Genomic DNA, 60,948 nt, shown 5'->3' with positions numbered 1-60,948 from the left:
TGGCTAGTACAGTAGACTATCAATGCTTCAGTACCGATTCCATATCTAAGCACATGTAGTGTGCTCATTAGTATCGATACTGTGTCTTGTGGATTGTGCAGTAGACTATCAATGCTTCAGTACCGATTCCATATCTAAGCACATGTAGTGTGCTCATTAGTATCGATACTGTGTCTTGTGACCAGTGCAGTAGACTATCAACACTCCAATGTCCATACTGGGTGTAGGTGCCATTGTAGTTGACTACTGATGCTTCTCTGTATGCACAGGATCTAGGTACCGGGTGCAGTAGACGATAAACACATCAGAGTCCAAACTGGGTCTAGGTGCCAATATAGTGACCTATCATCGCTTCACAGTCCATACTGGGTCTAGGTGTCACTGTAGGCGACTACTGTTGCCTCACTGTCAATACTGGGTCTAGGTGCCATTGTGGGCGACCACTGACACCTCACTGTCTATTCTGGGTCTTGGTGCCATTGTAGGTGACTATTGACGCCTCATTGTCTGTACTGGGTCTATGTGCCACTGTAGGTGACTATTGACGCCCTACTGTTTATACTGGGTCTAGTTGCTAGCATAGTAGATCATCAACACTTTAATGCCTACGCTGCTACTGGGTCTAGGTGTCAGTACAGTAGACTATCAATGCTTCAATGTCCATAGTCACTCCATGTACCAGTTTAGTAGACAATCAGTGCATCAATGTCTATATGCAGTCTAGTACAGTAGAGTGTCAATGCTTTAATACCCATACTCAGTCCATGTACCAGTTTAGTAGACTATCCATGCATCAGTGTCTATACGTACTCTAGTGACTGATGCTTCAATGATGCTTTAGTGATGCTTCAGTGATGCTTCAAAGTATATTGATGCTATTGACTATTGATGCTTCAATGTCCATACTACGTCAAGTTAGTGTAGTAGACTATTAATGCTTCAGTGTTTATGCAAGGTCCATGTACCAGTGCAGATGAGGACCACTGCTTCAGTGTCTGTAAAGGGTCCAGGTACCACAAATGCTTTAATGTCAGTATTTGGTCTATGTACCAGTGCAGAGACTACCAATGCTTCAATGTTAGCATAATCTCCTGGCATTATAATTAATGCAGTAGACTCTCAGTAAGTCCTATATATAGTACAAATACATTTGACATCAATGCTTCAGTGTCAGTATTAGATACATAGCTAGTTCAGCACACCATCAATGTTTGCATGCTGGTATCAAGTACTTGAACCAGCACTGGTGCTGTTGTCCATTGATACTTCAGTGTCAGTATTATCCTCAAACAACTAGTCCCACTTTTCACTGACAACAGGTCCTGATCGTACTCCAGTAGATCACGATGCTCCCATCAGGAGTAAGGTCCATGACCTATTTGAAATGTCAATCTCTCCCCTGATGACTTTTCCACTGAATTACTGAAGTGTCCAATCCATGACAGTCCATTCTAATTTCAATATATTGTGTCCGCTCAGTACTTGGAGAAAGGTCCTGGTTCATGTGGCAGCAGCACTCGGTGTGGGTAGAAGGAGTGGTCAACTGAGTAGTGCAGCAGGTTTGTCAGACTCGACATGTAGATGTCAGCAAACCTGGCCAAGCGGCGAGTGAAATAGGTCGGGTTGTGGTACGTCCGAAACAGACTTCCAAACCTTGGATTGAACACTGCTTTTGTGAAGTTTCTGCAACAGAAGGAAAATCAAGACAGTGTTTGCAATACTTTGATTTATCAGCTGGCCATCAGGGCCTGCTGCTACCTGCAGGCTTTGAAATCTACAGGTCCAGAATGAAATCTACAGGCCCAATAAAAGCAAAATAGACCACAATGTAGCAAAATTTATGCATATGAACTGCACGAGGATCATGTATCAAACTGCTGAAAAGCATGTGCAAATATTGTGTATGTGAACAGTTGTGTTTTGGTGTAAAGTTTTTTTAAGAAATCGCCAATTTTCACATGAGTTTTATCATTTATTAAACTCATGACAATAGCCTTTGTTATACAATACATAAGTTCATGTTTAAACAGTACCTTGAAACAGTATGGAATATTTCACAATATCTGGTTGAGAACAATTGACCGGAGTAAGTAGCTGCATATACAATAGTGAGTCTAAACTGTTGGCAGGTAGTATACACAACATAAAAAGAAAGCTGCAAAACACCATCTTTGACAAACTCGTCTCTAAACACTGAAATTAACATTTGCAATGGGCTGATTATCAGAAAAGTATTTTAGCATACATCTTCATGTTTGTTACATAACATAAAGAGAGTCAGTGGGTGGGTGAGTGTGTGAGTTTAGTTTTATGCCGCCCTCAGCAACATTCCAGTTATATGGTGGTATTCTGTAAATAACTGAATCTGGACCAGACAGTCCAATGATCAACAGCATGAGCATCGGTCTGCACAAATGAGAACCAATGACATGGGTCAACCAAGTCAGTGAAAGCTACTGAAACAGTCTTGTTGAACATAAACAGCCATTGCTTTGTTACGAATACACAATACACTTCACTCCATACAGACATAATAATCTACCCAAGCCTGGTACAAGATGATTTAGCACAGTCTCACCTGAGATCATCCCTCTCCTCCAGCCACGTTTGTATCACTTCTTTCTGTTCGGCACATTCTTGACACTGAGGAATAAACAAAACTGCAAGATAGGTCTCTAAGCTACACAATATCTACAAGATATGTGTGAGGTGCAATAATGTGCTTCAATATATTAAATAAATATTCAAAACTTTACACCTTGCAATTCGACCATTGCTTTTTTGTCGAACTGGACTGGAAATTGTTGCAAGTAGTTCGGCTTAAAACAAAACTTGAATAACCTTAGTATATCAGAACAAAGTGAAATTGTCACAAAGTATGCATAACCTAGCAGTGAATAATAGCATAACTGCACATGCACAACCTTAAAACTTAGACTCATAGTACATCACACTACAGAGACATCGACACACTGACAGTTTGATATCTCAACTATATTTCTCATACTTAGACATGGTGCCATATCCATTGGTGGAGTAGGGGCCTAGAAGATTCACATACACTGGGATTTTACCATCTATTTCTCACACATGAACATGCTTGGTGGGCAACCTGGCTAAAGCACCAGGCCAGTGATCCAGTAAAGTTGAGGTGTTGGGATCAAGCCTACCTGTAACCAGGTGTAAAAACCAGTCCCTAGAGTTCAGTGCACAACCCTGTGCACTTAAAAAAAAACCACATGATGGTGGCCACATGAGTATGTGCAAACACCTACTTGTGGGTACAGCAACGTGCAGCAAACTTGGACAAAGTAACATGACTATGTGTCCCAGCCCACCCAGCTGTTAATGGGTACCACGTTAGGATGAGAAAGCCACAATAGCTCAGTCCATCTAGTTGCTGCAAGAGTTCTATATTCCCAAGGCAGTTGAGATTGATTATACAACATGCTTTTAAGATTGACATCCAATGACTGAGGGAAAAAATACCAGCGCCTTGAACATGCACTTGTGTGTGGACATGTGGGCTACATAAATATCCTATACCCTATCCTATATCTACTCTGGTGGTACAGCTGTCTATATTTTGAAGGTATGAAACTGCTGAGTCCTGACATGGGATTCATACCACGAACTATCTATTGCAACGTTGGACAGTTTTTCCACATGAACAAAGAGGTTAACTCCGTCAGCACACTGACATGGTAAGGGTTTGATACATGGGGTGGCTCCATACAGTCTGATTTCACACAAAATATATCGTACACATACACACAATGTCTCACCTGGTGTTTTTCTATGAGTTGTTGCAGAGACACTAGCCATCTCACAGCCGACTTGTATGCAGGGTCATTCTGTTGTTCAATTTCAGCCTGAAGTAGACAATAAATATTTCACATTTCTTTCTGTCTGCAAAGAATAAGAGCCTAATTTCCTGATCAAAGCAAAAAATGCACAAATGCATCAGGTATTTGCTGTTTGTAATGAGTTGCTTTCATGTAATGTTTCTGTGCGAGAAAAGAGAAAATCTGACTTTAGCCACTGTTATATAGAAGAAGTTGTATAAAGGTACTGCATATCGCCATGTATATTAGCTTGTCATAAAAGGTAACTAATGTTACTGGGTCGTCAGGCTCTATGACTTGCTTGACATGCCCTCACGTTCAAACTGCATAAATCGATTCCAGTAATATCACAGCGGGGGACACTAGGAAGGGCTTCACACATTTGACTGCCCATGTGGTGAATGTGTGGGTAGGTGCATACTAATCTTGTATGTCACATGAGTGTCGTATCAGGCTGACCTGTGTCATAATGACTTGACCTGAGATTCTAAAGATTTAATTGGACTGCCGACGATCACTCAATTACATCACGTTGTGACGGAACTTCATTTACATTCATAACAAAAACGTGTATTCATTCACTCTACAACCTATATGCATTGTGGGAATGTAAACAATGCGAAAGTTGCATGTCACTGTTTAATTGTAAGCTGGACTGAGGCATTATATCAGTCGAAAAACATAACCGCAATGTTGAATGAAGCAACTGCAAACCAAGAAATGAGGTCCTACGGAGTAGTTTACTGTTTAAAGGCTGTTCGAGGTAATGACAAGCGACATACATCATGACGTCAGTTACCAAGGGTGATTACAGTGTGACGTCATGCTAAAAGTGTTCTTCAGTACACAATTCTTCCGCAACCTCTTTATGAAACCGGTCCGGGTTTGAAACCATAAAAATAACAAAACAAGGTCTCATTACATATGAATAATACGAAACTTGTGACCTTCTCATGATGTCTAAGCCTCCAGTATGACAAGTGAATGCTTTAAGCACCAGGCTACCCCATGTAGGAGTGTAGCTGTGATGGTGACTGGGTCCAATAATTAATGATGCTGGGAAATCTGACTTACATATTGAATGAAAGTATCCTGATGAGTAGTTAAAGTTTACAACTAATTTATAATGACATCATGATTTCCTACCTCCAGCTCAGGAATGATAGCACCAGTTCTCCAGCCATGACGTAATGATGGATCCTGGAAGGGAAGGAAATATTGTTGATGAGCTTCAATCATCAGTATAAACAAACAAGCCTACAGGAACAACTGTACTGCAGCAAGATGCCAACTTTGAAATGGCAGTGAACAAATAATTAAGTCCAGGCATCAGTTCTTGAGAAAATGTTTATGTGATTGAGTCCACTGTAATAACACTGACAGAGGTGTATGAAATAGCGTCTGCCTGGCAGCCCACTGCTTGTTAGTTACATGGTGGCCTTCACCTTTACTTTTGAGCCAGTCCTGTGGGCCAGTACATTTCTCAAGGTATATAATTCACCATGTGATTGACTGCAGGAAACATTTCGAAAATAATTTACAACTGTGGTTGCTAGATGACGTCTGCATGTATAGTTCATGATCAGTCAAACCATATTTTCCACTGATCAGACTACCCATTTATCTAACACTTAACATGATTGGTTTAGAGAATGCTTTCAGGGACCAATTTCAATTTTTAAATTTGCAGTTGCACATTTTTACTTTCCACATGGAGAGTTACAAATCCCCTGTGTTGACTGCATGAAGAACATGTGTAGAACATTCTTGTCAAAAATACTGAGACTGATTCTGACTTTGCCTGCTTTTTTTCTGATTCAGATGGCAGTGACACTGAATGAATCAACAGTGACCACCAAGTTATGTTTCATAAAATTGCATATGCAGCTGTTTAAGTTAACCTCAATATAAGTAATTCATTAATTACAGTATCTTAACACCTTATCTCCATTTCCTATTTTTAATACAGGGCTGCTTACATGTTACCAGGGCCTAAAGCATTTTGCAGTTATCAGCCATGTGGGTTTTATGGGATATTTATGAGTTTCACACACTGCTGACAGGCATGTGAAACTACAAGTTACTAGTACACTTTAAGTTGGTTAAAGAATATTTGTCCCTATTTTGTAGAGGTACTAACAGACTAATGAAAATCAAATTAGAATTTGTCTTCAGTAATCCATGCTTGTCATAAGAGGCAAGAAACGGGATCAGGTGGTCAGGCTCATTGACATAATTAGCACATGTCACTGTATCCTTATTGTGTAGTTAGATGCTCATGCTCTTGATCACTGGATTGCCTGGTTAAGGCGCAATCATTTACAGACTGCCACCATAGGGCAGGACTATTGCTGAGTGTGGCTACACACCACAACCAACCAACTAAAGTACTACAGTTATCTCCCTTCATACACACTCACAGCCAGATCGCTGTAAACATGGTCTCCAAAATACAGAACCCTTGAGCCGTACCAGCCGGTCATCTGGGTCAGCAGGTAGAAGTTGCCCTGGTGGATGACATTAAAACAGTATCAGCAATAAATATATCACAACATTCATCAACATTTATATCACAGATCATCTCAGACTGCAGACAACAAAAATTAGACTGACAGTCTTACTTGCTGAGAGGATGAAGTCGATATACGCAGCCATCTGTAGTATATTCTTTAATATTTTATCAGAAGATGTGTTAATTTTAATCCATATGAAACATACAAGATGCATCACAAATACTGTTCAACAAACCTGTGTAAGGACTACTTATGCTAGGAAGAAGGCACTCTATGTAGTATACCAATAGTGATTCTTACCACATGCTAGTGATATAATCAAAAGCAGAAATGGAGTGTTCTCTACAAGACTTTTCTCATTATTATGGAATGAATTTTCTATTATTTGTTATTATTTCTTGTGCCTGTTGCCAGGAGCGCAGCAAGGCAATGATTTTGAGTAAGCCCAATAGCTTGTAAAGCATTATAGCCATGTGTACACCCAGGCTTTTTTTTTATATAATGGTAATTATGTCCATAGGGAACTTGGTAAAGTATGATACATCATGTACCTGCTGATAGACTTTTCCTTTCTCCAGTGTTTGAACCCTGTCCCAGGACTGACTGAACAAGGCTGGGTCGTATGTGCGGAATGGCCTGAAAGTTCAGTTCATGTGAATGTCTTGTGTTTCCTTCTGTCCATCAAGAGCTAAATATACTAATGATCGGTTTTATCAGTATTTTGTCATTTACAATCACTATAATCAGATTTCATACCTTCAGACAGAATTATACACATGTTAGATAAAAACATAAGCATAAATAGGCATTGCTGATTGACTGTAAGATACATGCATGCAAGTCTCTGATGCATTCAGATGTGCTGGTGGTGTAATAGTTCAGGCATTCTTCTCAGTATGCAGAGCGGCAGGGTAGCCTAGTGGTTTAAGCGTTCGCACGCCATGCCGAAGACTCAGGTTCGATTCCCCACATGGGTACAATGTGCAAAGTCAATTTTCTGGTGTATTGCTGGAATATTGCTAAAAGCAGCATAAAAATAAACTCGCTCACTCACTCACTTATAGTTTCCAAATTTTGCTAGCCAGTCAGGCTCCATATGCCTGAAAGTTACTCGCCAACAAAATAATTCACTAGCCCGAAATACAAATGTAGACACAGGTTTTATCATGAAGCTGCTAATATGATGAACATTTTTATCAGATTTTAAAGTCTTGTATAACTTTAACAAGTCAGAGAGAGTGACATATTTACAAAATGATCCCATGAAAATTCATTAGCCATTCGAGCCAGTGACTGTGAAAATTTGCTGGACCGACTGCATTTTTACTAGCCACAGGCAAGTGGACCAGTGGCTATTTTGCACACTAATTCTTCTTCATATTTAAAGAACTTGTGTTGCAGGTTAGCTTACCGAGAAGCTTCATTGAAAAACTTTGGTTTTCTAGCATTAGTGATAATGACATCAAACAGGTCCTGCCAGTCTGCACCGATCATGTATGACATGCCAGCATGTCTGAAACACACAAAGTAACGTACACAACACAAAATATAAGTTGGTTAACGTAGAGTAATGTCCATTCAAGTTTTTCATCCCATAAAACCCATGAACCCATGTAACAATTGGTGTTCAGCAATCCATGCTTGTCTTAAGAGGCGACTAATGGGATTGGGTGGTCAAACTTGCTGACTCTGTTGACACATGCCACCATATCTTAATTGTGTCAATCGATGCTATTCACTGGACTGTCTGGTCTAGACTCAATTATTTACAGACCAGATGTTGGTTAGAGGCATAAAAAAGCAATTCACTCCTCACTGCCTAACATGACAGAATTGACTCACATGAAAGGGAAGCCACTGTTTGTGATGAGGAAGAGTTTTTTCCCTGCACTAGACAACCTCTCCAACAACAATTTGGTTTCATTTCCCTTCTGTAAAGTTGTTTCTGAAAACAAGCAACAAATGTATGAGCATACAGCAGAATGCTTGTCAGTTGAGGTGCATCCACCTCACTCACAACTCTCTCAGAAGTTTCACGATTCCATGTGCAGTTCAGTCACCAAATTGATTCATTAATGGTGGAAAACCTGACCACAAAAGCACTTGGTCAGAGAGAAAGATGAACAGTTTATCTATTATGGACCCATAAAGGTCTAGGGTAGAATAGGCCTTCTTCTTCTTCTTCTTCTTGTTGTAAAAGTTGACTAACAGGATTGGGTGGTCAGACTCTCTGACTTGGTTGACACGTCATCGGTTCCCAGATTGACGCTGATGCTGTTGATCACTGAATTGTCTGGTCCACACTTATTCAAAGACCGCCACCATATAGCTGGAATATTGCTGAGTGTGTCGTAAAAGTAAACTCACTCACTAACTCACCCAACCATACACTCCCAAGCATGCACTGCCCAACCACTCACCCAGGTTCTCCATGATGTTCTGATGAAGCAGCCCAGAGGAGTGAACACCCTGCACAGCATTCTGTAACAGACACATAGCACAGTAACACAATGACTTCACAGTAAGAGAGGGAGTTTGGTTTAATCTAACTTCAATCAATATCCCACCAACATAACTGCTGGGGACACCAGAAATGAGCTTCACGCATTGCACCCATGTGCAGTGTTGCATCTAAGAATTAACAAATGTGGGTTATGCAACTCATCAACTTTTCAAATGTGGGTATCCAAGGAGTTGTAAGAATCTTAACGAAAACAGACTTGAAGCATTTACAACCTCGCAATCTTTTACACTTACATTTTCGATTGGCACATGCCAGCATTTATATTGGCTTTTCTTACATAATCTTTTGTGAAAGAGTCAGTAATGCATCATTTCTTAGGCTCACACATCATTGATATTGAGAAAACATTCAAAGTCCCACCTGTTGAAACTCTCTGTAATATTTTTAACTACACTGACCCATGACCGCCATGTTTGAGAGCGCCATTAGTAGTACTCACTGTCATTGGTCGGGTCACAATAGCATGATATCTGACAGCTAATCAGAACAACTACTACTTCTCGACATGTACTATGGTTGTATATATTTCAAGCAATGGGTTTTCCCAAAGGTTGTTTGTCTTTCATAATTTCCCGGTAATAATAAATATAAAGTTTACACTTCATTAATACAAAACTGCAAACATAATATTAATTTTGTGTGACATGTAACGGATCAAAAATTAAATTAGCGCTTTGTTTAACTGAAACTAAGTAAATTACGCAATAACGCTGTCCAGATGCAACACTGTATGTGGGGAATAGAACCCAGGTCCTCGGTGTCAACAGTACACGTTTTAACCCCTAGGCTACCCCATGACCCTTAATGACCTTTCAGTCACCAGCAGTATCTATTCCATAACACAGAAACTGCTAAACCAAGAAGTGCACTAACAACCTTAGCCAAAGAAATCTTGGACTTGAAGTTATAAACTCAGGATTCTTGAATCCCAAGAAGGCACATCAAGCAGTTGGTCCTTTCATGAAAGGGGGAACTGCCATATGTGACAATGTAAATGAATCAAAATATTAATCACAAATTCTTAACTTCTTAACAACAACTAATCAATTCTCACATTTAGCTGCAGTCTAGGAACTGCTGTTTTCCACATAACCTCCAAATGAATGAATACATACCCAGTAAACATGTATATAGTGAATGATGTTGCATCAGCTAACCAGTTATACATGTGACACTTGCTCATTGGTTGATATTAGGAGCCAAAGCTACAGCAAATTACATATTCCCAACAAATTTGACTGCTGGAAGTTTCTTGTCTTCAGTCCTGCCCCACAACTAAGAACATGTGATACAGGTGGTCTCACCTTAGACAAGTGAGTTTCTTCAATACTGCCTCTGTTCACCCAGCAGAAGATGGGCATGCATTGGGATAAGTCATGTGACTATTAACCTTTTTGTGCCTCACAGACAGCTTTGATTATTTGGGGTAATAATAATCAGGTTATTACCAGTGCTTTGAGCAGCATATTCATCCTGGAATGATGCTACACTATTATTAATTTGAATTTTTCTCACAGCAAGGCTATTAAATGAGACACTAACACCTACCTATATATCATAGGGTCAAATGAAATACTAATATACTTGTACATCTCAGTTTGAATGAATAAAATCTTTAACAAAATAGTTTCCCCTTATTTGAACTGGCAAATACAGTTTTACACCAATATCTGTAACATCCCTATGGCAGGCACCAGAAATGGACATCTCACAGTTTGGAAGGATGACATTATACAGTTCTCACAGTTCACGGTCACTGGGAATCGAACACAGAAACGTTTTGACCATTAGGCTACCAAATGGCAACCTCCTGTATTTGCCACCCTGGGGCCTAATTTCAGAATCCTGAACAAATCCCTGTAGCAATGCAAATCTACTCATGTTTATTTCTGTGCAGCAGATGTTTCAACATTTTTTGTATGAGGGACATGTAATCCATTCCTCATGGCCGATCACTTCATTCCGCCCATCTATGTCAGTACTTACCCTCACATCATAGAACACATACTCAGGATCGTACGTGATGTTGTTTTGTAAAAAATACTGAAATGAAGATAGTACACAACATTACGATAAACTAAATAATTATACTACAGAAATTGTATAACTGTAAACTGTTACAGGTCATTTAAACAAGAGTGTCATACATATGGTATTCATTGATCTTTTCTTGATACACTGGGAGAGCAGTTACAATACTGGGACCATTTTTGTGAAGTGTCCAACCTGTCAAGACAAATCCATACAAAAAAACAGATTACGTGCTCTGTAAACATATGACTCTATCGCAATGCACAAAGTCCCCACAAAGCACATAAAATCACATCACTAAAATGTTCACACAGCAAGAAATGTCTAGAGAGGGAAATGACTGCAGTTTATTTTCGAAATGCCATTGGTTGCTTTCCATTAATTACTGATCTCCTTGTAACTTGTGGTTCTCTAAGGAAACATCTGACGGTGGAGAGAAGATGAAGCATCTACAGCTTACTAACCTCAGTGATGTTAGATATGAGTGTCACTTCCGGCAGAGCAAACAGATCCACAAGTTGATGCATAGGACCCTGGAACACAGGAAGTCAGATTGTGAACACATGTCCATCATAAATGTGTTGAAGCCATTGATCAAGTTTTCTCATCATAATCAAACACAAACGATTTTGGAACACTTTCTAAAATGACACATATTTTTACAAGGATGCTTTTGCCTGTGTTATTAAATCTACATCTCAAAAGAACTGCCAGCTCAATCATGAGATGATATTGTTGTGATGACATTGATGTAATAAAATACATATCATGAGCTGGCAGTTCTTTTGAAATGTTTAAAGAAGCATGCTGCATCATTTAAGTTGGAAGTGAAATTTGCCAATGCATTTTGCATCGTTTCTAAATAAAAGCAAAGAATCAGAGAACTACATGTTTTTCTTTTTCAGTTTAACATGCAATAACCTTGCAAGGAAGGCATGAAAAATTACACTAATCAATTTTTGATTGATTAGTCGTAATGAACGGTTGCATACCAATCCCTCAAATTTCTGATTTCATAGTAAAATGCATTTGACGAGTGAACACTGTGATCTTGGGCATTAATTAGATATCAAAACATTTGATCATACCTGCAGAGAAAAGACATAAGGGGTGTTGGATGGTTTGATTTTTTATTTTTGTACTTTATACTTACATATGCCTACGCATATGATATAATGAGAAATTGATGCATTGAATATATTTTTGAACTCAACTCTTAAAAGGCCAACAACCAACATGAAATATGCATTGAACAATTTCACATGTCAAGGCTACCCATAGCATATAATTTCAATTTGAGATAAATAGTTTTCCATGGTAAGTGATGATTTCATGAGCAATTATATTCTTTTTTCACTAAGTGGAAGGACAGGGACAAGGGCCTTGCTTCATGTAGTCTAATCTGATACAAGCCCCTACTCCTTCATTAATGAACATTGGCTCAGTGTCTTAACACAGTCTGAAATTCGGCCGATTAGCACAGAACCACTCAAGCATGATTCAGTGGATCAGCACAGCTAAATGTTGAAAATTCAATGGTTTAAGGCTGTAATCATAATGAACCTGTCAACAACTATGGCATTTCAACCAAATCCCAACACAACTGTGAGCACTGTTTATGAAGTATATATGACAAGCACAGTATTGCAAACTTTTCAGCAACTCAAACAAGACAATGACAAAAATGGAAATTAATAAGAAATTGGCCCTTATCAGCACATTCAACAAACTGCAGACAGATCCTCTCCAGATTTCACATGCACGTTTTTATGGGATGTCACTGGTGGTGAGATATATGAACAAGTTAACACACTAATTGATGTTTTCACTTTTCTGCAACTAATGATATGCTAGGAAGTTGCAATCTACCTGATGTTAATACTGAGTGAGTGAGTTTAGTTAAACGCCGCACTCAGCAATATTCAAGCTATATGGCAGCAGTCTGTAAGTAATTGATTGAGACCTTACAATCCAGTGATCAACAGCATCAGCATCGACATGCGCAATTGAGAACTGATGACGTGTCAACCAGGTCAGTGAGTCTGACTACCCCTAGCTGCCTCTTATGACAAGCACATCTTACTGAAGACCAACATTCCAACCTAGACTTCCAGGGGTAAGATAAAAGTGAAATGTCATATCAGTCCTCCTGAATATTCCTTGTCTCAAACTGACTTACATGCATTTTGAACCTTGACTAGAAAACCAGAGTCAAACCAATATCTCATAAATTAAAGCAAAACTAATCAAAACACTTTCAAAAATTTTAAAATAGAACTCAAAAAGTTCAAAATAATCATCAGTCTCAACATGCATGTTGAAAGTTTTTCAAATGCATGTTGTAAGCCTGTTACAAAACGGTATCAAGAGCTTCAAGCTAATACTCAAAATTTCATAAAGACAATATCAACTGAATATGTTGAAATCATGTACATATGGAGAGATCAATCAAATTTAATCAACAAGAAAACTTTGCTCCACAAACCCTCAGAGAACTGTTGTAATGGGAACATCAATTTGCAACAACAAACTGCCAACTTTATGTTACCACGCGTATTTCAGACTTTTCCCTAGCAGCATCAGACTCGAGGACAGTGGAAAGTTTACATACTGTTCCATAGAATGTGTTCATCTTCTCCAAGGAGACATGTGTCCCCTCATAGGTGGCCTTGACCTCCACATCTGACACAGCCTGCATACCCCTGAAACAGAGATGGCCTTGAACTTTCCTATACAGTGTTTGCCATGATGGAGAAAACATGCGTATTGGACTCACAAATCATCTAAAATATGCAGTGAATTTAGAAGTTTATGTCATTGTTGACACACACAATGCTACTGGACCCTTTTAGTGCAGATAATCTAAACTTCTAACACTAAATGTTTGCCAGTCAAATGCACAGTGCTGATCAAATGTTTAAACTGCCTTACCATGTTTTTTTGTTGTTATTAAACACGGACTCCCCAAAACATGTCATGTCTATACCTCCTCAGAGGCAGGTATTCGAGCCCAAATTTCAATAAATATTCTCCAGATGAAACTGTCAACTTTCCAAATCATATGAATTTACTAACATACTAATGCATCTACTTGTTGGTGTCTTGTATTGATCACAGGACCACTAATGAGTAAGAGGCATCAACAAATCGAATGCAAAGTAAAGAACAGGGCTGGATACCCATATAGATCATACAGATAAATGACTGATAACCATTTATCAATTGACAATTGATAAAAATTTATCGTTGGGAATCGGAAACCAAATCCACTATCGATTATTAGAGGACTTGTGGTGAATGATTATCCATTATAATCAAAACATATACAAAATTAATGTAGTCCCCATTTCAAGTACTTTTTCTCCAAGTTTTTCCTAACTAATGTATCATATAACTACTACTGTCATGCAATGAAATGCATGCATGAAATTAAAGACACTGGAACTGTAATTAAACAATAAATGTTATTAAAATTTTACAATGTGTATAGCTCTATGCTATTGAGTGCATGATCGTTCATAAATATCCATCAAATTTAATAGTTAGTTTACTTCATTCAAGGTTTGTTATACGAAAACAACAAATCCAAATTAATCAAAATGTGCTTTTTTACAATCAATAATTGATGTTAATCCTTTTTTTTCGATCGATTTTTTATTTTTTTCCATCATCGAAAAACCACTAACAAAAATAAAAAGTAAATGCCAGATCAGTTTGCAGGAAATCAACATACATAACTCATACCTCTGGTGTGTGGTGAATATTTATGTATAGATTATCAGGAATAATGACCAACTCTGCATTTTGTGAGTAAATTCACACTTCTCAGCACATACGTTTATGGAGAATATACATTATGATCAAAACAAAATGAATTGGGGGGCATGGTGGGCGCCAGGCGCCAGGCTAGTGATCCAGCAAGCTTGGAGGTGCCAGTATCGAGTCCACCTGTGACCGGGTGTAAGAAATCTTGGAGCCAACTCTTTCAGTGTTGTCTCAACCCCTAGTGTGCAATATGCAACCCTGTGGCCACACGAATACATACAAACACCTAGTTGCAGGTACAGCAACGTGCAGTAAACATGGACAAAGTACTGTGACTAAGCGTCCCAGTCTACCCAGCTGTGAATGAGTACCCTAAAAGCCACATTACCTCGAAAGCTATATCAACTCAGCCTAGTAGGTTGCAAGAGCTGTATGATCCCCAGGGAGTTTAGATTGAAAATATGATGTGCCATTGTGATAGGCATCCAATGATCGGGGGAAAAACAAAGCACCCTTGAGCAGTTCAACCCACGAACTGGACATCGGCACTGTACAAATGTCTATAGTATATAAATGTCTGATAAATATAAAATGCTGAAGCATCAGATTTATATTTACGGCATGGATGGTCCATTCCTACATGTCAACAACAGATTTTTTACATAGTTATGGACTCTTTCATATAGAATGGTTCACTGAAATATGACAGAAGTTGATACCCCATAAAAACATCTGCTGTCAATGACTTTCTGATTTATGACACAAGTTGATGCTATATGTAAATGTGATACTGCTTTGAAACATATGGTTCTGTGGATTATTCACTGCCACAAAATATCTAGAATATTTGAGGAGTCATGTCATAGCATTGACTGAGTGAGTGAGTTTAGTTTTATGTGCAGTCAGCAATATTCCAGCTATATGGCGGCGGTCTGTAAATAATCGAGTCTGGACCAGACAGTCCAGTGATCAACAACATGAGCATAGATCTGCGCAATTGGGAACCGATAACATGTGTCAACCAACTCAGCGAGTCTGACCACTCAATCTCATTAGTCGCCTCTTATGACAAGCACAGTCGCCTTTTATGGCAAGCATGGGTTGCTGAAGGCCTATTCACGGGTCAGATGACACAAGGTAATCAGATTTAGAATTATCTGCTTTCCATTGATTTTCAATCACAAAACATCGGTAATTTCTGTGCTTGATGCGTGATTCAATGTTATTCGAGATAAAAAAGTACTACCATGAAGCACCAGAAGAGTTCAGAATTGAAAATAATACATCGCCTGTAAGCAGGGTACATTAAAAATAATAGAATAGTGCCTAGCTAATCAGAAAGCGATATTCATGTGTGAGGTAAGATAATATAAATAAATGACTTTTGTAAAACCCAGTTGTTTACCTGTATACAGTTCCTAACTGTATGTTATGAAATGAGTCGATCTTCATGAGAAGCCCCTGAAATGATGAAAAGAGTGGACATGACATGTTAGTTGACTAAACCGGTCACAAAAACGACACAATGAACAAATTTGACAGCCTCAGAAGTCTCTTCTAAACACTATTCAGACATTTTGTTCTGAAATTCTGTGTCCTAAGATGCACTGCAGCCAAGGAAATATCCTAATAAATCTAATACTAGGCATCCAGAGATTATTACCTGGTGAAGGGTGTATAGTTCCTTGACTGATACCAATAGTCCATGTTTACCTAGTCAATGGAATATAGTTTTGACTCGCCCTGTTCCATAATTTGTAGTTGTCTGACAGGCACCATTGTACTGTGCATTTTCTAAGACTGAAGTTACCAATACAATATCATTGTCACCTAAGCTGTGTTTGTTCATCTTTGATTCCTATATAGTTCCTTTGTGGAAACGTCCCTATGGACACTTGGTTTATCTACAGCTACTTTTCTGTCTGTTATTTTTATATGTTTCGTACAGGAACTAAGGCAGTTGTACCCCACTATACCGCGAGGGGTCAGCTGGCACTGTAACACCGACAGGAGGTAAAGATGTTACTTATTTAAAAGTAAGTAAAATCTTATTGGTAAATTTGAGTGGGTCGAAATCTACAACAAGACCTAAAACCCTTGTGTCATTAACATGCCTGTTCCTTTGTTGGATTGAAAAAGAATTATTGTTCGATAAGATTCATAAAACATAAAAGATGATGTATAATTGAAAAAACACACCTAGTGAGATATTAAACAATTGTTTGTTATCCAGCAACAGCTCGTCTTCCAATTCCTTCAACCTCACCTGTCTGACATCATAATGGAGCCCTCTAATGGCAAAATCTGGATCATACTTGAAGTTTGAAATCTCATTTGGGTACTGAAAGAAAAATGCATTAAATGTCATGTAATACTATACAGTCTTTGTTACTGAGTGAGGTTTTATGCTGCTTTTAACAATATTCCAGCAACATCACAGCAAGGAACACCAGAAGTTAGGCTTCATACATTATATCTGTGTGGGGAATCGAACCTACGTCTTCAGCACAACGAGCCAACACATTAACCACAAGACTACCCCACAGCTTCCTTTGTGGTTGAATGAATGAATGTAAAGGAGTTGTAAATAGCAATGTCATAAATAATTAATGATTTATCTAGACTTGATTACTAAACACCACAAATTTATATACTGTTGATGAAGACCTGTAGGTCCTCAAGGATGGGCACAACTTTTTGATACCCCTATTGAGGGCATCTTCAAATGTAACAAGGGGAAAGCCCAATAGTAAACTGACATAATCTTACAAAACCAGTGTGAGGAAAGGTCTGTGCATAAAGCATGGGTAAATCAGAGGTACAGATAAACTGCAAATATTTATGTGAAAACTCAATACCTATTAAGCCTATTGCGTACAAGCACTCTTGAGGTCTTGTAAATGCTGATGTTACATGTACACATACAAAAATGTCAAATCTTAGCCAGCATACACTGGTGGACCGAAAAAATAATAGAGGTATAATGAGAAGTTCTGTTTTAAAACATGAATTGGGCAACTTGCTGCCTTTCTTATAGTTTCTCATACTGCAAATCCACTGAACCACAAATGAAAAACATCACCCCCTCTTTGAAATTTGTAATAAGCTTAATTCAAACACATGTAAATAACACAATAATTGTCGGAAAGATTTCAAAATTAACATGTTTGATTAAAGATCTTAAAGATGACTTTCAGACAATTACAAGTCAAAATCTTGACAGCGGCGTAACAGTGCGATCCGAAAAAGTCAAAAAACATGTGTAGCCTCCTTGAGCATTCACAACAGCGTTGCACTGGAGTGAACGAGACGGTTGATGAAAGCCATAAGAACTTGCACTCTTACTAGAAGATTTGCCTGAAAGACTTCAGTTGCAGTTGTCAGCCTTGGCTGCACATCATTGAGCCTCCTCTGTATCTTGTCCCACAAGTGTACTATTGGGTTTAAGTCTGGACGGAGGGCAGACCATTGAAGAGTTTGTATGTCGTGCTGACAAAGAAAGTCTCTAGTTGATCTGGCAGAATGGGCATGCAAGTTGTCCTGCTGGCACAACGAAGGGTCTCAACACTTGATCAATGTAGCAGACAGGATGTCACACCATTTCCTCTACCAGGACCAGTATTCTGGAACACTGTAGGGCCTAGTTCATGACTTAGAGCAAAAACATCCCACAACATTATGCTCAAACCTCCCTACAAGTCCCTTTTCAGGACACAGTCATCTGCAAAACGCTCCCTGCATCGTTGCCACGCTCTCACTCTACCATCAGCCATCGAGACACAATACTGACTTCCGTCAGAGAAGACTAAACTTCGACACTCACAGAGATGCCAATTCTGATGATGTGTAGCCCACTGGAAACGAGCACGTGCACAGTGATGTCGAAGAGTGTGGACCAGACCCCGATAAGGCTTGCAACATCTGGCGTTTCTGTGCCTCAAACCCATCCGCACTGAGTCAGTGGTGATTGTTTTCCAGTGACTGCCAATGTTGTCAATGCAGTGTCCATAGCCCTAGTGAAATGATTTTGCAGGTGATGACGGACAGTCTGCTGATTTTGCCTCAACACTGTCACAGGCTGTCTTCCTCTGTTAGAATGGTCGGCTAGGCTGCCAGTGGCTTGGACTCGTTGCTGCAGGCAGTATATTGTTCGAACATAAACAGAAAAATTATACTAACGACAGAAAATAAGCGAACCAAGAAATTGAATGTAGATGACTTTGACTGTGACAGGGTCCGTTATCATGGCGTATCTCCCAAACGCAACATCCAATGACAATGGAATTGCGCATAATGCATGCCCAGCACGTGCTACACGTGCATACAGAAGTTACCTCCTGTAAATGTACTGGAGAAGTCGCAATCACTAATGCAATAGAGATTGACACTTACTGACAGAAATGCCTCCGAGGCAGTATCTCGGTGAAGCAACAAAATGGAGAATTGTGGGGATGATAGATGGGGGGACATCATTATGTGAAGTTGCCCGGCAGATGGGTAAATCAAAAAGTGTAATTTCAAGCCTGTGGGATAAGTACCGTCAAACGGGTGGGGTTGCAACGAGACCTGGGCGTGGTAGACCAAAACCAACGACACCACGACAGGATCATCTCATTACGTTAATTGCTCTACGCGATAGGTTTAAATCGGCCCCTGCCATCAATAGAGAATTCCACACACTCACTGGAAGACGCATTTCAACCTCAACTGTTAAAAATCGACTCTATCAAGCTCGTCTGAAAGCAAGACGGCCTTTTAAGGATGTCACCCTTTCAGCTCACCATAAGCGCCAAAGATTGGCATGGAAAAGGCAGCATCAGGGACGGGCTATGCGCCACTGGCGTTACACCATGTTCTCTGATGAGTCAAGGTTTTCCTACGATTCACAGATGGCAGAAAACGTTGGCATCAGAGCGGGGAGCGACATGCCAGAGTAGCAATTCTTCACCATGATCGATATGGAGGTATAGGCGTGTCATGGTGTGGGGTGGGATTACACATGACAGACGATCAGATTTGGTCATCATTAACAGAGCCAAGACTGGTCAGCGATACATTGACCAAATAATGAGTCCTGTTGTGGCTCCATTGGCTAGAGTTATCGGCCGAAATTTTGTATTCCAAGATGATAATGCCAGACCACATCGGGCCCGAATTGTCTCCGCTTATCTAGGACAAGAAGGTATCCAGACATTGGACTGGCCCTCTAAGTCCCCAGACCTGTCCCCAATTGAACATCTCTGGGACGTTCTTGGTCGAAGGGTGTACGCCAGGGGCCCAGGACCCCCCAACCTGGCCCAGCTTGGTGCAGCTCTCCAAGAGGAATGGCGGGCAATACCACAGGCAACCATCTTGAAATTGATTAACAGCATGCCATCAAGGTGCCATGAATGTGTTGCCCAACATGGTGGACACACCAGATATTGAACTTGATGCCTCAAATTGATTTAGTGGATATTTAAAGCAGTTTCAAATTCGCTATTATTTCATTAGTTCCCTTATTTCTTGTCGGTAGTATATTTGCAACATATCTTGCAGTGGGGCCAGCATTCAGTCTTCCTAAAGCTTGTTCCCTCTGTTCCCTTCACAATCATGACATGTCACTACTGTTGAAAAGTGAATGGTTCAGTGCACTCTTCTAACAGGGATGACACCTCGGGATACACATGCATTGTCATGATATACGCACAAAAAACACACCCCATCATTACTTTAGTAACAGCATTTTGAAGACTTGTTTTTTTTATCAAATACAGAATCTGAAACCAAATTTACTTGAACACTGGCTATGAACCAGGTCTAGGTAACAAATAAAAAGTGAAAAAATAATTAAAATTAAAATGAATCATACCTGGCAAAATTTTGGTTTCTTTTGCGGTTCAGTATATAAATAACAAACATGAAAACCAACATTTAAACTTCATTATGCGTCAACAGTTAACAGAAAATGGCAAAATATCCAAATGAGTTTGACTGAGGTGGGTATAACAGTGTTCACAATGGTGTTTCAAAGTAGCAGGACATTGGGTCCTGTAAGTTTCAGACGTCTGTCTGACCCACTGAAAATTTACAAGACCCACAGAATAAATTTCAACAAACATTTCAGATTTAACATTTCTCATGCTTGGCATTGAAATTATTAACATAACAAACATAAGATTTCTGAACAGCAAACAAGTGTCACATGCCACAAATAATAACTTCACACAAAGACAATGTGAAATATTCAGTCAGACACTGGGACTGGCGGGTTGGTGATTGCTATCTGACCACTGGCGAATATGCCAGATTTGTCAGAGGGTCAGACGCTATTTGTGAGCACTGGTATAATGTATTTATTGTGTATAATTAGGAAAAGGAAAATTATAACCCCAAAAACCAACTGAAATGAACACAAGTGAGTACATAACTTGGTGACCGTAAAAGTTTCTGTAGCGCTGGGAAATGAGTGTTAGAGTATCACATGTGGCTGTACAAACCTTGTAGTCATTGACAAGGGCTTGCTGTCCCAGCTTATAGAGCAGATAGTGGAGTTCTGTCGTGTAGTGAGCCAGTGTGTAGTCATAATCAAACCCATACACTTCCACATCTCCAAGGTGCATCTCATTGTTAGCAAATATACCTTCCTTGTTCACATCAGCAGCAAAGGATTTCTCTGAAATCACCACATCTTAATTACTACTTCTGTATTTCAATCTACAATGCATATGTCCATAGTTTGAATAAAACCATATTTGCAGAGACAAATGCAACAAAAGCTTTAAGGGTCACATGCAACCAAAACATCAAACTAAATTAAAACACAGTTAACACTTGTTCATGATATATAAAATGCATTGTACACCAAAAGTCACTGTGTTCTGTAATCTGATTGGTTGAAAAACATGATCAAATGGCATTTAATTGCTGGAAACTGCAAGACTGCTGTGTTTTGACACGTAGAAACATTGAAAACATTTGTTTTGTTGTGTCAGCAACAGTGGTGTCGTCACTCAAATCATATTGTGATCAATGCAATGTCAAAATGACGTCACAAATAAACAGCTCCAGATGCTGCCATGGGAAGCAGCTGAAACAGCCAGCTGATGACACTTCACTGCTATACTCGTACGCAATGTAAACGAGTGCAGACATTAAAACCCTTTGGTTTACTTTTTTGTTTACAATTAGGAGATAAACATCATGTGTTGGCCAATTTCTGGGTGTTATTGAGTATTTGAAGCATGGGAATACATTTGGAAGTAATGGTGATTGTGAAAAAAACTTAAACAGAATTATAAGCATATAATCACAAATCAAAAGTGCAATATTTTGTACTTGGGTTTACCTCACTCGAAACGAAGCAGCCGTGATACTGAGCCCAGTCATCACTGGGGGAAAATTAGTGAATTGTTTGAACTCCAGTTTTGCAGGCTTTTTTTCATCGCATTGTTTTTCAATTTTATAGGCTGAATTGACATTTTTGACATTTTTGATGATTTGTCTCGGTAACTGCATACCGAAAGGTATTAGAATCTGCAAAGTAGTGTTTTACGTTGCAAGTGACCTTTAAGGAATTGAAATGATTTTATCAACTTTTGACAAGACATACTTCTCCATCTGTGCCAAGTTCAAAAGATGTTTAGAAGACACTATGGATGGAAGTCGATCAGGACTGTAGTCTTTCAAGGTTGGAAATTGGGGAATATTGATGCTCCCATATGCAATTTCCAACTTTTTGATGTTAAAATGACTTGCTTTTTGAAATGTCCAATTTCGTATTCAAGGCTATTTTTTCCTGCATTATTTGACCAATTCTTTTACTTTTTTTAAAAAAGGTTTCTTTGTTCAAAATTGTAGCATCTGTATGTTCTGAATAATGTTCTGATCTAAACTAAATGAATATTTTTAAACATATCTGAATATATGAAAACTGTTTTGTTCAGTTTCTGTGTTATACACAAACATTTTATTATTATATTCAGTTGACAGTCTAGAAGTTGCATGTGAAATACAAATACGTCAAATACATGATATCTTCAGGTTTGTTTAATATTACTCACACAGTTTACTCATTGCAACATAAAAAGATAAGTCTGTCAGACAGATTGCTTTATTTATGATCAACTGTGAAATTAACACATTTACAAATTACAGTACCAAGGGAAGATCGGAAACAATTTGGACTCCATCTTACACATTCAATTGCACTTGAACTTCCTCAAATCTGTCTTCCTTGAGTAGATATTGCATGGACTTGGCATCATAGGTGTGCTTCTTTAAATGTTCAATATTACCAGACCAGTTTGACTTTCAATGCTCATGGTTGCACGTGACTTATATTTCACTGTCTTTTAAAGTCTTGTAGAGTAATGCATTCCTTTCTCTAGTAATGTTTCTGTTGTTCATAAATTTTCATTAGGTATTGCACAATACCGTCAGTTAATAGGGTTCCGGGTAGTCTGTTTCATTGTTTGGTTGTTGTAATCATATGTAATTAGGTGTATGATACCAGCCATCTGTCAGATGAACTGGCCGCAAACTTTGACTCATTAATATTGAGACGTGGTTTTCAGGACTGTGGTAGGAGTATAAGACACTTTGATAAAAAGAGTGCTACAGCAATAGTTTGCTATACAAAAACCAATTTGTAAAAATTAATTCTGACCTCCTGTTCCACTGGGTTGGCAATGGCCGTGGAAATGTTCAAAGAAATGAACCCGTCTGAAACCTTTTTTTATATCAATAACAACTTAATATGTGATGAGAGCATATTGCTAACATATACATACTGAACAGATGAGACGCCCGATAAGGCTAACCCAATCAAAAACTTGTTCTGTTCATAACGGTAAATGAAGGCATTCCGCTGTACATACTTTGTAAATGCTAACACACGTTGTGGCGTTTTAGTCGGATCAAAACCCAATGTTTCGCTTGAAAATGGTAAAAGACTGAGATATCACTGCAGTGATGGTTACTGCAGATTTCACCTCTACCAAGTTCAGCAGAGGGCTAAAAAATCGTCTGCTAAAATTCCACGGATAGCAGGCGAACGCATGGCTAATGAATGTAATGAAAAGGTGAAATTTGCATCAGTAATACTGACTGAATAGCGGCCGAACAAACTATGTGCGAACTGAAACATAACAAGATGAGTGCTATCCTTCAATCATGAATGCGCAGTCTTGATGCTGTGGCTTTGATTTGCCAAATGTAATCGGTTGCCAGGACACACACGGGTTCAGAAGACAACCACCTACCTTGCACTTGTTGTTTTCTTTTGTGATATATCTTCCATAAGTCATCTTTATATTTCTGGTTTGATGATGTGCAAAAGGATTTTGATTTTGTGATGCATGATCTCGATACACGTTTGCAGAATACCCTCGTGAATCTCTGTAAGCTCGCCATGTTTATGTTTGGAGGTCAAAACCATGAAGGGGAGATAATACATAGTACTAGCAATGAAGCTATCCGCTATAAATCTGTTTCATGGTGCTTCAAGTTAACAATCTATTATTATGTATGTCAGATGTCATTTTTAGGTTTCAATACTTTGCAGAGGTTTAGAAAAATACTATATCTGATCCTGAACCCATCAGATTTTGCAGAGACCATATATATACGTTCTCTGGAATTTGAAAACAAACATTTTGAAACTGGCAATATTTCCACAAAGACATTTCAAACACCTGGTACAAAATAATTACCGGACAAGGGTGAAAAAAACATGCTCCTCTAAGAATCCGAAAAATGAGTACATTTTTAAAAAGTCAAATTTAAAGATTTACACCTTTTATAATAATTTAATGCGGTGGGGTTGTCTTGTATTTAAAGAGTTTGCTTGTCACTCCGAAGACCCGGATTCGATTCCACACGTGGGTACAATGCCATTCCCGGTGTCCCCAGCCGTGATTGCTATAATATTGCTAAAAGCGGCGTAAAACTAAACTCACTCACTCACTCTAACTCGAGAGATATATTCGGAAGCCATGACAACCTGTCTTCACTGATATTACACGACTTTATGTGTTATGTATGTCGTTTTGTTATATTTGTTGTCCTGTTCCACACCGCAATCTGCTATGTTCCAGCTATTTAATTGTTGGCGGTGTGTAATAATCGAGCCTGGGTCAGACAATCCAGTGACTGATAAATGATCTATACAAATGAGACACAGTGGCATATATAAACTTGGTCGGCAAGTCCGACCATCCCATCCCTTTTGTCGCCTCGTATAATTACGCCATGCACTGGTTGCAGACGATCGAATCTAGCCCTTATTGTACGGGTCGTTCTGTTACAACGTGCTGAGAGATGATAGTCTTGTCTAAGTAGCAGCATATAGAGATACTGTTGTACATCGAACTATATGACATGCTTAACATGCCTGTGTGCGAAATAGCTACCGGTCCGCCAGCCCGTGTCTAGTAAAGATCCAGTCGTACCAGTTTCTACAATCACTGATCCGACTGGATAGTGACTTTTCCTGTTTGGTGTTTTTTTTGCTTGTGAATATATCACTCCCAGACCTGTTATAATGCACTTATAAATCATACAAGATTATAATATAAATGTTCATCGTGTTCAGGTGAATGATGAAACCCCTGTCATCTCGACAATAATATATTCTTTCCTAGTTTTGTTGGTTTGTTTCAGAAACGTTCAGAGATAGCTCGCCCAACTGGCTACCAATATTTGGAAAAAATCTCTCACGCCCCTAACACGTCCAGTTTTTATACGCCTCCGACACGTACGTGTGTGTGTGTGTGTGTGTGTGTGTGTCTGTCTGTCTGTGTCTGTGTCTGTCTGTCTGTCTTTCTGTGTGTGTGTGCGTGTGTGTGTGTGTCTGTCTGTGTCTGTGTCTGTCTCTCTCTCTCTGTGCGTGCGTGTGTGTGTGCTTGCGTGCGTGCGTACGTGTGTGTGTGCTTGTGTGCTTGTGTGCTTGTGTGCTTGCTTGCGTGCGTGCGTGCGTGCGTGCGTGCGTACGTGCGTGCGTGCTTACGTGCGTGTGTGTGTAGTTTGTCTGGCCGCCCCGCAGTTTGAACCATCAACATTCCTTCCTCAGGAGTGGTGATTCCAACATCCTGCTGACATGTGTATCGTGTAACGTATCGTAACCCGAGATGCGTATCATATCACTTATCGCTCTGGGAGACGCATGTCTTGTGGCGTATCGTTCTGGAAGAGACATATCATGTAACGCATCCATCGATGATCCCTGAGAGCTTTTTTCAAGTCATGTATCACACTGTGAGAAAAATCGCGACAAGAGAATACATGTAAAGCATCGTCCTCGGTGTTAAATATGTGAAGACAAGTAGATGTTGAAATAAATATCATGCACATAATCTCACTGTGGTGTGAATATCGCGTATAGAGTAATACTATTATAAAGGTAACGCTATTTTTCAGGGCATTATCATTTGCAGAAGCCCGGGGTCTTTCATTAACTGCCGAAGTTAATGGAGGAGGGCAGTTGAAAAGACCGAAAATGCCCTGAAAAATAGCGTTACCGTTATTATAGCTAAAATGAATAGATTTTTTTTTAATAAAATAAGAATAAAAACCGCGGCATCGGTTTAGAAGCATTTACTGCCAACAACAAAACGACGGAGGTTACTGACACACATTTTACAAATATAGACACGTCATAGAACAAAACAGATGACTCTTCCAGGGCATTTAGAAGTTGGCATAGTAATACATGATTTTATGGATATATAAAACCCAAGAAGTTGCTATCCATAATATTGTCATGTAAAACAGATGACGTCACTATCGATAGTGACGACATTCGACCTTGACCTTTGCTCATACTACCAGCCGCCATTGTTTTCAGTGATCAACAACGTTAGACTTCATGTCGATATTTTCATTTCTGTATGTTGTCATTTATGGTACAATTGTTATGGTTGGCACAGGCAGGAAAGTGCATAATGCCACAGGCACATGTGGCGAATGTGAGCCAGATATATGGTCAATAATGAACCCAAGTTCAATCGAGCCGTAGGTGATTGAAATTCAACAGCTTAGCTACTTATGACGTCACCTAACAATGAGTTTGATAATGGCCCGTCGTCAAGCATTTTGCGGGTATTATCAAGTTACCGTGGCCCGCTCATTTCTGATAACGTGCGGTCGTTTTAATGGTAATTCTATCCATTTTAACTATAAATATATTTTTGCAGCTAGACAACACTATATTCTGGGTTCGCTCCAGATATGTCTTTAGAAATAAAACTCTTTATTCTCTGACAGAATCTTCCAGAGTACCAGTTTTAAGCTATGTACTAGCTGATATCCTAGTCACTGCAGCACCGAAGCAAAGATCCAGGCTTATATAACTGGTTATATGTATCTGGTTATATCACCAGATACAGAATTCCAAAATTCTACTGAAGTAATGACACGATTGTAAGATTATAGTCATCATAAGGGTCCTCTTACACCTATATCCCTCTTGGTCATCAATGGTTGAAAGTTTGAACAACGCTAAGCGTCGAGCACATCCGAAATTGGAATTCACAGTTTATGCAAAATACAAACGACAAAACCTCTTCATCGTAGAAAGTTCATTTTTTTACTCGACAAATTGATATTAAGAGTACAAGAAAACAACCTTCCTGAAAGTCACTGAATACAATACTTCCTCGAATGTATTCCTTACCCGTGTTTGACCGATACACTAAAATGACACTGAGATGGGGGCCCAGTCATGTGAAGAAGGCAGGCAGGGGTAGCCTAGTAGTGAAAGCTTTCACTCGTCACGCCGACGATCGGGATCGTTTCCCGAAGTGGACGCAACGTGCGGAGCATCATTCTGGGGTCCTTTTTCTGGAATATTGCTAAACGCACCGTAAAATCCAGCTCACTCATTCTTTCCTTAACTCACTCATTCACCTACCCACTCGCTCACAGACTCACTCAACCCACCCAAAACTCACGCACTCACTCACTCACTCACTCGAACTTCACCTGAACTACATGATCACCTCTTTTTCGAACCAACAGGAGGGGCGGTGGGGTAGCCTAGTGGTTAAAGCGTTCGCTCGTCACGCCGAAGACCAGGGTTCGATTCCCCACATGGGTACAACGTGTGAGGCCCATTTTCTGATGTCCCCCGCCGTGATATCGCTGGAATATTGCTAAAAGCGGCGTAAAACCACACTCACTCACTCGAACCAACAGGATACGAGTCATGGGTGAAATCAAGAAATGCATGTGCTTACTAGACATCCTCGGTTATCATGACGTTACGAATAAAACACATATATTGGCCACTGTATCTGGTTAGTTCTGTATTTAACATCGAAGACACTGGTTAATACTATTTCTAAACTGAAAGCGTTGGAAGAATGACTTTGGAAAAATAGAAATACACCCTCGTTTTATATCAAATATACTGGGCAAAAATAGTTTTAATTTAATATTAAAATCATAAACAAAGATCTATTTATTCATTGACATGCTAATAAAATATCAATAAAAAAAATACCAACATCCCTAACTTATTTTGTCCAGGATATATACCACCGACATGAAATTAAAGGAACTGATGATTTGAACGCGGGTATCGTTTTGGTGTACATCTACAATAGTTTGATACTGCATCTGGAAGCAATCTGCCAGAATAAGTTAATTCAACAATCCACACAATGCATAAATACCACCTCGAACACCATCAACAGAATCCAAAATGCGCGGGGTTTGAAATCAGACCTAGTCGAGACAGAAAAAAGCAACAAAACACTTAAACAGATCGCCTCGTTACATATTTGCAACACACTGAAGAATAATCGAAGTATCGACTGGAAATTCCGTCCTGTATAAGGAAGCAACATTTTAACATTTCCATGAAATCTCAGCTTTGAGCAGCCTGTTTGAAAGCGTTCTGAGAGCTTATCATTGTCGGTAAAGATTGGGGTGGACTAGAAAATCCAGAGAATAGCTCCGTTTCATAGATGAGAGAAAAGGTTATTGGCGAATGATATTTTTTTTTTGTTGCATTTTACTTGACAGTGATTTCGGATGTAGTGTCAAATGGACATTTGACCGCAAGAGATTTTGACAAAAAAATCGCGTCAGGTCGCATTTCCATTCGCCAGTACAGTAGGAAGGAATTTTGAGCGGCAGTATGGTAGTGCCTAACCAATGCATTGTCAACCAATGTGGTTTTTTTCGTCTTCAGTATATTATATCCCCTTAATCCGAGCTCAGATATTGATCCTAACAATAATTTTCAGAATTTGTCATTCTACCCTTTTATCAGTTCCCTTATTTTTTTGTCATCAGTATATATCCCCGTACTCCTTACTATCATCAGTCCATCCGATAAAGACTAACTCCTCCCTCAAGGCGGTATCCATCAATAGCACAGGTTATAACATTCACAAACAAAGCTTTCCTCGTGTCGACCACGACTTCAGTTGTCGTGAAAACTACACTGCCGTTGGAGAAGAAGCTGCCGGTGAGGATGTCGTTGACGTAGCCTCCAAGTTGGCTGTTACTGATGGTCTTCAGCTGGGACCACAGAACGTGGCTACCATCCGCCGTCACCTCGAAATCTGACAGACACAATAATAATTTATAGCGTGTAATCAGCGAATATCTTAGGGACTTAACGGGGGAACAAGGGTAGCCCAGTGGTGAAGGTGTTCGTTGGTCACGCCGGAAACCCGATTCCGTTTCCCCACATGGTCACAATGTGTGAAGCCCATGATACCCTTCAGTGATATTCCTGGAATATCGCTCACAGCGGCGTAAAACTAAACTCACTAGTACTTTCCAACTAATTTCCAAACTAACATAAGGACTTTGATTTTGCCTTTCGAGGGTTTTCGGCGTAATGATGCCCACATGCTATTATAACCTTCCTGGAGGAACAACACCATTCACAAATTCATTTAAACTGGGATAGCTGTATAACTTGAAAAGAAATCATTCTGGCAAAGAAGCAGCTAACTGACAGTCTTTACTGAGGGACAAAAGTCTAATTGACGACTTCAAACAAAACTTGAAATTGAAAATTCACCAATATATCCTGATTCTATGAACATATGTTAATCTGAACGATATTTAACTAAAGTGCGTTGCGGTGGCATGACTGTATAACAGTCTTTCACTTTTGTGAGAGAAAGTTGCATTGACGCATATAATACAAACCAGTAGGGATCGTTCACACCCATACGCTAGCTTTCTACTAAACACAATACTCAACGCCCTTCTGTGACGTCAGATCACCTGATGCCAAACCGAGCTTATTAACTTTCGGCAGTTTCCGTAACACGAGTAGTTTGTAATGCTTTGGACTACAAATGCTGACTTAAGAACAAAATTATTCTTCAAAACATTTCCTTCTGTATGCTTTATCAATGATTTGATTTTAAATGTTTACTGTATATCTCCTTTAAACCGCTTCCTTTACAAAGACTGAAAATGCACAGTGATACACAATAAGCCAAATCACAGAGATTCGTAAATCTTAATACATCCAACAACACTCTTACTACATGGGGAGATTATTGGCGAAACACACTGGGACTGACATGGGACTACCATATGGTATATGGTATTTTGACAATTATAGCGCGTTGTTTTCACTTTAAGACGACTGACTGTAATCCTAAAAATACGTCGTATTTTATCCAGGACTGGGACAGTTTGTACCGGGACAAATATTGACCGTAGATTATTTAACCAGAGGGAACCCTTTGGGGGGCTGAATGAATGCCCGTGAAATACTGTGTGCCAGATTGAGTAGTTCTGGATACGTACCCGCAATGTCAGCTCCACCGATTGTGTCCCTCCCCAGTGAACAGAGGCCATAATTTATTGTTGTCCTGATCCTCGACCCACTCTGTAGGGCTGTCACGAACTCTCCGAATGTTTTGAGACGAGTTAAAGAAGCCCCGTCAGCAAAGAATGACGCAGAGACACTGCGGACATTTTAACAAGACATTCGAGAATCATTTAAGAGACGAGCACATTTGTTGAAGTTCCGCGAATGATTTCAGCGAAGAATATGTGTGTGACAATTGTATCATCTCGCCTCCATGTACATACTATTACCCATATGGTCAAACATAACCAGTGTCATATCTATCAAATGTGCGAATATTACTTTTGTCTAGCAGCCATTGTTTCTGTTTTTCGTCGTCTGTGACGTTATTAAACAATTGAACGTGACCTCAATGAAAAGGGCTGTCACGCTTGCTTATCGTGTTTTATTGCACACGTGTGCATGGATAAAATGGAAAATAAAGAAATTATTACACTCGAGAAACTGTGTCACATGACTTATTAAAAAGACTAGAATAATATCATGCATTGTAAGTCGTATCACACTCTTGCATGTGTAATAATCGTCCCATTCCTGCATGTATAAATCAGGGACTTGAATCCTAACAATGATTTTCAGATAGCATTAATTTGTTGAATTTGTCTGGGGTAAAAGTGGCGTGTTCACCTCGTTAATCATCTTTGATATAGTGCTAAGACCCCAACAGAGAACAATTATACCTTGATGCTAGTATACACGATCCGTTTCATCTGTACATAGTGTTTACCCTGTATCTTTTGACAACGGTGTGATAAGAATTCGTGAAGATCCGTATTGGAGTTCATGTTTAATGGCATCCCATGTTTGTGGTGAGACACAGGTAAACAAGTCTTCTTATATAGGAAGCAAAGCGAGCAAGTTGCTCGTTTCGCTCACATGTGAGAAGACTGGTCATTTTCTCTATGCTGCGCAACCCATTTTCGCTACAGTTTGCCTGTGGGTAAGAGTAACGGGATCCGGTTGTCAAGCTCTTCGGCTTGGTTGAGTCATATAATCGTAAACCATTTGCGTAGATTGAAGCTATTAATGTTTTTCACTGAACAGTCTGGTCCACACTCGGATTATATATGACCGCCGCCATATAGCTGGAATATTGCTTAGTGCGCCCTTAACCCATACCCACCTTGAAGTGTCGGGGCTGATGGTACAGTGATAGTACTGTTTGTGTTTCACTGTCTGGTAGTCTGGAGAAAGAGTGGTGATGGTCAGCTTGACATCTCCTTCTTTGTAGATGAAACCCTCTCTGACCTGGACCTCCAGAGCACCTGGGATATAACAGTAACGGAGTGACTGGGGAATACTGAACGTAGCTTTGTAAGTGCAGTTAAGAAACTACTACACCAATTTGAATCGATTGAATTCGACTTTTAATATCAAATGTAATGGCATGTGTAATGTCATGTTTAAGACCATGTGTAAAATCATGCCTGATATCATTTAAGGTCAGTGAATCTGACCGCCTTATCCCCTTAGTCGCCTCTCAAGACAAGCATAGTCGCCTTTTATGGCAAGTATGGGTTGCTGAAGGCCTATTCTACCCCGGACCTTGACGGGTTCATAAGTATGTGGTTACGGTCACCTCAGATTCGCAGTGTACTTTGCATTTGGAGGCGTTCCAGATTGGTGCGATGGTGTACCCGTCGAATCTCATTCATACCACTGAACGCGGCGGCGGGGTAGCCTTGGGGTTAAAGGTTGCGATCGTCACGCCGCAGACCCAGGTTCGACCCTCACCATAGGAACAATTTGTGGTGTTCCTCAGATATTGTTGATATCGTTAAAAGGCGGCGTAGAGTCATATTCACTAACGCAGCCACATACTCACACACCCACTCAACACAGCTTTTAACAGATTGTCAGCTACGCCCGGAAGGCAATTTATTCGGGTGACACACGTCAGAAAAAAAATCATATTTCTGGGCAAAGTCGTTTCGAAACCACATTTAGCTGACTCTTGGTACCACAAAGGCGACAAGCATCTCGTTTATGAATATACTGAGCACTTGCCCACTGTTTCAGTCGTTGAAGTACATAAGTGTCTTACCAGAACCATTTCTACTGAAGCTTAACGAAGCATATCCTATGTACGGAGATGGACCGAACGTTGGACTACTGAAGTACTCGAATGTGTCCATGTGTCCTCCTATATGGGTAGTACTGACACCTGATGCACCGGTCACTCTGCACCCTGCGGGGACGATGTAATACCGGACATCATGACCGGACATCAGAGCTTGGAGAAGGTCATCGAAGGTCCTCAGCTGGATCGTTCCTGAGTTCCTGTAACGAAGGTAGACGTCTTCGGCCACGTCAGGCATTGTCTTGGGTCTTGACCTATGAAATGATCAAATGATTTGGTTGGTTAGTTGGTTGGTTGGTTGTATACCGCCGCATTCAGCCATATTCCAGCTATAAGAATTAAATGTGGATATCTTCCGTATGTGTCCGATGTTTTGTTTGATGTTGGTTTTTTCTTGTTTTGTTTTGTTTTGTTTGTGGGGTTTTTGAGGGGTTTTTTTTGTTTGTTTGTTTTTTGTTGGTGGTGGGTTTTTTTTTTTTTGGTGTTGTTTTGTTGTTTTTTTTGGTTTTCGTTGTTGTTGTTTGCTTGTTTTTCATTTTTCAAGGCCACACTCAACGGTCTGTAAGTAATCGAGTGTGGACTATACAGTTCCCAAACACGAACATAAATAAACGCAAATTGGATACGATGACATGTGTCAGCCAAGCCAGCGAGAATGACCACCCGATCCCGTTAGACGCTTCTTACGACAAGCATGGGTTGCTGAAGAACATTTCTAACCCGTATCTTCACGGAACGTATAAATGAAGGAATAGCTTTCAGTCTTGTAATTCCTTTACCTCCAATATACAGGACTGAAGCGTACTGAAAAGATCAGAATATTGTATGACCTTTCAACTGCATCGGGTTAATTATGATGACGATATACTTGCCCTACCTGCAGATGCCTCGAAGCCAAATAATGTAGTCGTACCTTGTCTGTTTTCCTATGATCTGTTTTGTCAAGTTGTAGGGCTCGGGGATGTACTTTACAGTGGAACCATTGTTGACGGCGATCCATGTCTCTCGTACTGTCAAATAAGAGGACGCCAAGTCGTTTGTGTCTTTGATCAAAATCTGAAAATGTTCAACCTTAATAGACCTCATCAAGTATCGTTAGTGCATGAAATCGCTGATAGTGCAATATCGAAAATAATTCCCTGACTTTCTGTCTTTGTACTACAATAGAGCAACAAATCGATATCAAATTATTAAGCTGGAACACAAAAGATATTGAAATATTGCATATATGTAATAAAATATTACAATCAGACAGATACATAAACACATGTACATGCAAGCGCACGCCCACGCACATACACACACGCGCAGATGCATGTGACTAAATATTCAGCTCATCTAATGCAAGGAATAGGCTATATATATGGCACAAGAATCTGCATCGAAACATCGCATAATTTCAGCTTTACAACGGTACAAGAATCTAGAGTCGCATGACTCTCGCGGTACAACGGTACAAGAATCTGGGGTCGCATGACTCTCGCGGTACAACGGTACAAGAATCTGGGGTCGCATGACTCTCGCGGTACAGTGGTACAAGGATCTGTATCGAAACCTCGCATGACACCTGCATGACCACGGTAACAGAATCTGCATTGAAACGTAATATAACAGGATGTTATCCTTACAGTGTGTTCAATATTGCATCCTGAATAACGAAAGTTTATCCATCGATTTCTACACAAACCTTTGCTCCATCAATCTCCGCATAACAAGTGTTGTACATGTGTGATTTGAACAAGTCTATGTCTGCTCGGTACCAGTACACGTCACAACCCTCAATATAAGTGACGTCTTCTGTTGTCAGGTTCCTGAATAACGATGAGTTGGACGACGCGTGAGCGAACTTTTTGGGATCTTTCAGTGAGTAAAATTTCAGCTGTATCCTTCGGTCTTCGTCAACTCCATAACTGTAAATCCTCTGGCGATCAAGATGAAACCTGTCACCATTGGTGTATTCTTCTAGGTAGAAATTGGTCCTCCCCTCCAAAAATGGCACCACCTCGGGTGACACAGATATTGAGAGATGCACGTGTCTGTCCTTTTCCGGTATATCATTCCTTATGTCATTCTCATACTGTACGGTGTTGTCATAGAAACCAGGAAAGATGGCAGCTAAGTATTGCAAGTCCTTGGTTATGTCGGCTTTTACAGTAAGGCATGCGAGCATCAACAGCGCCACACGTGTCAGATCCATTCTGCTCAGCAGCAAATGAAGAAGAGCCCTTGGAGATTTTATACATGGGAAGATTTACTGTCCATAGCGGTTGTCTCCCTTTGATTCTCTTTTTATATCTATTTAAATTACATTTATGACGTCATTCCATTGTCTGCTGGCTCCATTACTTTTCAGGAATGGAGCAATGTGTACCAGTTTCAGTTTAAACACTTCCATTTGTCATTTTGACATTTACTTTTGGTAACAGAAACATTCGCAATACTTAGAATACAATTTTAGTCGGGTAATATCATCTCAACTCGCCATTCTTTAAAAATACTGTGCCCCGGCTCCATTATTTTAACGGAATGGAGAGTTACTCGGACATTACGCTATGACTGATGCAACCTAATAGAAAGATATCTGTGCTGACAGTTTCTACTGCGTGTACCACCACATAACGTTATCTATGGTAGTATGACCTAACTGTCATGGACATCATCTCATCGTTCTGCCATCTCTATGATTGATGAAGGGGCATACCATTGTGAAAGTCAGGCTAAACAGAAAAGCAAGTGAAACTGACCGAAAGGTTTGTCCTGATCTTCACGTTCATCCTGCTGTTTCTCCTCTAATGCAGATAAACTTAATTTTGGTGTCTGATCAATTTCAAATATGTGATATTCATAGCCACTGGCAACTACACCACACTTCTTCGAAGTAAAGAGTGGGGGCGAAATGGGGTATTAGAACCAATATTATTTTTCCTAGATTTATGAACTGAAGCATGAACACATTAAATAAAATCCGTCAGTTCTGGAAAGTTATAACCGAACGAAATTAAAGGTCGCACGACAAGGTAACCTTCAGACCTCCGTCTCGATGGATGGTCACGTACTGTCGGGGTTACGGTTAATCCAAGCGACACGGCTGGGACTAGGAATATAACATTATTTTAGTTACATTGTTCCGGGTAGGAACATTCCACCGACTAAAATATAACTAAAATATAGTGTACTGCCTTTACTACGCCTCTCCTCGTGAAACTGCCTCATGGACTAATAGTAATAGTTGATATGGGAGAGCAGATTTTGTGTTCAATGGTTGAACATGCAATACGGATGAGTGGTGTTTCTGGAGGTCTGCCCTTGAGGTGTCAAGTGAAACTACATAGAAGGATAAACCACAGTCGATATCGGAACATTTGATCTGGCGAAGCAAGTGCAGGGTAGCACTGTGGTACACAATAAGGAAGTACACCCAATATAGCCACCCAATCATCTTTTTGTCGTACTTCAATTGAAGCCTGGGTGAGCATAAAAGTCTCGGGTGGCAATTGAGTGGGGTTTTTTTCGTTTTTTTTTCTTTTTCAGATACGCGCACGTTCACCGTGTCTCTGCTACCAAAGCTCGTGACGACCAATAAGCGGTGTTACATGAATGAAATATTTAGACTGAAAAAATGTAAGATGAGATACGATATAGTATTGTCCCGGAAGGAAAATTTGACTTGCATCAAAAGAGCCAATTGAAGCATGCTGCATATAATTTAAAGTCTATATACACAATATCAACCTAATCAGAATATAATGATGAATTGTAACATAATCAAAGTACGATATAATAATCATTCGTGCCTTATCGTAGATTTCACTATTAGAATTTCGGAGGAAGATTAAATTGGAATTTTTATGATGTATGGGACAAATGATGTTGTTTTATAATGCACGGTTTTGAAACGGCGTCCAGAAGGTAGAACTTCACAACATTCATTTAAAAAGTGTGATGGATCCGATTGAATGGCCAGAACTGTCCTCTTAGCTTCTGACTTATACTGAAAAAGTAGAGGTTCCAAACTGAAGCCGCAATGTTTGCTGGATATATTTACAGTTTTGTCAAGTTTGTATTTTTTTTTCTGTTAAAGAGAAATATTGCCTTACCAAGCATGAAGGCTGAATGTTAAAGTGAGTGAGTTTAGTTTTACGCCGCCCTCAGCAATATTCCAGCCATATATATATACCAGGCAATCCAGTGATCAACAACATGAGCATCGATCTGCGCAATTGGGAACCGATGACATGTGTCAAGTATGTCAGCGAGCCTGACCACCCGATTCCGTTACTCGCCTCTTACGACAAGCTGCGTTCGTGACAGTCCTGAGTGAAGAGTGAAGACCTGAGTGAAGAGTGAAGTCCTGAGTGAAGTCTGGTTTCGGGTGAACTGATCCAGTATTCTTGGCATTGACCCGGAATGACCAGAACAAGATCAGAAGTAAACCGTTTGATTTTCTTGGTACCCGTCCCATAGTCTTCCAATCACAAACAATGAACGTGCCGACCACCGCACACTGACTAGCACCAGTGTCCAGCATTCCAGGGACATGCAGAGCACCCGCTTGATCTTGAGGTATTATCAGTTGCATAATGGAAAGAAATTATTAAATACATCACAGTTATCTGATAACATAATTCAAGAAGATTCACATGATTGATCGACTTTCTTTGGAAGTTTCAAATATGAAAGTAATACGTCTGATAGTGTGATTTGTTTGTGTGGCTTCTAGAAGTTCGTGGTATAGAGATGAAAAGACTTTATTGGATGATCAACAATATTTTGTCGATGGCGACGTTTTCGTATTTGATACTTGTGCCGTTTTAATCGTTAACCTTGTGCTTGGTGTTTCACTTTGCACACAGGAGCTTTCATGCGTAAGAAGTTTGCAATCAACATCAACATCAATTTTGAGCCGGCACTCGGAAGGAACGATAAGAATAACGTGATCAGGCGTTATACCTCGCCTCGCCAAGGACGCATGCACCGGGTTCTTTCACGCGCCATCTATCAGCGAGGACTGATATCCATTATGGTGTTTTAGAAAATATACAGACATTCATGATGTCAGTGTGCGAAAACGTTTCCACATTTTGCTAGCCAGTGTGGCAAGCTATGCCTCAGAATTACCAACCAACAAAATAATTCACTAGCCCGAACTTTGAATGTAGACACTAAACTAATGATTACGAATTGATGAGAATAAGATGACACGTGCATGACACGTGCTTCATCAAGAACCTTCACATATGATGAACATTTTAATAGGTCATCATCTTGCATGATATGAAAGTGTATTATAACTTATCAAGTCTGAAAGAGTGACGTATTTACGAAATGATCCCATGACAGTTCACTAGCTAGTAAGGCCAGTGACTGTCCCAGCTGATTTTAACTAGTCACGGGCTAGCGGTCAGTGGTTGTTTCGCCCACTGCATCATGTCAGTAGCTGGATTGTTTGGGTCACACCTAATTATTTACTGACCACCGTCTTATATATTGTTGTCTGGGTTTTAACTCATCTGTGTACCATGTGTGACAGAAAACAACTCTGAAGTTACTATTTTGAATTGGCGAAGCTAACGCGACACACTCTCCCTCTGTCTCTCACTTTCACTATATCTTTGTCTCCCTTTCTCTCTCACACACACGCGTCTCCGTCTATGATGAAAGGCAAGTGCCATCTGGTGCCTGTCATTCTGTTTTCCTTTTGCTGCCGAAAGTTCCTAGATCCGCCTATGACATATTCACATGAGCATTAATTAAGGACCACCAAAAATAATTGTCGATTGTAACAAGAATGCATCAAAACAGAGAAGTCAACCAGTTATATCTAAATACACATGCAGTTAGCCTGAAATTCACGTGCTGAGTCAAATGCTGAGTCAAGTTCTGTCATGGTACAAGCGACTGAGGGGTATGAAAAGGTGAAATGAAGTATTTTCATTGCTTTCTTATCGACGACGCATCCATATGTGAACAGTGCTGAAATTGAGCTTTCTTGGACATGCCGAGGCGTAGTCTTTCTGAAAATACCTGATGGCAGATCATTGGTATACATAAAACTGGTTTGTCCTGTCGCAGCATTGGGTCCACATTGAATATCAATCACACTGTCTTTCGTCGCCTTTTACGAAAACATGAGGCCACTGGTTACGTCAAGGATTTCCACGATCAGGAAGTCGGAGAAAGACCATTCCATGTGATGACCGTGCCCTTGTTCGCCTAGTGAGACGTAGGCCCATGACCAATGCCAAAGATCTCAGAGAACCATGGAGAGTGTGTGTTCGTCTCTCAGACAGCACCATCCGAAGGAGGCTCAGGTCCGCTTCACACCGTGCGCGTTGTCCAATCAGTCGTCTCTTACTCACGGATAGACACAAGACTCAACGTTTGGCGTGGTGAAATCAACGGCAAAATCGCAATCTGAGGACGTGGCGCTGGATCCATTGGACCGATGAAAGTCGTTTTCTTCTTCGTGTTACTGATGGTCGTTGGCGAGTTTGGAGAAAGAGTAATGGGGCTTATCAACAGCGGATGATCAATGCAGCTGATCCCTTTGGCGATGGATCTGTAATGGTATAGGGGTGTATCGCCTGTGACTGTAAGCTGAATCTTATCACCATTCAAGGGTCACTCACTGGTCAGAGATACCAACAGGAAGTACTGGAAGCTGCTGTTGTTACGCATTTTGATAACCATACCCTCGCCAGTCGGCCAGTGTTTGTGGACGATAATGCTAGGTCCCATCGCTCCAGAGCTGTTATCGCATACTTGCAGAACAACGCAGTTGACAGATTACCTTGGCCTGCGAGAAGTCCTGATCTCAACCCAATTAAGCATTTATTGGGCCATCTGGGGCGTCAAGTTCAAGATAAGGGATCCACCTGTTCAAAATGTACAGGAATTAGCCCAGGCTCTTCATGAGGAATGGCAGAGGATTACAATGATGCGCATTCGGCGATTGATTTCTAGCATGAAGAGGAGGGCTGCAGCAGTTATTAGTACGAGGGGAGGATACACCAAATAGTGATGTCACCATTACTGTTGGTTTTTTTTTTGAGAACTTTGTGTACGGTGGACCACAGACATTGTCTGTGTGACCATAGTTTTGGACATGATTATTGATAACGTTTTAGTGTTCCCATATGACCGTCATTAACGTACCGTCGAAAGTAGCAGCAGTGTTGATAATTGATGGATTGACACTTTAGATGGTTATAATCATGTGTTTGGTTTCCATATTATGTATGACCAGTGTGTTGTGTTAAACACAATCTTACAGCATGAAAATGGGTGGTGCTTAATTAATGTTCATGTGTATATATATGATTTTGTACGGGGTCATTGATGTACGTTTCAATTTAGATCTTAGCATCAATGTTTATAAAAAAGCTTAACATCTTGCAACATTGTAGCATAATGACCATTGTTAATCTAGAATGCTTGCACCTATGTACTTTCTTCAACCGTTACGACTGTTCGCACTGCTTGTTATCAAGTAGCCAGTGGTCCCTCTATTCAACATCTGGTAAGACTGCTCACCTTGGTAGTGATATAAGCTTGTAATTTACACATCAGCATGGGCGACATTGGCTCCAGGATTGGCACGGAGGAAAGTAGATCTGTTACACACTCATGAACCTGTCAATGACCTGATGTATATTATACAACAGTAATGTACTGAAATGAGTGCAACCTGGGTGTGGAAGGACCCAGTCACGTGTTGATACCACCACATATTGTCTGTCGTAGGATCTGGTTACGTCATCAAGAGACACCTCGGTAGAGGTCGTGCAATGTCGACCACAGTGGCTGATGACCTGTGCTGGGCTAAGGGAAAACACTACCAAGGAATTAAATGACCTCACTCTCTATGGCTGTGTCGGGCGTGTCAGTAGAAGTCAATTTTAGGCTCATGCGATGGTATCCCTCTAACAAGTCAACACGGTAATTTTTTAAATGAAATGAAAGTCATGGTCACTGGCAACTCTGTGACTGGAGGTCATTACTCTTTTCAAACAGGGTCAGGAGGCCAACATCGTGGAGACAAGTAGGCGAACGTGTTCTAAATGAATGTTTTGTCACCATGCCAAGAGACACAGAGACAAACGATTTGACTGGTCCGGAAAGTTCACACACACACACACACACACACACACACACACACACACACACACACACACACACACACACACACACACACACACACACACACACACACACACACACACACACACACACACACACACACACACACACACACACACACACACACACACATATATATATACGTATATTTGAGTGGCCTTCAGGCAGTTAGTTTTGATAAGATAAGGCAAGTAGTTATTAGAGCATGTTATTCAATAATAGTTGCATTTATACAGTAAAAAAATTAACAAATACTTATTTATTAAATTACATTTTCCGCGTATTGCGTAGACTAGTACTTTTCTAGTACCGCAGAGATGGTCTTAGTATCAAGCAGTACCTATTGTACAGATGTGAAAGTACAGACTTTTGTACAAATGGTTTCCTGTTGTAATCACTCGTATTTAAGTCATTTTTACGTTCATTTAAGGACGATGCTCTTTTCATTGTCTCTAGAAACAAAATTATACATTAGAACGTTATTGATACTATTGGTCCTTTTCTGTTTATATGTAACAAAAATAAGAAATTGTAGTATATGTCATATTTGGGTTTACACTTTCTCTAGTTAGTTAGTCTGTTACAGAGGCCCATCGGGTCCCTAATCGCCAGTGTACAAAATCAGCCGCCTTATCTGCTCGGCCACTGCGAATTCCACAAAACTAGAAGTCGGACAACAGGTAGTCTAGACTGCGTACTTTGGTGCCTGACTCCAACCACAGCACTGCTAGTAGTTGTACTTTACTGAGAAAGTGTGATCCCATATATGACATATGTCACATTTGAGCACTTTCTACACGGCATTGTGTGATCAAAAAGAATATTGTTGTAAAACTAGTTTCTTTCAAACTAACAATTTTGTTTATGAACGACTTCAAGTTTGAATAATAACCTCATGCAGTTATTTAGGCATGTTATTTACTTTTGAAGATTTAGCTTTTAAGGCAATGACGGTAACAAGGAAGGCCGGGCGGGACAACTTAGGAATGGCCAGCGAGTCCTAACTTGACATACAGAAGGGAGCAAGCTACAAAGACATAGTTTATATCACTGGAAAGATCTGGAAAGATTGGAAAGGTCGACGCACTGATGACATAAGACGGCGAATGGCGTTAGGTGTGACCTTTTGCAAATTTGGAAACATTATTAAAGCTTTTGGGCGGGGACAGATTTGAGTAAGTGAGTGAGTGAGTTGCTTTGTACGCCGCTCTCAACAATATTCGAGCTATATGGCGGCGGTCTGTAAATAGTGGAGTCTGGACCAGACAATCAGTGATCAACAACATTAGCATCGATCTGCGCAATTGGGAACCGATGGCATGTATCAACCAAGTCAGCGAGCCTGATCACCCGATCCAGTTAGTCAGCTCTTAGGATCAACATAATCGTCTTTTAAGGCAAGCATGGGATGCTGAAGGCCTATTCTACCCCGGACCTTCGCGGGTCTCTTCAATGTTCTATCGGATTCATGTCGGGATACCTTGCTGGCCACGGCAAAACAACGGTGATAACATCGTGCAGAAATTCGGTTGTCAGTTTGTTGTATGAGGCCTTGCATTATCGTGTTGGTAGACAATGATACTTTTTCAATTTGCCTCGTGGTATATTTTTGTGTACAGTTGTGTTGCTCACCTTTCGCGAAGGATGTTTCATTTCGTTAGTATACACACGCATTTCGTGTTTGGAGTTTTCCAGACGTTTAGGAGATTTGTTAACTACTTCTTTCTGTATTGTCCCCGGAAGGGTTGGATCTGTACGTGTGTGACATGGGTTAGCACAGATTTATTACTTTGTTTGTATGAGTGTGAATTTCTATGCAATATTTTGCGATGTGTAGTTTCTTTTGAGCACTAGTTTATCATGGGAGATATGATACAGCATATTATGTACAATCTGAAGAAAGAGATACAGCTTTTGGAGAAAGTGGGAATCCACACCTCATAGCTGAATGGTTATGGAAATATCATGCAATTCTTCATTCTGGATCTGTATGTGGTCATTCTTTATTAGCAGCTATCAGGGACTACATTTTACAGTGAAAATTTCAGTGATGAAAAGCTTAGAGGGATGCCACGGTTAGGGGATTGGGGCTTTATGTTATGTGTAATGTATATATCCGAATTGTTTTGATAGACATGAAACATCAGTATGGCCAGAAAATAATGACCTACAAAAATATAGAATGCAGTGAGTAAAGTTGTGACTATGACTATTATGAATAGAAGAATGAGTGGTATCTTCAAGGTCACGTCCTAGACCTCACTTCGATCAATGTCCACGATGTTTCAGACCACATGGAAGAGGTAAACGCCTCCCCCTGGCCGTAGTCCATTGATCTCACAGTCTATCTCCTCTACGTAGACGTCATCGTTTGTGTCCACCATGACGTCAGAAGCGATGAAGATGGCGCTGCTGTTGGAGTAGAAGCTGCCGATGACGATGTCTTCTACGTAGCCTTCTCCCTGGTAATTGGTGATGATTTTGAACTGTGACGATTTCACCATGCTCCCGTCAGCAGAGACCTCGAAATCTTGTAAAAGATAGTCAATAGTGCAATAAAACTGAAACATGGTATTTGTTTCGTTTGACGATACTAAATTTTTAATGCAGTCAAGAAAAGTATTGCCTAATATTCAGTGAGACTACATGAGGTAATTGGAATACAACATGAACTGAGATTCTCAAAAAATGAAAACTTTTCTATTCATAGAGGAGCACACGTTCATTTCAGTCAACAAACATTCAGCGTTGTACACTCCTTTTCAACACGATACTTAGTTCTTTGAAACGCCTGCAAGTGTGTGTTAGCCTGTATATGCACACACACACACACACACACACACACACACACACATATATATATATATATATACACACACACACACACACACACACACACACATACATACATATATACATACATATATACATATATACATATATATATATATTATATGTGTGTGTGTGTATATATATACACACACACACATATATATATAATAATTATACATATATATATATATATGTATATACATACACACACATACATACATACATACATTCCCATATTTTTTATTTCTGTGTAGTCCATTTAAGGTTTACTCGTAGGTTCTTGCTAAACGCTGTTTAAACTTCAATCTTTCACTCAAAGGCTCAGTACAAATTGTCAGACATGAAAGTAAATGTCATCAGGCTGTTTACTTGGAACAGAATATGAGAACTCATGGATGTAACTTCGAGAGAGGATGTGTGTGCAAGAAATGCGCCACTGTCCCTGTCTATCGTTCCCTTGTTTAAGAGTTTCTGGTCTGATTTGGTACAATCCGTACACGAAAACTGGCCGAAGAAGTTTTATTTAGGTTTCAAGCATATCACAAGAGACATCTAAATGTATCGGACGGTAATCTTGATTTGCAAGCTGATTGCATGTAAGACATATCCCTAATTTGTGAGTGGATGTTGATGTCAGTCTCTCGTTGTCCGGTTCAGACTCGAATATTCTACAGATCAACGTAACATTCCTGGATTATTCAGAGTAAGGCTCTGAAACAAACTAACAATACGAACTGAATATCTAATACCAACCTTCAATTCTTCCTCCGCCGATTGCCTTTACACCCAGATTGCAGAGGCCATAGTTCACAACGAATCGTACGTGGGCTCCACTCTGGAGTGCCGACACAAAACTGCTGAAAGTCGTCAGTTGTTTGATTGTGCGTCCTCCAGAGAAGAACATGGCCGATCCGCTGTAATATTAATGGATATTTAAGCACTGAAATGTTTCATCAGATCCCGTGTGTAATAACGACTTACAATCTGCCATAGACATACGGATACACTTTTTACTAAACACCCTTGTCCAGTATCCTTTGTCGAGGACGAAAATCAGGCTCTTGCCTTTCCCAAAATTGTATTTTTATTTTATTGTTGGAATAAATGTATTTTATGAACTGTAATGAAAACTTTCTAAATATCTTGAGACAATTCCTTTCACCACAAAGATACAGCAGTTTTAGGACTATAGTATTTCAGAATACCCCTTTGTCAAAAGATGTGCTTTTCACAAGATGAGCTCTTTTGTAATGAGTTATGAAAAGTGCTAAAAATTCTCACTTTGATGTTTTGGAGCCAATTTTACAAACTAAGTTCTGCTTGTTGATAACTGTTTGGTAGTCCACAGATAACGTCGTGAGCCTCAGTTTAACATCGCCAGTTTTATACACCAAGCCCTCTTTCAGCAGGATTACCAGACCTCCTAGACAACAAGAATGCATGGTCATCGTCTTGCTTTGGATAACACTTTTATCTTACCGTCATGTAAAATACTTTAATTTCTTAGTCCAATGGCACGTTAACAAGTTTCTGTGTCACTTATCCATGGAAACCGACTGACCGCACAGTTGAATGGAGTGGAGTGACCAAGTCAATACACCAAGTCATTTACACGCGGTACCCATTTTTTTGTAATCGAGCTCGAGTCATATATAACTATACCACCTTGCCGCCCCATACCGACAGATCCCATAGTGTCACAGTCAGTACTAACCAGTGGCATTTCTCTCTGGGATGAATGCTGAAAAGCCAAAGTATGGGGTCGGCCCGAATGCTGGATCGTTGAAGTACTCGAATGTGTCAATGAAGCCTCCCAACTGAGGCAAAGCTCCCGCCCCTTGTCCCCCGGACACAGCGCAGTCCGACGTCTTCAAGTAGTACCGGACAAGCTGACCCTGGACCAGAGAGTTGAAGATCTCATCGAAGCCGCTCAGCTGGGTGGAGTCGACTTGAGAGGGATGCGTGTGAATCCTGCAAGACAACGATTACCCTGACATTAGAATCAGTTTAGAGGTTGACATGATCAAGAGGAACAAGTTACATTGATCGACAACGTCTTTATTGCAATGGACGCAACGCTTCGGGGTCATCACTTGCTTGATAAGGATGGTAGCAATACACCAAAACATCTCTCTCAGTGATTACGTTTTACCTCTTTTTGAAGACAGTTTCATATTAGAATTAATCTAATTTAAAGTTACACACATTAACCGTCTGGGCGTGGTGAATTGTTTATTCTTCAACTTGTTTTCTTTATTTATTTCATTTTTTATTTATTCTTCCGTTCTGTCCCTGTTTAACAGTTATTCTTCTGATTGTCGTAAAATTGTAATTTCTTATCAATTAACCCAAAACAGACTTAAAACAATATATTTGCAATAACGAATGACATAATTAACTACATTTAAAAATATAATAAAAGCATTGAATACGCCGAAGGAAAATCACATTGAAACAGGCCACTCATATTTCACTTTGCTTCACATGTCTGTGTCCTAGCTGTTTGACACGGGCACCTGTTAAGCCCCTTGCATGACTTAACTAGAGTATGTATCTTTATATAGACGTGGAGTACAAACAGGGACGTATTTGACCTAATCACGTGCTACCCTCACGTGATGATACTGCTACCCCAGTAAGATTGAAGGACGGGTGGTCAGGCGTTTGCTAATGCCGCTTGCCTTAACTATTGCAAATGACACAGGCAGATTACGTTTTAACTTTAGTCTGGATCAGAGTCCTCGCCATTGTCTTCTGGAATTATAGTGAGATCCCACGTGAACATCTCAATGTCCGTGATGTGTCCAATTTCACATTAATAACTTGTAACTCACTCTAAAGTACACTTCATGATATTCAGTCATTATTTTGATTCTCCTTATGGGTTGACGGCGAAGGCCGGGGTTCGATGTACACGGTGTGAAGCCCTTTGCTGGAAACCTGCTAAACGCGGCGTGAAACCTCACTCACTCACTCACTCACTCACTTTGCATAATCTGAGAAAGCTTTAACTCAAATATAGCATATGAAACACCTGTTTTAAATTGCATTGTGTATGCGTAACTCACTCATACATATCAAATATTATCGCTATTGTATCAGTATTTAAGCTGATTCAAATGTTTAAGGTAAATACTATAACTAAAGATAATTTATACGTAACTAACGCCAAAATTAGAATACTTTTAGCTATAGAATGAGGACTATAACGTTCGAGATAATGATGAGACCACAGCAACAATGAACATTTAATCATTTTCGGAATGTGTCTCTGACCAACACCTGGTCACCAGCCGAGCCAAACACCATCACATGTTCCCTATCCAGCTCTGTCTGTATTGTAGATTCAGTGATTCAGCAGTTGAGATGACAAGATAAGGTCAGATACAGCTGTGATGGAGGTTTTACAAACAGTGATAAATATGTATCCAAGTTTCGTCCCGTGACCTACAAACATCTCGTGGTCCATCCATGGTAGTCACGTGCACTTCTTCCAATCCCGAATAAACGACCACCAAACTACTACACAACATGAAGCAGTCATTCCCATTATTCGGTATAAATACAAAATAACGAAAAAGTTCCAGTTTATGCCATAATTATGTCAATATTTTACGATAAAAACTGTTTCAGCATGAAGCTGAATGATTGATATGCCTCAACATATCACCTCAACCGTGATGATAGGCGTCTCATCACCTCGTATGATCTTCGTTCGTATGGACGCACACCATATTGTATCTTCTCATGAGGCAGAGCATGTTCCACTTGCTGTCGATTGGCCGGTCGTTCTGAATCGACTTCTACTTGGAATAGGTAGTGCATGTTCCATTTGCTGTTGGTTGGTTCGTCGTTGTGAACTGGTTTCCACTTCAAAGGTGCAGTGTACGCTCCACCTAATGCCGATTGCCTGTTCGTTGTGAATAGGCCTCCACTTGGAGCAGGCAGTGCGTGTTCCACTTGCAGTCGGTTGGTTGGTCGTTCTTTCAGTGCATAAACGACGAACACATACCGAAATATTCTCAAGGCTCTACATTACTACTGAGTGAAATGAACATTGCGTGATAGATTTTTTTAACCACAAGAGAACATCCAACCTAAACGCCGTATATCAGTGAACATTAAGAGTCACTAACTTCTACCGGGTACCCATTTATTGCTTGGTGACAGATTCACTTCCTTAAAAGACACTGTATGTGCTACTGTTAATGAAGTAGGTCTGCTGCCACTGTTGCTGAATAAGAACTCAGCGGTTCCCATTTCCGACGCACCAACACTAAACTGTTCTAATGACAAACATGTTTGCAACAAACAGACTGATGTAACGAAATGTTACTGGCTGCTTTCTATGTAACGTGTAAAAGATTACAGTACTACCACTACTGCAACTATTAATCAGTACAAATAGTAGCGAGTGAGTGAGTAAGTTTTACGGGGCACTATGCCAGCTATATGGCGGCGGTCTGTAAACAATCTAGTCTGAACCAGACAAAAACGTGATGATCAATGGACCACCAATCTATTTATCTGGGAACCGAACACATGTGACAATCGAATCTGACCACCCCATCCAGTTAGTCGCCTCTTACGACTAGCACGGGTTACTGAAGATCATCTCTAACCCAGCTCTTCACAGGTTACGACTAGTGGCAGTAGTAGCAGCAGTAGTAGAAGTAGCGGTTGCGGTGTCAGCAACATGACGCTAATCAATCAGCTGAACCATGCTTGTAAGTACGGCGCCACCGACCAACTACTCCAAAGACACCGTCGGCCAAATATGACTCGGCTCAAAACGGCACCCAATACCCCACGAATTGTCTAAACCACTTCGTAATCAAACTTCAGCTAATCAGCACGTACACCCTCACGCCGGCGGGGGCGGGTAGTAAGACAGATTGGTGACAACTTAAGGCACGCAACACTCTTATCAGATGGACTTTGACATCCAACACATGTTCTGTGTGAGTGTTTCCATTGTGTCAGGTGAGATTGACACGGGATCGCTGACGACAATATTGTATTGTGACAAAGGGCTTAGGATTCCCGGCAACTACGGTACACGATATTGACAGCACGACGGTTGACATAGTGGACAGAAACCTGGGGTTTTCACATATGATCTATTTCATTCGGAAGTATGACGTAAGATTGTTAACTAAAACATATGGTGACACACCACCATGCTCTTCTATGTATATAATGACGTGTGTGTGACCGTGCGCGCGCGTGCTTGTTTGTGTTACGGGTACAGTTCAAGTGTTTCAGAAGACGCATCTTATCATCAAGAACATCAACTGTCTTTGGGATACAAGTCAGGGATAAAATGACTTGTGTTAACCAAGTCAGGGATAAAATGACTTGTGTCAACCAAGTCAGGGATAAAATGACTTATGTCAACCAAGTCAGGAATACAATGACTTGTGTCAACCAAGTTAGGGATACAATGACTTGTGTCAACCAAGTTAGGGATGCAATGACTTGTGTCAACCAAGTCAGGGATGCAATGACTTGTGTCAACCAAATCAGTGATACAATGACTTGTGTCAACCAAGTCAGGGATACAATGACTTATGTCAAACAAGTCAGTGATACAGTGACTTGTGTCAACCAAGTCAGGGAAAATATGACTTATGTCAGCCAAGTCAGGGATGCAATGACATGTGTCAACCAAGTCAGGAATACAATGACTTGTGTCAACCAAGTCAGGAATACAATGACTTGTGTCAACCAAGTCAGGGATAAAATGACTTGTGTCAACCAAGTCAGGGATACAATGACTTGTTTCAACCAAGTCAGGGATAAAATGACTTATGTCAACCAAGTCAGGAATACAATGACTTGTGTCAACCAAGTCAGGGATACAATGACTTGTGTCAACCAAGTCAGGAATACAATGACTTGTGTCAACCAAGTTAGGGATACAATGACTTGTGTCAACCAAGTTAGGGATGCAATGACTTGTGTCAACCAAGTCAGGGATGCAATGACTTGTGTCAACCAAATCAGTGATACAATGACTTGTGTCAACCAAGTCAGGGATACAATGACTTATGTCAAACAAGTCAGTGATACAGTGACTTGTGTCAACCAAGTCAGGGAAAATATGACTTATGTCAGCCAAGTCAGGGATGCAATGACATGTGTCAACCAAGTCAGGAATACAATGACTTGTGTCAACCAAGTCAGGAATACAATGACTTGTGTCAACCAAGTCAGGGATAAAATGACTTGTGTCAACCAAGTCAGGGATACAATGACTTGTTTCAACCAAGTCAGGGATAAAATGACTTATGTCAACCAAGTCAGGAATACAATGACTTGTGTCAACCAAGTCAGGGATACAATGACTTGTGTCAACCAAGTCAGGAATACAATGACTTGTGTCAACCAAGTCAGGGATAGAATGACTTGTGTTAACCAAGTCAGGGCTACAAAGACTTGCGTCAACCAAGTGAGCGAGCCTGACCTCCTGATCTCGTTAGCCGCCTCTTACGACAAGCATGTGTTGCTGAAGATCATATTTAACCCGTATGCTACTGATGTGCGTTGAGTAGTAGCACCTCTAGAAGTATTTTTCAATTCAATAGTTGACAAACTTAGTATTATCATGATCTATATTCGGCACGCTAACATGTACGTACGCGGGAAGTTCATAGGAGCTTTGTTTCGTCATGTTGTATGGTGAGGGGTAGACCTTGAGCACAGATCCGTTCTTAATGAAGATCCACGTCTCATCAGCTGTTAAGTACGTCGATGACAATGTACTTTTGTCGATGATGAGAACCTGAAACAATGAAGTAGGTAATAAAGCACCGATGTAGTACTGCACGTTGCTGACGTCGAAAAACAAACTAGGGCGTTATATATTCAATGACAAAGATTAACGAAACTAACTTATGACTCATGACTTAATTGATGACATTATGAAATCAGTTATGATGACATTATTAAACTAAGGATGACGACGTAATGAAGCAAGTAAATGATTACGTCATGAAACCTTTGATGATGACGTTATGAAATCTATAATGGCGTTATGGAAAGAACGATACCGTAATGAACAACATAACCGATGATGTAGCGAAACGATGTTGCTTACGTTATAAAACTAACGATGACGACTTAATCAAACTAATAATTGATGACATTACGAACTCCGTTATAATGACGTAAGACGTTCTCAGATCCACCACGTCTAGTCCACTAATGATGACGTTATAACATCAGTAACGGTGACGTTCACTCCATGTCGATGTCGACATTGTGAACAAAGTGGTCATGACTTCAGCAACGACGATGACACATCGACGTGTTTTCGGGGTTCCAAATTTTGGTTGGTTCCTAGTCTTCTAATGATGAAAGTGAACGCTTATCGACATATGTCAAATCAATAACGGCAAAACACTGGGTCCTGCCCATGCTTACCTCAGCTCCACCTATGGGAACAACACATGTGTTGAACATATTACTTCTGAAGAAATCATCAGAAACACGGGTCCAGTACACATCACATCCAGATGCATACACAATGTCTTTCATTGTCAGCTTCTTGAAGAGTGGGGAGTTACTTGGGGCATGGGCGAATTTAGCTTGATCAACCAGGGAATAGAGTTTCAGGTTAATTCTGTTCTCCGTGTCGATACCAAAACTGTAAATCCGCTGCCTGATGAGATCACTTTGATTTCCATTGAGATACTGTTCCAGATAGAAACTGGTCCCTCCTTGTAGGACTGGCACGTCTTCAGCTGCTACTGATGTTATGAGATGAAGGTGTCTGTCTTGAGGAGGCAAACCACGACGAATGTCACTTTCATACTGATTGAGGTTGTCATACACTCCGGCGAATATGGAGGTAAGATATTTGAAGTCGTCCTGAACATCAGCTTGGACACACGCTACAGTTAGGAGCGCTATTAAACCTATGCACTTCATATTACCAAACACTGCTGTTCACTCCTTGTGTGCTGTTCGCGAGGCTGCCTCGTCTATAAATGTATGACGCTTAATATTTTTCCATACAGAGGTTGTGTCCCTTGGATTATTATATTACTCTGCCGTTGAGCGGTATGTTACAGATTAATATGATCCTCGGTGTATTGAGATGGGCTAAAGAAAGGTCAAAGTTCAGCACTTGCCTTTGAAATCATTGAGGATGTGGACAGTGGTACCTGCCTTAACTGGAACCTCACTGCTCATACACTTACATATTCTGTGAAGTGGATTTATTTAACAGCTGTTGCCTTATTGGTGTCAGTGTATCAACTCCCTGGACGTAGTGTTAACTATGCTTAATTAACCCTTTGCATTGATGATATATTTTGTATTTGATAACAACAAACATGCAGTCAATCCAATGATTGACTGGTCCAAACATCATGAGCTTTGATCCACTCAATAGAGATACGACGGCATGTGTCAACCAAGTCATCGAGCCTGTCCACCCGATCCCCTTTGTCGTCTTTTGCGCCAACCAAAGGTAGCTGAAGATCGGTTGTGATGGAGTACGATAGTCCGTCATGTCGCACTCGCTCATGTTGTGTCTCCAGTTAGCGGTATGAAAAGCTGTTGATGTAAGTATGTGTGAGGGCCTGATTAGGGTGCTCTGTCCTGATGACTGGATGTTTGGTTTTTAAGAGCATACAGGGTCGACAGGGAAGGACAGTGGTTAAAGCACATGTTCATCACGTTGAGGACTCGGGTTCGATTCCCGACATGGTTACAATGTGTGAAGCCCATTTCTGGTGTGCCCCGCTGTGATATTGCTGGTGCATTGTCAAAAGCGACGTAAAACCATACTTACAAATTATAGGCATATAGAGAGCAAAATGTAATCAAATGGCATACTGTCATGTTTCATATACACACCGAACATCTTACAAAGAGATGAAATAATGCTCACAATAATTGTGACGTCACACAGCTGCGCGTATGAAAAATGGAAGACATTCTTTCTTTGCAGATACCAAAGATAAAATGTTCAAGTCACTGTCTGTAAATTGCTGACTTTGTTAACAGATGTTTTGAGATTGCACATTCTCGATAACGCCAACATTCCTTGCCTTGAGGAGAGTTCAGGACAGAACAGTCCTACTTTGTATCAAGTTGAACTCCAAAATCTGTTGTAAGGAAGTTAATGTATGGCACTTGCAAGTACCTTAGCGCTAATAGTGCTTCGAAAATTTAGACCCCTTTCTCTACTAAGAAAGCATTCAACTTTACTAAGAAAGTAGTCAGCCCTGAAGGAAATATATCCAAGAAAGCCCAGGAAAGTCTAGAAAATGTAGCATGTCTAGATTTCCACAGCTTCAAAGTCTCATGGCTCCTTTTCATTACATTTTGTCCGTAAAATATGGTCATTTCAGAGACTAGTTGTTAGTCTGATAAAAAGTGCGATCCGGAAATTCTTTGAACGCTTTTGAAACTATACGTATTGCAATATATTTTATTTTCTGAGAACCGGTATATTGGGTAAAGAACATGTATGAACTTTTGTGATAATCTTTAGGGTTTTAATTAAAATCAACATATTCACATGTTCGTATTCACAACAGATTGCTTCGTCATTCAATGACAACACTGCATACAGTAATACTACAAATAGTTATTATATAAAACTAAAATAGTATCCATGACTATGCAACCTATTTTTGAGATTGCTGTTATCAGAACCATAACATATATGGTTAGGAACTAATGTAGGAATTATGATTAATATGCACAGATAGTGCTATTCGCGGTCAAACAATTATCACAATACGTATCGCAATACGGGTACCCATATCACAATACACATGTATACTGCAATACAATCTTGTCAATACCCTGCCATAGTAAATATACCACATGCTACATTTACCCCTCTCTAAAAGGCACAGTCCAACCACGTAGGCTGAGTGCATTATGAATCATATTATCACAAATGTTATGACGCTCTTTTCAACCGAATATAACTATCATTAATGTGTCTGTTTTTCTTTTTAAAGGTTTAACCCCATCTTTAACTTGTCAGTCTGTAAATAATCAAAGATGATCCAGGCAATCCGGTGATCAACATTGTAAGCACTGATCCACCCCGTCAGCTGCACGGAACTGTGACACGCTATCTGTCAGGGACTCCTTTCTCGAAGCAATCTTTACTAGGGTTAACCTAAACTCTCATTCTTTAAAATGCGCATATGTTACCTTAGTGGCTTACGATCACTTTAGTGCTTTGTGAAAGGAGGCCCTGGTCAACAGGTCTAACAACTGATTCGCTCAGTCGCCTCGTGGGACCAGCAGTGGGCACGTGTTCATACCCACAGCAGGTCGTTCATCTGTGGTATTAATACGCTTATGTCATGGCGAGTGTTTGAATATTCATCAGGCGCTTGACGTGAGAGTTCACACCCTTAGGAAATAATGTCAGGGTCGCCCATCTCCTAGTTTATCGAGTGCGAATGCACCCGAGGTTGAAAAACCTAATAACACGTCACAATTTAATTCTGGACTCACAATAGTCCAGAAACTCTCAGCCCTGTGGCCACTCTCTCACAAGGGATTTCGCAAAATTAAACAGGCAGCTCTTTGAATGTCATTTAGAAGTGAAAATACATAAGAATGAAGATTTTTTATGGATATCAACTTCTTTATGAGAGAACACAACGTTTCGGAGTTAATGCTTACTCCTTCATCACCTGATGAAGGAGTAAGCATTAACTCCGAAACGTTGTGTTCTCTCATAAAGAAGTTGATATCCATAAAAAATCTTCATTCTTAAACAGGCAGCTGTTATGTATGTGTGCTAAGGATGAAAAAATGAAAAAAAATTTTTTCGAAAACTCAAAATTTAAACTCGCTCGCCCATGGGCACGCCCATGGGCGAACAGTGGCCAATGGGTAGGCCCATGGGCAGGCCCATGGGCAGGCCCATGGGCGAAAGTGTTTCATTTCATCCAGAATGAATGTTTTGGAGGTTGTAAATGAATGAAAAAATGTTAATAAGTATCATGACACAAATTTCAGCTTGTTGTGACTTGACTCTGCTAACTGACAGCGATTTTGAAAAATCTCGCCCATGGGTGAAAAACATATTGGCCCATGGACGAGAATAATTAATTTCATTGAATCTACATGTTTTTTTTCCAGGCTGTGCTGTTTTTCAATAAATGAACGTGTATTTATTATTGTCTTGACACGAAATTAAGCTTATCTTGACTTAATTCGGCTAATTAAGAGTGATTTTTCAAAAAGAATCGCCCATGGGCGAAAACCATTTGGCCCATGGGTGAGAATATTTACTTTTACTCAAAATACACCTTTTCCCATGTTTTGGAGGTTGTGAATGGATGAAAGTATGTTCATAAGTATCATGTCACAAAATTCAACTCATTTTGAATTAATTCCGTTAATTTAGAGCTATTTAACAAAATCTCAACCATGGGTGAAAAACATTTTGGCCCATGGGCGAGAATATTTCCTTTTACCCCAAACACATCTTTTCCAATATTTGGAGGATGTAAATGAATGAAAGTACATTTATGAGTATCATGACAGAAATTTCAACTCACTTTGACTTAATTCCTCTAAATGAGAGCAATTTTGAAAACTCTCGCCCATGGGAGAAAGACATTTTGGCCCATGGGCGAGAATATTTGCCTTCACTCAAAATACATCTTTTCCTGTGGTTTGGAGGTGTAAATGAATGAGGATATATATATGAGTATCATGGCACAAAATCCAACTCATTATGACTTAATTCTGCTTATTGAGACCGATTTTCAAAAACATCTCGCCCATGGGCGAAAAACATTGGGCCCATGAGCGAAAATCTTTCCTTTTCACTCCAAATACATCTTTCCTAATGTTTTGGAGGATGTAAATGTATGAAAGTGCCGTTGTGAGTATCATGACACAAAATTCAACTGATTTTGACTTAATTTTGCGACTTTAGGAAGATTTTTAAAAAATATGCCAGAATAATCACTTTTACTCAAAATACATCTTTTCCCGTGTTTTGGATTTTGTAAATGAATGAGGATATATTTGTAAGTATCATGGCACAAAATTCAACTCATTTTGACTTAATTCTGCTAATTTGTAACAAGTATAGGATCTGGATTTCCACTTAAATTTTCATAGTTTTTTTTTATTGTCTTGGGGGTTGTAAATTTATGAATGAAAGTGTGTTTATAAGTATCACGACAAAAAAAAATGAAATCATTCCGGTCTTAATTCGACTAATCTCTCTCGTGGACGAAAATATTTTCGTTTGCTCGTTTTCTTTATTTTGCAAACATATGGTTTAAAAATAGATGAAATTCGAATGAAAATTCAGTTTAATTTCGTGAGTTTAGTTTTATGTCGCACTCAGCAATATCCCAGCAATATGGCGGCGGCAATCCAGTGATCAACAGTGTGAGCATCTACCTGCACAATTGGAAACTGATGACATGTGTCAGCAAAAGTCAGCGAGCCTGACCACCCGATCCCGTTAGTCACCTCTTACGACAAGCATAGTCGCCTTTTATGGCAAGCATGGGTTGTTGAGGCCCTCTTCTACTCCAGATCTTCACGGGTCCCGAACACAGAGCTTTACTTCCAGCAACATATACAATACACTTAGAATACTAAGCCTTGAGATTCTTTTGAATTTAGGTATTCTATAAATATACCAAAATTCAACCTATATCTATGAAGTTGAAGTTATTTGTGAAAGCCCTAATCAAGAGTGACCAAACTCCAGTGACTATGCTGGGACACATTAATAAACGGTGTTGTGAGATCTTTAAACTGTATTGAAATATGTCTTGTCAATTCCACTGACTTTCGCCAAATGTATCTACCTAGTAGTTTTAAGTGTACCTACCTTGGTAGGTCACTCGCTTGTTTTCTTTACCATTTGTACTAATTAGTATGCGCCTCCTCATGCTCCAATGCACACAGTGACCTGATTCGTCTCCATCGCAACTTAGGCTGCGTTTAACAGTACTTCAGCCAGTTTACTGTATCAGTGTATCTTACAATGAATGAATGAATGAATGAATGAAGAGCAAGAAGTATATGTGAATGAATGAAAGAAATAATAAAAGAAAGAAGTACATATGTGAATGAATGAAAGAATAAATGATACATCACGGCTATCCCTTCCAAAACATGCTAAAGAATGCAAAACTATCGTTAGATCACATGTGTTAACATCAGCTTGTTATTGTCTCCCTGGTCGGGCGTAACAATTGTCAGACAGGTTAAAACAACAAACTATCTGGTTGACTGCACAGCTGCCTGTTGACGTAGTATACCCACATCACCTACTTTTCCTGCGTAACCTTCATCTACATCACCACCCTTAATATATTGAGCAGAGAGCACAGAAGGCCCTATAGCTGTAACCACTGAACCGTGGTGTCTCTCTGCTCCCAAGTTCCCAAGTGGGGGTGTCCTTTTCTACCTATTCCATTGATCTTTAAAACATCTAACAAGCTCAACGCATGCATTTTTTTTACTCAAATGTGATGTTATACATATCATAAGAGTATTTTTTATGTGTTATTCAGTTGATAAATTATTATTTCATGATACATATATGTACAATATTTTGCTTCGATTCTGTAACTACCCACATTATGACATTGAGACCATTCTGATTTATCTAGTAAAATACGATTGTATAGTTTTGAGTTTAAATCTTGGCATATTTTACCGGTTTGCCACTTTTGCACTCTACCTATTTAAAGGGGGCGTGCATATTTTGGTGGTTTTTGGTATTCCATCTATTCATTTGGATTTATTAATTTATTTGTTTTTGTTTTGTTTTTTACTGCTAGTGGGCCTGTTAGTCTGCTTTGATAACTGTAAATTTATTCTGACGTTTGACGAGCGGAACATGAAGTGTTGTTATCATGTATGTTATGTAATTATATTATTGGTATGGAGCGGCATTGATATGTATGTTTATGCTTGACAATCCAGTCCCGATTACTTGAGGAGATTAGTTTAAACTATACATTAACGTATCCATACTATTAATGTGTAATCATTATATCGGGCTATGAGGAATACGTAATGTAATCAAGATTGACTTTGCGTTTACTTTTCTATTTTTTAAATAAATTTTCACTATTTTTGCTACACAGATTTACTTTGGCTTCCGTGATTGTTGTCTCTAAGTATTTTAGAAATTATGTTGTTGAGACAACTGGAACTGTTGATCTGCAGTCTTTCAAAATTCATTTTCACGAGATATATTCTCCCTTTTTACCAGTTCTCAGAATGAACATATAGCTGTTTACACAAAGGTATTTTCCCGTAAAATAAGTAGGACGAAACGTGAAGCATAGCAGCGCATTTGCCATAACTGAAGTTGTTAAAATGATCCTGAAAACTGTCATTTTCAACATTCACCTTGCAAGCAATTTTACCAAGAAACTAAATAACTCATTACTACTGGAAGGAGTGAACTGAAAGCCCATTTTAACTGAAGTCACTGATTGAACTCGCTAACATCGATTCACTTACATTCTGGTACAGTGTCTTATTTCGTTTCCTGAGGACACACATTTTACTTTTTTTTATAGAAAAGCCGTGTCTAATCCCATAAATCAACACCGTTGTCACTACACCAAACGATTTTGACCTCGACCCAAAACAAAGGTTTAACTTACAGGACTACCTGTAAGATATTCCTTTCTTGATAACGAGTTTAACAGCTACGCCGAAATGCTGCTTACCTTATAAGAAGTTGTATATCCATAGAACTTTCGTATTTTTTTCCAAATGATCATGACCTGAACAGATATTACTTTGTCAGAGACTTCATGAGTGATTTTCAAGTTCTAATCCACACACTGATTTCCACTTTTTCATCATTTTGACTTTTATTTCTGTTTGTTGAGTATCTCAGCATAACTCGCAAAGACAATGGAAACTGAGAGGAACGATGACGCTTTCTGTTTCTTCCGCGTTCACTTACGTAATTTCCGCAAAGCGCCTACGACAATTTGCACCGAAAAAGTCATGACTCGTCCGCTGGTCTTGCTTATTGGAGTATAACAGCTGCCGCTTTCATGTGTATTTTACTTGTCATTTACAAAATTCATCCATGGATCACATTAGGTCATTAGGAGACACCAGCTTTGAAATGAACAGGTGTTCGTGAGTGTATATGGATGAAAAAGACTGATTGCGCAAGACGCGCAGCCAAATATCTCACATTCAAAGGAAATCTCGAATTGATTGTTCTATAAGGCGTCGAGCTGACCGGTTGGTTTTGGTGTTGTGTATAAACCTCCTTTGCAAGAACTTTGTCAAGCATACCTGCTTTGTCCTTTTGCAAGACCTGCACATATTAGTCTTTGAAAGACATTGACATTTATGTGCAGGTGCTCTGGAAAACCTTGTCCGGCACGATATTCCTTCCAATTTAGTTATTGTGTGCATGCTGCATTTCAATTTTGGAAATGTGCTTAAAACATATTTTGATTTTCAAAAAATGTGGTTCGTTTAGCAAGCAAAATATTGCTTTGATTAACACTTCACCAGTACTATACAACATTACAGAATACACAAAACCGGATACACAAAAACGACAAATTATAGCATTGTGATTAGGGGTATATGGGGTTATAGGAGTCCCTTTTTATTCACCGAGACAAGTCCTACACGCCCTGGTGGGGTGTGGATTCGGGGAGGGGATAACGGAGGAGATGACCAAGACACACGTACTCCATACGCTATCATGGTCTTCCTTACTGCTTGAAGATCGACCTTTTCTCACTGTGGTCTATGATGACTTCGGTGAACGGAAAAGAACTTATTCACTGTGAAAACCAGAAAATAGTTGATCCGTCCACGATTTTATCATAAAACACAAAGCTTGATTTTTTAATTTTTTAACAGGAAACTAATTAACTTGTCAAAAACCTTCTCACAAATGTTCAGTGTTTCTACAAAGAGCTAGTCAGACACAACAAACCATAATTCTATTTTTCATGTTTACTTATATGATAGATGTATTTGATGTACTGATATGTATGCATATGTTATTATATGATAGTTCATATGGATGACGACACATGCTTCATTTATATTTTGTATTAAATGCTGTATGGGTGAGGTACTGTAAAGCTTGTTCACCAGTCCCTATCAGAGTTACAAAACATACAAAAATACAACAACATGGAGATGTGTGGAGAAAACAGAGACATATGGAGAACAGCAATGTCATAACTGAACAGAAATCATTCCCTCTATTGGTGAAGGCCGTGTGGGATTAGTTAAACAAAGAAATCTAGTCGACCATACCTCCTAATCCTCTTACTCCTTAAACAAACGACTTGCCTGGGCTGTCTAAAATTGAATTGAAATTTTTGTAAATTCGAGGTCTCGGGTAATACGTAAGGAGGTAATCAGGTGTCAACACTATGGCGTTCGACGCTCCGGACATGAAGGAAAACCAAATACGTTATAAAGTACAGTAATGTGGTCACTATGAGCGAGGCAGACAGTCTGATGAGCACAGCTCATTACGGAAATCTCTTGTCTTTGGAGCTGCTCGTTGAGACGCTGAGGCCTTCTGTCAAGTTCTTCTTTATTCTTTATTGTGGCCACTGTCTCACAATATGCAGTTTATATTGCTCACAGACCCTCGATTCACGATGACGCCAACTTTCTCGACTACTGTTCGTGCGACGACTATCATTCAGGAATTGGTTCCGCAGCTCATTCTTTCACTGAGGTCTGTGTGTATGTGTTTTAGCTCGTTAATTAGCGTAGAGACGAGTCTTCTGCTATTCAAGGGCATTCTCGGGCACAAGTTCTCCAAGGTAGTCGACGCTCCGGGTGTCATTAGAACAGTGTTGACCACTGTCACACTCCACTGCTTTTCGACAGTCCTGTTGTGTATTTGATAAAACAATCGACAATCCGGGTGTGAACCAAAAGAGGATACCACCATTCTCATCGGTGGATGAAATGGGATGAAGAAACCCGCATACTCTTCATCACATTGCTACACCGTATTTACCATAACGAATGTTTAAATATCACTTTATGTAAAAAGAGCATCAAAACAAGCTGAAACCATGTATTATATTTAAGAATGAAGATTATTATTATCTCTCTTTATGAGAGAACACAACGTTTCGGAGTTAATGCTTACTCCTTCATCAGGTGTTGTGTTCTCTCATAAAGAAGTTGATATCCATAATAATCTTCATTCTTATGTATTTTCACTTCTAAATGACATTCAAAGACTTCATGTATTATATTAACATGGTACTAACTATAGTCGATTCGAACCACTGCTTTACAGTTCACTGACTGGATGCAGGCTTTTCCCACGTGGCGGGGTAAAACTTAATTATCTATTCTCCCTCGCAAGGCCACGTGAACCAATCAGAAATGGACATTCTTAAATGGGG

The 60,948-nt window shown here is 39.8% G+C and overlaps 3 protein-coding genes across 3 annotated transcripts; all 3 read right to left on the bottom strand.

Moving 5' to 3' along the window:
* Positions 1 to 1,348: 1,348 nt before the first annotated feature.
* On the bottom strand, positions 1,349 to 24,071 carry LOC137269827 (5'-nucleotidase domain-containing protein 3-like). Its single transcript, XM_067803662.1, has 16 exons — positions 23,921 to 24,071; positions 21,158 to 21,333; positions 16,945 to 17,019; positions 16,084 to 16,139; positions 13,525 to 13,615; positions 11,378 to 11,446; positions 10,869 to 10,925; positions 8,779 to 8,839; positions 8,201 to 8,303; positions 7,770 to 7,871; positions 6,910 to 6,994; positions 6,266 to 6,352; positions 4,992 to 5,045; positions 3,786 to 3,872; positions 2,579 to 2,643; positions 1,349 to 1,683 (listed from the first exon to the last, which is right to left on the bottom strand). Exons 1-16 carry the CDS (start codon positions 24,069 to 24,071, stop codon positions 1,476 to 1,478), a joined length of 1,527 nt encoding a protein of 508 aa, XP_067659763.1. The 3' UTR covers positions 1,349 to 1,475.
* A 4,911-nt stretch (positions 24,072 to 28,982) lies between these two features.
* Positions 28,983 to 34,778, bottom strand: LOC137269780 (uncharacterized). The gene is made up of 6 exons (XM_067803609.1): positions 34,269 to 34,778; positions 33,495 to 33,637; positions 32,546 to 32,835; positions 31,625 to 31,766; positions 30,438 to 30,598; positions 28,983 to 29,227 (listed from the first exon to the last, which is right to left on the bottom strand). Exons 1-6 carry the CDS (start codon positions 34,776 to 34,778, stop codon positions 28,983 to 28,985), a joined length of 1,491 nt encoding a protein of 496 aa, XP_067659710.1.
* A 7,929-nt stretch (positions 34,779 to 42,707) lies between these two features.
* On the bottom strand, positions 42,708 to 51,552 carry LOC137269820 (uncharacterized). Its single transcript, XM_067803657.1, has 6 exons — positions 50,978 to 51,552; positions 50,194 to 50,336; positions 45,267 to 45,523; positions 44,834 to 44,975; positions 44,306 to 44,466; positions 42,708 to 43,250 (listed from the first exon to the last, which is right to left on the bottom strand). Exons 1-6 carry the CDS (start codon positions 51,482 to 51,484, stop codon positions 43,006 to 43,008), a joined length of 1,455 nt encoding a protein of 484 aa, XP_067659758.1. The 5' UTR covers positions 51,485 to 51,552; the 3' UTR covers positions 42,708 to 43,005.
* Between the last annotated feature and the right edge of the window lie 9,396 nt (positions 51,553 to 60,948).

The sequence above is a fragment of the Haliotis asinina genome, unplaced genomic scaffold (genome assembly GCF_037392515.1).
Source record: "Haliotis asinina isolate JCU_RB_2024 unplaced genomic scaffold, JCU_Hal_asi_v2 scaffold_17, whole genome shotgun sequence".
Lineage (NCBI taxonomy): Eukaryota > Metazoa > Mollusca > Gastropoda > Lepetellida > Haliotidae > Haliotis > Haliotis asinina.
Note: the sequence above shows the minus strand (reverse complement) of the source record. Positions and strands in the feature narration are given on the sequence as shown.

What these genes read in the sequence shown, in the direction of transcription:
- LOC137269827 (XM_067803662.1), bottom strand. Translation starts at nt 24,071, where the DNA reads ATGGCGAGCTTACAGAGATTCACGAGGGTATTCTGCAAACGTGTATCG. An exon ending in TCCATTATGATGTCAGACAG is followed by an intron (nt 16,140 to 16,944) that starts GTGAGGTTGAAG and finishes TCATCATTTCAG; the next exon opens with GGGCTTCTCATGAAGATCGA. An exon ending in GAGGAGAGGGATGATCTCAG is followed by an intron (nt 1,684 to 2,578) that starts GTGAGACTGTGC and finishes CTTCTGTTGCAG; the next exon opens with AAACTTCACAAAAGCAGTGT.
- LOC137269780 (XM_067803609.1), bottom strand. Translation starts at nt 34,778, where the DNA reads ATGGATCTGACACGTGTGGCGCTGTTGATGCTCGCATGCCTTACTGTA. An exon ending in CTTCAGTAGAAATGGTTCTG is followed by an intron (nt 31,767 to 32,545) that starts GTAAGACACTTA and finishes GTTATATCCCAG; the next exon opens with GTGCTCTGGAGGTCCAGGTC. An exon ending in CGGTGGAGCTGACATTGCGG is followed by an intron (nt 29,228 to 30,437) that starts GTACGTATCCAG and finishes TGTGTCTGTCAG; the next exon opens with ATTTCGAGGTGACGGCGGAT.
- LOC137269820 (XM_067803657.1), bottom strand. Translation starts at nt 51,484, where the DNA reads ATGAAGTGCATAGGTTTAATAGCGCTCCTAACTGTAGCGTGTGTCCAA. An exon ending in TTCCCATAGGTGGAGCTGAG is followed by an intron (nt 50,337 to 50,977) that starts GTAAGCATGGGC and finishes TCATTGTTTCAG; the next exon opens with GTTCTCATCATCGACAAAAG. An exon ending in AGCTCCTATGAACTTCCCGC is followed by an intron (nt 45,524 to 50,193) that starts GTACGTACATGT and finishes GTTGTCTTGCAG; the next exon opens with GATTCACACGCATCCCTCTC.